The following is a 66,004-nucleotide window of genomic DNA, read 5'->3' on the forward strand; positions in this document are numbered from 1 at the left end:
CAGGGTTGAACTGTGTTGAACTCCCGCTGCACTAATGTATTTTAATGCCCCGTACACACGGTCGGATTTTCCGACGGAAAATGTGTGATAGGACCTTGTTGTCGGAAATTCTGACCGTGTGTAGGCTTCATCACACATTTTCCATCGGATTTTCCGACACACAAAGTTTGAGAGCAGGCTATAAAATTTTCCGACAACAAAATCCGTTGTCGGAAATTCCGATCATGTGTACACAAATCCGACGGACAAAGTGCCACGCATGCTCAGAATAAATAAAGAGATGAAAGCTATTGGCTACTGCCCCGTTTATAGTCCTGACGTACGTGTTTTACGTCACCGCGTTTAGAACGATCGTGTGACCGTGTGTATGCAAGACAAGTTTGAGCCAACATCCGTCGGAAAAAATCCTAGGAATTTGTTGTCGGAATGTCCGATCAATGTCCGACCGTGTGTACAGGGCATAACAGTAGGAGATTTCCCCGCCATCTGAATACAATGATCACTGCTGCCGGCTGTAGCCAGTGGCAGTGATCGCATGGAAAAAAAAAAAAAAAACCCTGACAGGCTGGTTGTACTGATGTTGATCAATAGATCGACTTCAGTACAATCAGCCTGCCCGTAGATGGAGCGAAATGTGTCCGGTTCAGCAGGAATATGGATCTGTCTATGGCTGGCTTTAGGTTAGTAAATCAGCATACGTAATGAGATACATACCAAATTGAATGAGCACAGAATTTATTATACAGTAAAACCTTGGATTGCGAGCATAATTCATTCCAGAGACATGCTTGTAATACAAAGCACTTGTATATCAAAGCAAATTTCCCCATAAGAAATCATGGAAACTCAGATGATTTGTTCCACACCCATTTATTCATAAGTCCTTCAGTTTATAGTCCATATAAAAAGATTCTAGCAATGTGATTGGTTGTGTAACCATAAAAATGTTCATCCACAAATGGAAGCCTCCACAAGGGGGTTAGAAGCAAAATCCAGCAGGAGCTCCAGAGTATAAAAGAGAAGAGAGGCGCCTCTAAGTGTAGCTATATGGTTACATGTAATGAAGGTACAACATTTAGCAACTCACATGGTTGATGATTAATCACTTGCTTACAGGCCAATTTTCAGCTTTCAGCGCTGTCACTCATTGAATGACAATTGCGCGGTCATGCAACACTGTGCCCAAATTACATTTTTATCATTTTTTTTCTCACCAAATAAACTTTCTTTTGGTGGTATTTAATCACTGCTGGGTTTTTTATTTGTTGCTAAAAAACTAAAGTTTTGAAAAAAAAATAGTTTGTTATAATATTTTGAAAACAGGTAATTTTTCTCCTTCAGTGATGTGCGCTGATGAGGCAGTACTGATGGGCACTGATGGGCACTGGTAGATGATACTGGTGGGCACTGAGAGGTGGCCCTGTAGGGCACTGATAGGTGGAAGTGATGGGTGATACCGGTGGGCACTGATAGGTAGCACTGATAGGTGGTACTGATGATGAGGCACTGATGGGCACTGGTTGGCAGCACTGGTGGGCAGTGGTAGGTGGCACTGGAGGACACTGCATAGCAGCAGTGCCTCTCCCTGTGTTCAGGACCGATGTCCCTCTGTCAGAAGCCGGTGATCGGCTTTTTTTCCCCAGCTGATCATGTGGTAAGGGGCCTGGGATCTCATTCGGCTGATCACAGAGCGCACAGGCAGCTCATGCGCGGGAGGACGTCTATTGACGCCCTCCCGGCAATTAAGGCCCACACTGTAGCCATCATTCGCGTATAGCACAGGCGGGAGGAGGTTAAAAGAGGCACAGTATGCAGGCACCTGGGGTAAAACTGTCCACATAGACCGTCCTCCACACTGCTGTCAGTCTGCAATTGTGACCGGGAAGACTACCCTGCAGTAGAGCGATCTGAAAGTGAGGCTTGAAGCGAAGCGCTCGTGGAGCGCAGCGTGGAAGGGATGACATCGATGGAGGTGCGGAGGACGGTCTATGTGGACAGCTTTACCCCGGATGTCTGCATACTTAGATGTGCCTGTTTTAATCATCAACCATGTGAGTTGCTAAATGTTGTACCTTCATTAAATGTAACTATATTGCTACACTTAGCCCCGGTTCACACAGGGGCGGCACGACTTGCAGGTCGCGAGGCGACCTGCAAACGACTTCCGAGGCACTTATAGAAGTCTATGCAAGTCGCCCCAAGTCGCCCCCGAAGTAGTACAGGAACCTTTGTCTAAGTCGGAGCGACTTGCGTCGCTCCTATTAGAACGGTTCCATTGTACAGAACGGGAGGCGACTTGTCAGGCGGCTAGGTCGCCTGACAAGTCGCCCCTGTGTGAACCAGCTCTTAGAGGCACCTCTCTTCTCTTTTATACTCAGTTGTGATGTGACACTACTCGTATATCAAGACATCACTTTTTTAAGTCAAAATTTATAAAAACAAAAAATGTTGCTCGTCTTGCAAAACTCTCTCAGACCAAGTTACTCTCAATCCAAGGTTTTACTGTATACGGAAGACATATAAACAGTTAACCATCTTTTTTCAAAAGTGTTTACATAAGTTTTCATATCTTTTGGTTTTTACCACAGAAAAAAGAAAAAAAAAGTTTCATAAGAAACTGGCAGATCTTATGCTTTTACACAAGTTTAACATTGAACATAAAATATTTATAGTGCATCAAATATAAAGATGTGCCTAACAGGCAAGCTTTTTATTGCAGAACAGACATACAGTACAATGTATCTTCTGCTTTTAAAGTAAAACTATAGGCTAAGCTTTTCATTTTGGATAGCGTAAGGGAGGGTTATAACCCATCATATTTTTTTTTTTTCACCATCTGTGTCCCATTGGGGAGATTTCCCTTCACTTCCTGTCTCATAGCCAAACAGGAAGTGAGAGGAAATCCCTCATTTCTTTGGGGACCCCCAGGTTACCAGAACTAGTGTCCCCATTGGAACATTTCCCATTACTTATCTGGGGATAACCCAAAATGTGGGATTTTCTTTACTTTCACTTTCAATAATAATGGTAAACAGGAAAAATAGAGAGAGGATGAATCTCCCTAACGGGGGCACAGACAGCAAAAACAACTGAAAAATGTGTTTTAATCTCTCTCCACTCTATCCAAAACCAAAACAAAGTTTTGCCTTGAGGCCAGGTTCACACTTATGCAATTGGATGTGGATTTTTCCGCGCATCCAATTCGCATGAAAGGAGACTGTGACCGGCACTCAATGGAGCCGGTTCACACAGCTTCTGGGCGGCCACGGTCCGCACTGGAAAAGGGTTCTGTGCGTCTTTGGATCCGTTTCAGGTTCGAATTCAGGCAAAAATTCAGACCTGATTCGCACTTGAAATGGAGAATAGAGACACACTTGACCCCCTGCTGTGAGCCATGGCTGCAGCTAGTGTGAACCCGGCCTTAGTTATACTTTAGAGTTCTAAGCTGTCTCTTTACAATTTTCCTGACAATGTACACTGTGCTGCACATGTGCGTGAGTTAGGTCACTCTGGCAAGGCCAATCAAGATGGCCAAATATTCAGAATCTGAAAGAGGTTTGGTTGATGATGTTGATGTTGGCAGGGGAGCTTGGGGACTATAAGTAAGTATCAATATGTGCTGGGGAGAAGGTTAATGTGATTTTAAACCTTTATTTATTCATTTATAACAAACATGTTATACTTCTTACCTGCTTTGGGCAAAGGTTTTGCCCAGAGCAGTCCCGATCTTCCTCTTCTGGGGTCCCCTGCTGGCACTCCTGCCTTCCGTATTCTTCCCTAGCAAGCCGCTTGCTAGAAGGGTACTAGTGCAGGCTCACTCCCGAGCACCCTGCCCTCCCCACTGCCTGCAACCATAGACACAGACAGCAGAGCTTTGCCTCCCCCCCATCATAGGATTTGATTGAGAACAGCAGGAACCAATGGCTCCCACTGCTATCAGTCTGCCCTGTGAGGAGGGAGAGAGTGGCGAGAAGCACTGTTTTCGTACACTTCGCTGGATCAAGATCAGGCTCCGTTAAATATAAGGTAGGTGTGTGCGTGTGCGTGTGCGTGTGTGTGTGTGTGGGGGGGGGGGGGGGGGAATCGGGCTGCACACAAAAGTTTTTTTTTACCTAATGCATTAAAAGGTAAATTTGAAAAATTGCTCCCAAAGGCTTATAGGCAGCTAGAAAAAAATCTGGACTGAATAGAATATATCAAAAAAAGTTCTTTATTGCATACAGATATATGAAAAAACACAACTATATTATAAATATATTTTATATATATATATATAATAACCAAGTTTAAAGAGTCATGGATTCATGCGAAGAATACTGGGAATTCCTCACAAATCCAGGTAGGTGCAAGTATTATTGTCTAGCAGCCATTCCCATCCTGCAACTGATCACTCGCTGCAAGGAATAAGGTGTGCCAGTGTAGCTGTCCAAGGAACCAGCATCTCAGGTGGCACAGTGAGAAGAGCTACAGCCAGACACTGCAGAGGTCCTGTAAAAGAAGCTCACTTGCAGCATAACTATGAGCAAAGGCTCAATACAGAACGAGCATTGGCGCGAATGCACCAACGTATTAGCGTGTGAACAAGAAGTGTGCATATGCACACGTACATGCACTAACGCCAAGTGGCCTATTTAGGCTGAACTATGGCATGAAGAGATCGCTAAGTGGTCTTCAGCAAGTTCCTGTTTACCTGTGCCTTGATCCGCTATATCTGCATACCCCTGATTGCCCTTGACCCATCTCTGGATTCTCGCCTGCCTATTGTGACCTCGGCTTGTACTCTGACTCTGCTCCTGTCTTGTTCCTCTGTGCCCTGCTTCCCGACTGTGTACCAACTTTGGCCTATATCCTGACTATGCTTCTGTCTTATGTTCCTGTACCTTCGTTGTCCGCCTGTTGATGACCTTTTTCCTTTTGCCCCGGTTACACTCCTGCCTGCTGTTCAAGCTTCACCATGTTCCAGTTCCTGCCTGTTGATCCACAGTCATCCGTTTCCTTCAAACCTCAGCTGGCGCTGCCTGCTATACCGGCCCTCGTGCCATCCTGTGTCCTTACACCTCCTGTCATCACTACCAGAGGTGTTGGACAACAGGTGCAAGAGAAGCCCCCTCTACAGCTCCATCTCCACCAGGTACGTGACAGGTCCCAGGTTCAGATCTGGACCCTGACAGCAGCTTATGCAATTTGCTCTTCGCTCCCGGCAGTTTAATGGAGCAGCGCTATTGATTGCAACATGGGGAAGAGGATGTGCCAGGCCTCTTCACCGAGTGCAGACCACTGTGCTCGGTGTTGAGAAGAGGTCCTTAGGGTGCTGCTAGCACAGGGCACTTTAACCCTTGCTGCAGTAAACAGTAGTGTTAAAAAAGTCAAAAGCCCAAATGCATTATTAATTTACAGTAATAATATAGGAAGGTTCAATGGGGCTGTATGTGAACCTGTTCTAAACAGGACAGTCTGTACCTTTTAGAGGACAGGGAAGAAGGGTGAAGCCATGTGCAGAAACTCAATGTATTGACGCAATTGGATGAACATGACAAGCAAGTAACTAATATTTTCACAAGGGGGAACAGCCCTCTCCGTATCTCATTCAGTACATAATGCATCGTGTGAACATTCCCAGGTGAAAGTGAAGCTCTATATACCCATTTTGTATTTTTTTCCAACAACTGCATAAGGTCTATTAGATCTTGCAGTGTGGACCCTTATCTGCTATTGTCCCCGTGTCCCAGACGTCACGTAGCTCAGGAAATATTATATTTGACCTGTTTGATCAATATTAGCTGCTGTTTGTCTTATCTCCTGTTTCTCTGCTCGCCATTGTTTTTTATCTGTGCAATCTTCTGACTTCCTCTATATAATTTTCATGTGTCTATATACACAAGCATTAAGGAAAGAGTTCATTCTGAGCTTTAACTGCAAAAGAAAATATATAGATGTCAATGAGATCAGTTTAATATCAATAATCTTATCAATGGGCAATAATATTTAACTGTTAAAAACCATATTGTTTCCACATATACAGTATGTACACTGTACAAGAAAATAGAATTTAAAAAAAAAAAGCAAAAAATTACAGATGGAGTTTGTGCTGTCTGTCTATGGGTATATTAGGTAGGGCATTTCTTACAGGGAGTCAATTCTCCTGTCATTGTTTACCATGTTGTTTACACTTCGACTCTTTCATAAAATGTATGCATTTTACACGTCACAACTCATTTTTTTTTTTTTTCATTTTTTATTTATTTATTTTTTTTTTTTTACTTGCAATGTGCCTTTTTTTAATTTGCAAGAAAATTTGACTTCTCCAGGACACTGTGCCAGCGGCCAAACTTCTAGTCTTGACTGGGGTGTATTTGGTAGCTACCATGCTGTCTTCAGATCACTCATCCTGGGCCTTGTATTGCCAATAGGCAGCAAAGTACTGCCAAACAAAATATTGCAAAAAAAAAAAAGAAGAAATTGAACACATACAATAATCATCAATTAAAAATATATTTTATTTGTTAACAATTGTTCATTTTCTATACATATTATCCCTCTCCCTCACACTAAAATGCAGAGTGTCAGCAGCAGAAAGTTAAAAAAATGTTTTCCCTCTATTACATAAAAAAAAAAGTTACAAAGAAGAGAGCACATGCAGCAGTTCACAAATATGATCAGATGTCTAAATGCACAACCTTTCCTATTTAGAACAGCATAAGAGGGCACAGGCGTTCTCAGGGCTGGCATATCTTGCGAAAAAAGAGCAATGGGACAAGGCTGGCTACATGTTTGACTGCTCTGTAATGTAGGAAAACCTGCCCAAGACTGTTTAAGGCTCGATTCACACCTATGCATGTTGCTTTCGAGCATTTCTGCAGTGTTTTTTGCGGTGCTTGCCGCGTTTTTGAACAAACGTTTTTTAAAAATTTTTTTACAGTTTTTTTTTTTTTATACTGTATACAGTGTTTAAAAAAATAAAAGGAAAAAAACGCAAAACGCGGCACTTGCGTTTTTGGATGCGGGTCCACTGAATTCTATTACATGCAAAACACTGAATTTTGCATGAAAAAAAGTCTCCGACCCTTTCTAAAAACGCAGAGGCACAAAAATGCATTGATGTGAACATGTTCCATAGGAACCCATGTTAAAAAATTCCCATGCATTTCTGCAAAATGCATAAAAAAATGCATTAGTGTGAATGGAGCCTTATACTGCCCCAAATACCATACAACACCAGTCCATTGAGATACATTGCCCATCTACTTGAACAAGCTGCCTAATGCACCACAAGGGACCAAAAATTGAATCTGCTCCTCATTGGGGGAGAGCACTGCAATGCACGGTAGTGTATTACAGTGCTTTTTGCTATACTGCAATATAGAGAGGTGCACTGGGGTGCCATTAACAATAACTGGTGCTGCCGTGCACAAACAAAATAATTTCTTGGACAGATCAAAAGACGGTCATCTAATTTTTTTTAGAAGCCTTTAATGCCCAACTGTACCTATTTAATGATGTAAATCAATTCATGTTGCATAAAAAAAGAAGGCTGGAGTCAAAATTTTGGGATACTTGATGTTTATGCAGTGTGTGCAGTATTCCATGGTTTTTTTTTTTCCTAATTCTGTCTTATGCTAGGCATAGCGGCCAATAAGAAATCTCCCCCTCTCTGCTCTAAACTGCTTCATCACTACTTGTTCGTCATCATTGATCTTTGCCCTGCCCTACTGAATTTGAATCATCCATGAAAACTGTGGTTTAGGAACATAATGGTGTTATCATCAGTGAGACTGCAGCTCTGGTTATATAGATGTCAAGATGCGGGTAGCACACAATTCTCCCCAGGAGGTGGCAAATGAAAGACACTGCCATTGTTTACTCTAAGTTTTTTTCCCCAATCATATTTGTCTTAATATAACTATGCAATACATGGCCTGCATGTTCCCCAATTAAAACCACTCTGCATTAGCTGAGGAATTGAGCAGGAATGCGTCAAACAAGGAAATTAGTGTTGATCAGGAGCCAACTGTCCGATTCCTGCAGCAGCTTCATTTACTAGTCTTTGTCTGAGAGGTCCACACATCTGTGAAAGAGAAGAACAACGATATATCAGGAAGAGAATAGAAGCCATTGAAAGTATCCCACCAACTGAAAACAAGCATGCAAGGTGGTCCAAACATTTCTAGAGTTTACTGGCTGTATGACTGTTGCAGGTCAGTGACTCACTAGATAGTAGAGTTAGAATCAGCATGAGAGCCATGGAGGCGCATCTTTAAAAACAAAGATAAAAACAATGTGTCTGCGCTAGAAAAAATCGCTACACTCAAAGTGCAGTATTAATATAAACAACATAGATGTTGATATAAATGTGCATGCGTGAAAATACCCCTAAGTGCTGAAGTATAAAGTGCACAATGCTATGTAAAACACAAAATGTGAGTGATCAAACAAAACAACATATCAATTAAAATATCAAAATAAAATACAAGAGAATATAACAAATAGTGAATAAATGAAATCCAAAACCGTGTATATCCAATGATATAAAAGTGCCCAAATAAATTAGTCCAAAGATTTGGTGAATTTCACATATCCTATCTTCCAAAATGTGCCACCAAGAAACATGCTGTGGTGTCTTCCAGCCGCCCCCACAGGTGTATATGCTCACCTTCCTATGTGTGACACAGCGATTAAACTATGTCAAACAAAGCCTTGGAGCCACTCCTGTGCTCATTAGGAACCAGCTGTGCAAACTTCCAATGTTCTCAAATGGAGATGGTTTATGCAAGAGAAAAAAACTCCATAGCGCAATATGTAGGTATAAAGGATTTTAATCAAATAATTAACTCCCCTAGCTGGGGTACTCACATATTGTGGGTGCGTGAGTGCACCATCCTTAACAAGCATAAAACGGTCAATCTCTCGGTGTGGCGTGAGGTGTGGCGTATGTAACGAAAAAACTCCTTCTCTCTCTCTGCTGACAGCTCCGTCCAGGCCCCTCCCCTACGCGTGTTCGGCACCGGGACCACGTGCCTTCTTCAGGGGGTCCCGGTGCCGAACACGCGTAGGGGAGGGGCCTGGACGGAGCTGTCAGCAGAGAGAGAGAAGGAGTTTTTTCGTTACATACGCCACACCGCACGCCACACCGAGAGATTGACCGTTTTATGCTTGTTAAGGATGGTGCACTCACGCACCCACAATATGTGAGTACCCCAGCTAGGGGAGTTAATTATTTGATTAAAATCCTTTATACCTACATATTGCGCTATGGAGTTTTTTTCTCTTGCATAAACCATCTCCATTTGAGAACATTGGAAGTTTGCACAGCTGGTTCCTAATGAGCACAGGAGTGGCTCCAAGGCTTTGTTTGACATAGTTTAATCGCTGTGTCACACATAGGAAGGTGAGCATATACACCTGTGGGGGCGGCTGGAAGACACCACAGCATGTTTCTTGGTGGCACATTTTGGAAGATAGGATATGTGAAATTCACCAAATCTTTGGACTAATTTATTTGGGCACTTTTATATCATTGGATATACACGGTTTTGGATTTCATTTATTCACTATTTGTTATATTCTCTTGTATTTTATTTTGATATTTTAATTGATATGTTGTTTTGTTTGATCACTCACATTTTGTGTTTTACATAGCATTGTGCACTTTATACTTCAGCACTTAGGGGTATTTTCACGCATGCACATTTATATCAACATCTATGTTGTTTATATTAATACTGCACTTTGAGTGTAGCGATTTTTTCTAGCGCAGACACATTGTTTTTATCTTTAATACTTTGCACGAATATGGAACGTGACTGAGTGTTTGCAGCTGGTCTCCACTGTTCACTTATCATTCTGTAGGCATTTATCCGTAAGTGGCTCGCAGGGTTTTGCATATAATTTTGTATCTTTAAAAACAAGTCAGCAATGTCAGCTCCTAAAATTCTATCTTAAGGGCTTAAAGAGTATCTCCAGGTATGGATATTTTATACATAGTTACATTGGTCCAGCTTGTACATACTGTACTATATCTGACCAATGCACCTGGAAATCACTGAAGTAGACACCACTATGATCTTCATTTGCTTCCGGGTCCAACACTGAGCATCTGGGCCTACTGCATTCGAATCACAGGAGGTCTGCATGAAAGCAAAGCATTCTCTGATTGAATAGAGTGGAAAGTCAGTGTGGTGACATCATGCTCTACACCTTGTCCAATCAGAGTGCGCTTTGTTTTCATTCAGAAAATGCAAAGCATTCTCTGAATGTCATTCAAGCTGAGCGGCCAACCTGTGCACAAGGACACAGTCACGTTGGATCAGAAAAGGGCCTTCTCCAATGTGTGGCAACATGGTTGGGAGTGTACAACTGGCTCTTTTTGCAGCCCCCCGCCCAGTGTTGGACACTTTGTAGGGCTGCAGCAGGATGCTAGAATGCAATCTGAATCCCCACACCCAGCACTAAAATTGAGCCAGTGCTGTCAGCAAAAGTGATCTCCAGCAATATCACTAACCATCAATGAAAGGGGTTGGAAAAGGCACCACCAATGTGAAAGTCTTTATCGCGGTCAGAGACACGCGAACGTTGGGGGTTGTTATCGCGGTCACTGACATCAATGCTGGGGGTTATTATTGTGGTAACTGGGATCAATGCTGGGGGTTATTATTGTGGTAACTGGAATCATTGCTGGGGGTTATTATTGTGGTAACTGGAATCAATGCTGGGGGTTATTATTGTGGTAACTGGAATCAATGCTGGGGGTTATTATTGTGGTAACTGGAATCAATGCTGGGGGTTATTATTGTGGTAACTGGAATCAATGCTGGGGGTTATTATTGTGGTAACTGGAATCAATGCTGGGGGTTATTATTGTGGTAACTGGAATCAATGCTGGGGGTTATTATTGCAGTCACTGGCACCAATGCTAGAGGTTATTACTGTGGTTGTCGAACCAATACGGGGGCTTACCATTGTGATCACTGGCACCAATGAGGGGGCTTATTATAGTGGTTGCTTGCATCAATGCGTGGGGGTTATTTCTACAGTCACTGTCAACATTGCTGGGGGTTGTGATCACTGGCACCAAACCTGGGAGTTATTATTGCAGTCACTGGCACCAATACTGGCAGTTATTGCAGTCACTGGAACCAAAGTTGGGAGTTATTATTGCAGTCACTGGCACCAGTGCTGGTAGTTTTTGCAGTCACTGGCACCAATGCTGGGAGTTATTATTGCAGCAACTGACACGAATGCTGGGGGATTTTATTGTGGCGACTCACATCATTGCTGTAGTTAAAATTTTGGTCACTGGCACCAATGCTGGGGGTTATTGCGGCCACTGACACCAATGTTGCGGGATATTATTGTGGTGACTGAAACCAATACTGGGGGATAATATTGCAACCACTGACACCAATGCTGGAAGATATAATTGGAGACACGCATACCAATGATGGGGCTTATTTTCCTCTCACTTTCTCCTCAATTTTCAGATAAATAGGCTGCCTAACTCAAAGCAATGTACTTTAACACTCAAAAATGAGCAAAATGAGCTGCTGCTGTGCAGCCCGCTGGAAGTGTTGGAGGCTGCACTTGATGCCTTCTATAATAAAGTTGACCCCTGCTGGTCTAAAATGTCTTTCCATGCTGTAGCTTTAACAGTATTCTCACTGGAAAAAAAGGAAACTTTGTGTGTAATTGGACAGTGCTCATTTTTTAAACTTAAAATAAAGGATTTTTTAAATTTAAAATAAACACTGAGCTATAAATCACACACAAACTTGGAGCAGTGGGGAGATAAAAAGAATAACACAAATTGTGTGATTATTACTAATTAATCATCATTATGCGTATATCCCCAATTAGGAATTAAACACAACATTATAAAAAACAAATAAAAGAGGGATTTGCATGGCTGGAATTGTGCAGTAAAACTGTAAATGGCTCTCTGCTACTAAGAATGAAAAATGATCATGGAAATATTGTGTTTGTCTCCTCGCAGCGCTTTTGGCTCCATTGGCTTTGGGTAGTGAAATGTCTGCGGGACGCAGTGGATCGGTTATGTACAAAGACCGATCAAATCTGCTCCCCCCGTGTAGAAGAATACATCGCAGGATGCTGTGGGGATAAACACTACTTCTCCCCTTTAATAAATAGGGTTGACTGAATCTCTGGTCTTAATATATTTAAAACCAATCATTTATTTTATTATTAATATATTGCCATTTTGCCAGTCCTTAGATGTAGTGGCTGCATTAGCTTTCTTTTCTCAGGCTAAAGTACATTCTGCAAGTTGATCCTGCCAAAATTCAGTGTCCTTATAACTTCCTGTGCCCTGAACTGAAATCTCAATCAGCCTTCCCAATTATCATCTGTGAAAACACCCTCCCTCTATGTCAGGGGTCTCAAACTGGGGGCCCTCCAGCTGTTGTGAAACTACAAGTCCCATGAGGCATTGCAAGGCTGACAGTTACAAGCATGACTCCCACAGGCAGAGGCATGATGGGACTGGTAGCTTTGCAACAGCTGGAGGGCCACCAGTTTGAGACCCCTGCTCTATGTAGTGGAGGTGAGAAGGTGGGGGGAGTTTGTAGTCCAAATCAGGAAAACAGCCTAAAAGGTGACAATGCTGCTCCTCTGTGGATACAGTGCAGTGAGTGAGCGTTGTCATCCACCCTAGGAAGTGTCTTACTGGCAAGCTAACCAGGCGGGAAAAAAATGCTGCATGTTGCAGAGAAAATCCCTTCCCCTCTGTGTAGATTTAAAGTGGTGGTAAAGGATTGTTACATTAATGCATTAAGATAAAAAAAACCTTCAATGTGCAGCAGCCCCTTCAGCCCCCCTAATACTTACCTGAGCCCCATCTCGATCCAGCGATGTGCAGGAGAAACTTGGCTGCCAGGGACTCTCCCTCCTGATTGGCTGAGACACAGCAGTGGGCACCATTGGCTCCCACTGCTGTCAATCAAAATCAGCCAAGGAGAGGAAAGAGAGGGGGCAGGGCCGAGCCACGGCTCCATGTCTGAATGGACACACAGAGCAGCGGCTCGGCTCGGGTGCCCCCATAGTCAGCTGCTTGCTGTGGGGGAAGGAGGGAGGGGCCAAAAGCCCTAAAGAGGGACCCGAGAAGAGGAGGATCTGGGCTGCTCTGTGCAAAACCATCTGCATAGAGCAGGTAAGTATAACATGTTTGTTATTCTTAAACAAAAAGAAAACAAAACTTTAATTATCTCTTTGCAGAGGTCCAACACACTCTCTGCTGAGTCAAAGCTCTCTAATCAGCAGGGAGCAAAAGCTTTGCTGATTGACTCAGCAGAGCAGGATGTCAGACCTCTGCAGAGAGACCACTGCTTTCACACAGAGTGCAAGGGTCCTTTTCTGCAGCATGCTGGCAGGGAACAGACTTTTCTACTCTAGGCTGTGGCTGCTTTCTAAAGAAAACAAAGTGTAAGGTTTTGCACACTTTTTGTTTAGATGAAATGTATTTAATTGACATAAACTGAAAGTTAAAGTGGTTGTATACCCCTGTAGGGGATTTTTACCTACAGATATGTCTATAATGATGCTTACCTGTAGGTAAAATGAATACCGTATTTATCGGCATATAACACGCGCCGGCGTATAACACACACCCCAAGTTTAGGAGGGAATTAAGGAAAAAAACTTTTAGGAGGAAAGTTTAAGGAAAAAAACTTTTAGGAGGAAAGTTTAAGGAAAAAAACTTACATTTAAATGCCCATCAATGCAGGCTCATCAGTGTCCATCTGCAGCCTTATCAGTGTCCATCTGTAGTGTTGTTCCTGATTGCAGCCTTGTCCCCCATTGCAGCCTTGTTAGTGTCCATCTGTAGTCTGTGCATCTTTGAAAATGGCGCCGCCGTTCTCGGCCGCTTTCGGCCATTCTCGGCGGCTCTCGGCCGGTTTCGGCGGCTCCCGCGAGACTGCGAGAGGTGCCGAGAATGGCCGAAAGCCGTCGAGAATTGCCGAAAGCGGCCGAGAACGGCGGCGCCATTTTCAAAGCCGCCGAGAAAAGCTAAAAGCCGCTGAGAGCGGCCGAAAAGCTTACAATCGGTGGGGGATCGGCGTATAACACGCACCCACGATTTTCCCCTGATTTTCAGGGGAAAAAAGTGCGTGTTATACGCCGATAAATACGGTATCTCCTAAACCTCTACGGTTTATTAGATATTCACCTTGCATGCAGCCGCTGACGTCAGCGGTGCATGCGCTCTAAAGGTCCGGCAGATGCTGCCAGAAAATCATAGCTCCTTGCCGGGAAAAAAAACTCCTGCGCGCAAGCGCGGTAGTGAAGTCATTGCAGCTCCGGCTACTCACCGCGCCAGAGCCGCGAACCCGGAAGAATCACAGAGGGAAAATGTCAGCTCCCTCAGCAGTGACCGGGAAGCGATGCTGACGCCTCGATCAAAGGTATTTTATAATGAGCTAGTATGTGGTGCATACTAGCTCATTATGCCTTTGCCTTACAGGGTTTTTTTTTTTTTTGCAGGTATACAACCACTTTCATTTGGGCTTGCAGCAGAGAAATTTGTATACGTTCTGCTTTGTTACAATAAAAAAGTGCTGGTATTATAGAAAAAGAGATAAAGCAGCCCGCAACCCACACAGTTAATTATCAGAACGCACGGTCATTATCAAATACTGCAGCGTCCAGAATCCTCTTCGGAATCTGCTGAAAAGCAGCTGTATAGAGCAGAATAGTGCACAATTAATGTGCAGTCCAATTAACAACTTTATAGAAGGGTAGGCTCAAGTAATAGAAGTAAAGAATCAATTGTGATTTTTTTTGGTATCTAACAGCTGAACTCCTGCCAAATTACTAATAATATACATAACCAAAATACATACAAATCGATCAGCCAACTCCTTATGACCACTCATTATAACCCCTTGAGGCATGGACTCCACTAGATCTCTGAAGGTATGCTATGGTATCTGGCACCAAGCCATCAGTAGCAGATCCTCTAAGTCCTGTAAATTGTGAGGTGTGGCCTCCATGGATCGTCGCTATGTTCCTCAAACCATTCTTAAAATTCATAAGACCAGGCCACCTTCTCCCATTGCTCCATGGTTTAGTTCTTATGCCAAAGTGCACATTGTAGGAGCTTTTGCTGTGGACACGGGTCAGCACAGGCGCCCTGACCTGCGATGCACAGTGTGTTCTGACACCTATCCGAAACTGCATTAACTTTTTCAGCAATTTAAGCTACAGCAGCTGATCTATTGGATCGGACTGCACATGATGGCCTCCCTCTCCCCACGTGCATCAGTGAGTCTTGGTCACCCATGACCCTGTCGCCAATTCCTTAGACCACTTTTGGTAGGTCCTGACCACTGCAAATCGGGAACATCCCACAAGAGCTGCAGCTATGGAGTTGCTCTGATTTAATCGTCTAACCATTACAATTTGGACCTTGTCAACGTCACTTAAATCATTACGCTTGCCCATGTTTTCTGGTTTCAACAAATCAACTTCAGGGACAAGTTTACTTGCTGCCTAATATATCCCACCCACTTTCAGATGCGCACACATATAAATCAATGTTGTTGACTCTACTGGTTAGTGGTTGTAATGGTCTGGCTGATCGGTGTATATGTAAAATACTTTGCCTGCCATAATATCCAAAATTCTGTTCAGGCAGACTTATGTAGTTACAATGCATAGGTGGGGGGGCCCTATTATGAAAGAGCAATATACCCTTGTCACAATTAGAAATTTGTGAACTCTTCATTCCAAAATCTTTATTGGCTACATTCCAGCATATACAGTGTAAAAATGTTAACGCGTTTTGGCCAATGCGGCCTTCCTCATAGCCTAACATCCAAATCTGAAAAGTCATGGCATATATGTAAAACAGTTAAAGAGGACCTCCAGTCTCCCCCCCCCCCCCAAAAAAAAAAAAAAATTAAACGTCAGCAACTACAAATTCTGTAGATGCTTACTTTTAATATAAGGACACTTACCTGTCCAGGGAGCCTGCGATTTCCTCACTAGAGCCGATTCTTTTGGGCTTGGGATTGGTTTTGGGCGCAGACGGCATCCTTGCAGCTTCACAGCTGGTTTCCTTCTGGGTGTGCGCGAGTCATGCCGAAAGGTCTCGTAGTCTTCTGGGACCTGTGTCTGTCCCAGAAGACTGTGGGTTAAGGAGAGGGAACCAAACATCCTCCATCGTAACGCATCTAACTGGAGGTGGGAGTGGGTACCTGTCAAAACCAGGTACTCACTTCCCCCCACAAAGTGACAAATGTGGCAGTGAAGGGGGGGAGGGGGCTGCAACCAAGCAGAACTTCCCTTTTTTGGGTGAAGTTGCGCTTTAATTACATACAGAGGCGGGGCTACATGCTTTCATGCCCTTTGGTAACCTCCATGCCCCTTGACCAACACACATATCCTTCCTTACATTCGGACCTTTACCCTCCGGACCCCACGATTATAGTCAACTCTACACAAACCTGGACAAAGCATTTACAGGAAAATACATACACTGAGGTCACCATGGGTAAAAAAACATGTCCTTCCTTGTTAGAAGATCCAGAAAAAAGGAAGTTGAAATTACATGCAAATCTTTACCTTCCTAAAAAAGTCAAAATGTGCCACGCCTCCATAATGGTCATTGAAGCTACCTATTACATCAAAGGACCAATTAAAAAGCAGGAGGGGGTGATGATAAGACCACCCAATACAGGTAATTGTATATTTTTTTTCAACTATGTATTTGGATTTACTGAACAGATTGAGATGACATCTTTAATGTGGATTGACTTTGCAAATCTTTTTTTTTAAAGATGTACCTTTTCTGATTAAAAAGTAATGCTCTACTTTTTCTCCAGCGTAAATCAACACCGCACCAATGCGAACTGCTCCCATTCACATACCTTCGTTTTCCCAGGTCCTTGTATTGGCATACGTGCCAATTCATCTGGTGTGAATGGACCCTATGTCGTCAGTCTGCTGCAGGCAGGAGGAAGCATTTCCTCAGTCTCCTCTCAATCAGTGATCAGACTGCAACACTGTACCTTCTTGCCCAAACAACTAGACTTGTTCTAAATTACAGCCAATTAGATAACCCCTCGCATTCCCCAATGTCATAAAAAAAAAAACACATTAAATGGAGACTTTGATATGGCGCCAAAAGAAAAACCTCGGCGTTCCAATGTCAGTACTTCCACTGGTTCACCTAAATGGCCTAGTTCTTGCCAAACAGCTGTGTGAACACCATTATTGTTCTATTCAGGGACACACACCTACACACCATAGTGATAATGGATGAGTACTGCAAGCTTTACTCATGCCTCCTTCCCTTCTACACATCCATGGAGCTTCTAATACTGTATGCTAGTGATCCACAGCTCCTATCTGGCTGGCACTGGGACCCCTGTCCTGCCCATTTGCCTCCCTAGCTGCATGATACAAGTAACATCACCTAAAGGTGAGAAGGAGCGGTACCCAGCGATGCTTGAAGGTAATTGGGCGAGGTCATCCAGGATCCACCATCCATTACAAGGGTTGTTCCAGTAACATAAGATGCCAAAGGGCTGGCCAGAAAGAGGGCTCCATGGGCGACCTCCGTTTTATTGCCTGGTCGTTGCAGAGGAATATTATTCCATAAGCCGGCTGCTTCTGCGGCTGCTCCACCTAAAATGCAAGAATTAACTTAAAGTGTCAAATATATCAAAGTGTAAACCAAGAGCACAAACATGGAAAGGGCTTGTTCATGCAACATGGACTAAAATAGGCATAAATCTCCAGGCGCTTTCTGGCAACCGGGGAGCTACATGTGCCATATACAGCCTGTCATACAAGTGAATGGCTGTACACAGCCGTACTCTTGTAAACGCTGATGCCTCTTTGCATTGGTGTTTATCCACAAGTGTGGGTCCAGTGGTTTTCACAAATGTTTTTGGAAAACCTGTTGGATGCACTTGTGCAGGTAAATGTTGATGCAAAAAAGCATTATGCTTACAAGAGTATGGCCGCACACAGCTATTCACTTGTATGGCAGGCTGTGCGTGGCACATAAGGCTCCATGGGCACAGGAAAGGGCTGCTAGATTTACACTAGGCATTAACAAAATAAAAAAAAATTATTAGTGCAAATGAACCCTTGTTATCAAATCCCTGGCACCAAGCTTTTAAGACCTAAAATTGGGTGCTTGAAAGTGGTTCTAAAGGCTTTTTTTTTTTAAAATTAAAAATAAAAATTAACATGTTATACTTAACTGCTTTGTGCATGTGCACTTGATGCAGTGTGCGGCGTATGGCCCGAGCACCCACCCCTTCAACCTCTGCAGCAATGCTGGCAGCACTCATACGTCTATTTCCCAAAGACAACCTCTGGATATGACGCTGAGCACGTGCACTCAACATCTTTGGTCGACCATGGCGAGGCCTATTCTGAGTAGAACTTGTCCTGTTAAACCGCTGTATGGTCTTGGACACCGTGCCGCAGCTCAGTTTTAGGGTCTTGGCGACCTTCTTATAGCCTAGGCCATCTTTATGTAGAGCAACAATTCTTTTTTTTAGATCCTCAGATAGTTCTTTGCCATGAGGTGCCATGTTGAACTTCCAGTGACCAGTATGAGAGAGTGAGAGCGATAACACCAAATTTAACACACCTGCTCCCCATTCACACCTGAGACCTTGTAACACTAATGAGTCACATGACACCAGGGAGGGAAAATGGCTAATTGGGCCCAATTTGGACATTTTTACTTAGGGGTGTACTCACTTTTGTTGCCAGCGGTTTAGACATGAATGGCTGTGTGGTGAGTTATTTTGAGGGGACAGCAAATTTACACTGTTATACAAGCTGTACACTCACTACTTTACATTGTAGCAAAGTGTCATTTCTTCAGTGTTGTCACATGAAAAGATATAATAAAATATTTACAAAAACATGAGGGGTGTACTCACTTTTGTCAGATACTGTATATATATTTATATATTAAAATTTTAGGTAGATTAGAAATTTAGAATTGGAATGGGATGTCCAACAAGTTCATATAGTTGTCATGGTTTGGTGTCTACACATTTTTGTCCACACAATTATGAGTTATATATTAAAGCGGATCAGCTTCAAAAAATATTAAGGGGAAATAAAATATACAAACAAAGATATTGAAATTTGGAACTGTTTAACGTAAAGTGAAAGAGCCCCCTATTGTAAACGTACCCAATCTGCGCATTCCCTCTGTGCCAACAATGGGGCCAGGTGCCAAGCTGTTCACCCGCACTTTACTTGGACCCCACTCCACTGCCAGGTGCTTTGTCATGGCATCTAAAGAAAAAAAAAAAAGTCAGAAAAAAGATGTACCTGCAGAGACATTGTAACAGCTAGGCCAAGTATAACTGCCCTAAGCTTCTTGGTCTTGGTGATCCACTAGAAGGAGGATTTTGATGGCAATGCCACAAGATCAAGAAGATCTCATACCACTGATCGCAGCTCATACATGATCGATTACTATCACAGACATTGCAAACAACTGTAACAGGTTGTTCTCCCGCTCTACAAGACTCTGGTCCGCCCGCACCTGGAGTATGCTGTCCAGTTCTGGGCACCAGTCCTCAGGAAGGACGTACTGGAAATGGAGCGAGTACAAAGAAGGGCAACAAAGCTAATAAAGGGTCTGGAGGATCTTAGTTATGAGGAAAGGTTGCGAGCTCTGAACTTATTCTCTCTGGAGAAGAGACGCTTGAGAGGGGATATGATTTCAATTTACAAATACTGTACTGGTGACCCCACAATAGGGATAAAACTTTTTTGCAGAAGAGAGTTTAATAAGACTCGTGGCCATTCATTACAATTAGAAGAAAAGAGGTTTGACCTTAAACTACGTAGAGGGTTCTTTACTGTAAGAGCGGCAAGGATGTGGAATTCCCTTCCACAGGCGGTGGTCTCAGCGGGGAGCATTGATAGCTTCAAGAAACTATTAGATAATCACCTGAATGACCGCAATATACAGGGATATGTAATGTAATACTGACACATAATCACACACATAGGTTGGACTTGATGGACTTGTGTCTTTTTTCAACCTCACCTACTATGTAACTATGTAACTATAAGGTTCTTGGGTGGTTCAGCTTTACAGTTTCTAGTGCCACCTACCTGCTCATTGGCTGGAAAACTGTCCAATGAACAGCCAGATGGCAGACAGGAGACATGGGAAGGTGCAAAACTAAATAGAGATAGTGCTATGCCCTATCTGAAAAAAAACCCCTACCTACTTTGGAAGATAATGCATTACACATATACTGATTTCAGAGGACTGCACGGAATCCCACAATAAATATGGCTCTGAAATCTGCATTCAAGTGCATGTAAAACTTAAATCTATTTTTCACTATGTTTGGAATCATATCTCACTCTATACAGTTTTCTTAAAGCAGTTGTATACCGCTGGACGTTTTATTTTTTCCCCTGCAAGGTAACATCATAATGTGCACATTATGTGAAACTTACCTGAAAATGAAGCATTCCAGCGATGAGATGTTATCACTGCAGGCCGCTTCCATCCTCACCCGTTTTTGCTTCCGGATTTGCGGACACCGGCTCTGTGACTGCCTGGAGCCGCGATGACGTCACTCTTGTTGCATGTTTAGGAGATATTTAGACTACCTATAGGTAAGCCTTATTATAGGCTTACCTATAAGTGAAAGCAAGAGATGGAAGTTTACTTCCTCTTTAAGCAAATCTGTTGTAAAGTTTCTTACTTGGAGATCCTACCAGTAGCAGCACTTCCTGTTGAAGAGTAACAACACTAAGCAACAGCCTTGTGTGTAGCAGCTGCTGTGCAAGCTCCTTCACTTTGCAGTTGGGCTTCCTATCTGATAGATATGATAGGCTTTGCTTAAGAAAACTGTATTGAGTGAGACAAGATATCAAACACGCTGAATAACAGATTTTGGGTTAGCATATACTTTAAGGTTACTTACATACAACCCTTACCTATGGCGGCCTTAGCACTGCCAGCATGCACCTGCAGGACCTGTCCTTTGTAACTCAATGTTGCTGTGATATTTATAATGACACCACCATTATCCTATAAAAGAAAAAAAAAAAAACAGAAAAATAAACAAACAAAAAAAAGAGTAAATAAAATGGCATAGTATGAACACCAATATGGTGAGAGTATATCATAAGCCAGAGAAGATAATGGCATGACGTTATAGTGACCCCTAGTGGCCATACAACAGATGGACAACTGTAAAGACAGTCACTGCATAGGAAGAAAATATAAGTGATCTTCAATCTTTTAGTTGTGAACATTTATGGCTCTGGGCAACGTTCATGAAATATACAAGGAAAAGAGAGCGCACGGCTGCCCTAGTGTAATTCCATTTTAATGATACAAATGCAAAATTTGGAACTTAGATCGCATGTACAGCAGGATGTATGTCTCCCTTCCTGGCCTGTATAGCTGGGTTGGCTCCCAAGAACGAGTGGTGATGGTATGAGAAGTCACTGCAGACTCTTTTTCCTCGTCTCGTCAGGCTGTGTCTGCTGTAGGGCACGCGCACGGTCCAGCCGGCGCTGCGTGACGTCACTCGCGACCGGAGAGGAAGGACAAGGTGAGTGAGATGTCTCCTCTTTAGCTAACAAAAAAAACGGTTGCCAAGACTACATGTTTCGGAGGCGTGGCCTCCTTCTTCAGATGGCTTTTACACTGTAGGGAATCTTCAGCTGGAAAAAAAAGATATCTGGATGATGCCTGTAGCTTCAAGCATCATCCATATATCTCCACTCAAAGTAAACAACATCATATGACAAATACCCAGGGTGTTTATTTGAAAGATTTTGTCGCATACATATTACCTTTAATTACATTTTACCTGGTGCTACCCTAGATAACTATATCTCAACTGGGCGCTTGCCCCCCTCCAACCATGGGTTGAAGGAAAGAAAATTGCTCAAATTCCCCAATCAACATATTTAGTGTCGATGGGGGAATCCTTCCCGTAGCACTAGTGTTCTGCCGGCAGAGAGCCTTCCCCACCAGCAGAACACTGATCACTGCTGGCAGCTATGATCGCATGAAAAAAAAAAAAAAACCCAACAGACTGATTTTATTGAAGTTGATCAATAGATCGATTTCAGTACAACCAGCCTGCACATAGAAGGATTGAAATTCTGCCGGTCCCTGCTGAACCAGCTGCATTTCAATCCATCTATGGCCAGCTTTTTTCAAAAAGACTTACAGCTGTAACTGCAGCCAAAACTTGGTTCTACCAAGTACTGACTCAGAACAGTGAATACTCATGCAGTCAACATAAACTATTCTTTCATTTCATCCTAAAAAAAATAGTTTGCACCTTTAAGGTGTTAAAGTGAAAAAAACTCTTTAAAATAAAAAAATGCTGACAGGTAGTGTTTTATGATAGAGACCCCAGTGCGCTCATAAATTCTTCTCTCTGCCTGTCAGTGTTTAGGAAAACTGAGCTGTGCATGCGCAGCTCAGAGTATATTTATGGCACTGCTCTGTGCCATGATAAAGTGACTCGCATGCGTGGGTGTGATGTCATCACAGCCCAGCCATTTAAGCGCCCGAACCCGGAAGGAAGACTGGATGGAAGATGGAAGCGCCCTGGAGCACTGACATCGCTGACAGCACTGGAGGGCATTGTTTGACAGGTTTTGTTTACCTTCATTATGCATGAAGGTAAAAAACCTTTAGTGTGCAGCTCCCTCCTCAGCCCTAATACTTACCTGAGCCCCATCTTGATCCAGCAATGTGCACAAGACCCGAAGTTCTCCCGAGTCTCTCCCTCCAAGCAGCCTTCTATGGGGGCACTCGACAAGGGGGAAGGGCCCAGAGTGCCGGTGGGGGACCTGAGAAGAGGAGGATCGGGGCTGCTCTGTGCAAAACCACTGCACAGAGCAGGTGATGCATACTAGCATAGCACAGCATAAACCTCCTGGGGGCCCATTAAAAAAAAAAAAAAAGTAGCAGAGTGTATTTGTATTTATGCATTAAAAAGGAGGTCCGCCCACTGCTGCAAAAAATTACAAGCCAGCAGCTACACATACTGCAGCTGATGACTTTAAATAAAAGGACACTTACCTGTCCTAGAGTCCAGCGAGGTCGGCCCCAAAGCTGAAGTTTCCATCAGCTGTCGGGTGCTGCTGCCGCCATTCTGGGTAAGGGAACCCGGTAGTGTAGCATTACGGCTTCATGCCTGGGAACCCTACTGCGCATGCGCGAGGCTCCGCTCCTCTCTCCTACTGGCCCAGGGGCGGGGGAAGGAGGAGGGAGCCGAGCGGTGACGTCACAGGCTGAGACTCCTGGAAGTGGGAACAGGATACGTGTCAAAGACAAAATGTGGCACCGGAGGGGGGGAAGGAGACAAATGAGCAGAAGTTCCACTTTTGGGTGGATCTCCAGTTCAAAGCAGAGTTCCACCCAAAAATGGAACTTCCGCTTTAAGGGAAGGTGACCCCGACATGCCACATTTGGGACTGTGGCGCCGGAAGGAAGTTCACCTCTCCCCCCTCCTTCTCGGCAACCATCTGGGACACGTCACAGGTCCCAGATGATTGCCCGGCCAGTCACAGCGCGCCGCGCAGCTCACGCATGTGCAGTGCGTGCCCAGCTGACAATGACAATGCCGGCGCCGCAGAGAGGAGGGGGAGACGAGCGGGGCTTCTTCCCCCCGTATCGCTGGACCCAGGGACAGGTAAGTGTCCGATTATTAAAAGTCAGCAGCTGCAGTAATTGTAGCTGCTGACTTTTAATTTTTTTTTTTTTTTTTTTTTTTAAGTGGAGCTTTAAGATAAAGAGCCTTCTGTGTGCAGCAGCCCCCCGCATACTTACCTGACGTCTCTAACCAGCGATGTGCACAAGTGCCTCAGCCGCCTGGGACTCGCCCTCCTGATTGGCTGAGACACAGCAGTGGTGCCACTGGCTCCCGCTATTGTCAAAGTCAGTCAGCCAGCCAATCAGGAGAGAGGGGGTGTAGCCGAACCGCAGCTCTATGTCTGAATGGACACACAGAGCCGTGGCTCGTCTCAGGTGCCCCCATAGCAAGCTGCTAAAATTTATGTAGAGACCAAAAGGTGGTAAATATGTATACAAAGTAATTAAAAGAACACCTCAAATATGTTTTTAGCTTCACTTTACCCGCAGTCCTGTACTGTATGCTGTACTTACTCTGAAGTAGCGCTCAAACACAATCTTGCTGGCGTTGAATGTGCCCATTGTGTCTATATCAAAGACGGTCTTAAAAGCGTTGAATGACAAGTTGCTGGCCGGGCAGAGGAAATTCCCAGCTGCATCTGTGACACAAAAGACAAGAGTGAGCATGAGCACACCAAATATCACAGAAAACAAAGCAACTTCTGTTCAGTTCAGGAACTTAAGATAAAAGCTGAACATAATCACTGTTACTACTAGTGTGTCAAACGAAAACATTTGCTTTTCCATTTAATGGTTTTATGTCCTTGCTTCTGTCTGTAAAACAGGCCATAGATGATTAGATTTTCTGTCCTTCCACCATAGGTGGAAAAACAGAAAATTGTTTGATTCTCCCCAGCAACACAGTCAGCGTTGATGGGGGAATGCCTCCCACAGCGCTATTGCTATAGCCGCTGGCTGTAAATCACGTGTGGAAAAAAATCAGACAGGCTGGTTGTACCAAAGTCGATTGATGGAACTACTTGGGTACAATCAGCCTGTCCATACATGGATCCAATCATTGGAAGATTTCCTCTGTGTTTCTGTTCTAGTGGCAACTCAAGTTTTTTGATTTCCTCTCAACATGTATTCCTGGTCACACTGGTGATTGGAAAAATTAGAGAGAGCAAATCTCCCTAACAGTGACACCAACAGCATTAAAGGTCTGACAGGGGTTCTAACCCCTCACCACTCCTTCCTAAAGACAGTTTTTTAAGGCTTGGATAGTCAGACATTGTTTTGCACTTTGGCACTCCAAGCACATTATTTTGCACAGCACATATGCACTTTAAATTAGTAGGGTGTAGGTCCTAGGACTTGCCCAGAAAGTCTTGGAGGAGGAGGGCACATGCCATATGGTGAGGTTCTCTATCTCTCCTATGGGGTCCCCCATCAGGGAAACCCCACCCAGTACTTGGGTGGACCTTGTCTTGGCAGGTCCCCTGAAAAATGGAGCCCACCTGGTTTCATCTGGGTGGACCACGAGTACCTTAAATGGTTGTAAAGTTAGAGAAGTATTACTGCCAGCCCCTCTGTTCTACCATACTATAGTACACAGTGTACGTTTGTATAAAATGAGGCCACTAAATACCTTATCTCACATCACCTCAGTGCAGTCACGTGACCTCCACCCACTCTCCGCCCCCGATCTAAGGGCTACAGTGGGAGGGGCTGAGATCCATCTCAGATGTCAGGCGGGAGGTCACGTGACTGCTGTGTTGTCTGCTCAGCCCCTCATGCTGTAGCCCTTAGATCGGGGGAGGAAAGCGGCCGGAGGTCACAAACTTTAACACTGTGTACTATAGCTTATAATAAGAGAGGGGCTGGCAGTAATCCTTCTCTGGTTTTACTGCCAGCTACTAATAGTCGCAGGAGGGGAGGGGGAGGATGGGTGGGAAGAAATCGCTCAAACACAGGAGCTGACAGGCAAGGAGGGAGGGGGAGAGAGGAGAGCAGCGGGATGACAGAGGCACATAACCTGACCATGGTATCAAGGATCAGCAGCCATGATTACTGTGGTCAGATTACATAGGGGGACACGGGAACAGCAGGACCAACCAAGTTTTTTACAGTATTGAAAGGGACAGATTAGACAGCACAAGCAATATGCTGTTTAACCTGCTTTAAAGGAACTGGATCTTTTATTTTATTTAAGGTTACAACTTTTTTAGTCCCCATTAAGAGCCATGAACCCCAAGGCATCAGGGCCAGGGTCCTTTCTCGTTGGAGGTGGACCATGTGTACACCCTGTGCACTTTGTTTTGTATGCTTCACTTTAATGTGCTCTCTTTTTAAGTTGCACATGGGATTTAGTTTTCGGTGTGAGCAGAAAAATAAAATAATTTAAATGAGCTAATGAAGGATATCACTTAACCTCTACTATTCTTTTATTCATAAAAAAACTGCAGAATGATTTTTACCAAAGAGGATGGAAAATACCACCCCGAAACACTCACTGTTTACAAGGATATCTATTCTGGAGAAAGTTCTCAAGGCTTCATCCACAGCGTCCACCAGGCTCTGAGGCTGACGGACATCGCCAGCCACAGCAAGACACTTCCGACCTGTTGCCACTTGTAATTTATCAGCTGCCTGAAAAAAAAAAGGGTATGCATTTAAAGGGCAAAATGTAAAACCAATTTGTTCAATTAATTCTGTTACATCACCAACTCCAGTCTTATTCACACAGCTCATCACATGTGCAGTGGGCAGCCATTTCCTGAATGTAATCTGCACTGTGTAAAGGTGAACATTAAATGTACAAATCTGTTTTAGATCTACTATCAACTATGTAGTGCAAGAGCCTTCCTGATTTGCTACAAAGTGAATGGGTTGTTTATGTTTGCCCTTATATTACATAGTGTTGGTAAATCTAAAGGAGATTGCACAATCAGATAGTATAGTGTATGTGAAGCTTTACTTCTCCCAGCTTGACGTAAATGAGATTTGAGGCTCGGTTCACACTAGTGCGATGCGGGAACCAGCGTGTTTCCAGAGCTGGTTCCCGCATCGCATAGTACTCGCAGGCAGTTCATACTGCCCTATGCAAACCGCTGTGGGTGTCAATATTAAGTTAGTGACACCCCCAGATCGGTTCGCATCTCGCAATACGAACTGTCAAATGTTGCAGGAATTGGATCGCATGGGTATGAACACCCATGCAATCCGATTCCAGTGTGGACCAAAAAAAGGGTCCTGCACCATTTTGGTGCGAATGCAATGCAAATTTAGCCATACAATAGGTATGGCTGAATTTGCATCACACAGACATCGCATGTGATCTGTACAGCAGTGGGAATCACATGTGATGTCTAACAATGCACCAGTGTGAACCCAGCCTGAACCTGAATTTTCTTGGGGCAATGAGAACGTTCTCAGTAATAATGCTTTGATGCATGAGGATTCTCTTATAACGCAGCAAGGAGACTGAAGTGGCTGTGTTCAGGAATACCTCTTCTGCATTTTGGAGAGCTAAAGTTCCCGGGTGACTGACACAGGGGAATAGGGTGGATTAGTACAATACAATCATATCTGGATGGAAAAATAGAAAGTCTTTGCAGCTTAGGTCCCATTCACCCTTGTGAATGGAGCCATTCGCAATTATCTTTGACTCAGCGGGGATCACTGTAATTAGCTGGGGGCAGAATCTCTACTGGAAGCAATGGGAGCCTAAATCCTGGTACACAACAATAGTTTTTTTATGTTCAACTCAGCAGGTTGAATGAAAAAAACTAACAGATCCGGTCAGAGCCGCTGTACTAACGATCTGACGTTAGTACAGCGATCTCCCCCACTGACCTGTTATGTTCTGACAGGGGGACGGCCCCCCTACCAGGACACTCCCATCAGCAGTCTCAGCTTTTTGCCGAGAGCGCCAATCGGAAGCCAGACAGCTGTTGATTTTCCAGCATTCTCGTCCGTCAGAAGCTGACTAAACGGCTGGCTTCTGTCGGACCGGCTGCCAATGTCGCCCAACATTCGGCCCATGTGTTCGGCTTTACAGGACCTGCAGGTGTTCACATCATTAAGCACTCATGTAGTGACCACCTGCAGATGATTGGCCCTGGATTGCCGCTGTCTTCCGGGCCCTATGCAGCTACCATGATGCAAAATGATAATATTAGATTGCTTGCTCAGCATGGGCAGCATTCACAGAACACCTTGCCTTGCATTCTCTGACTGGATTAGGGGGAGAGGCGGGGCAGTGACGTTATGATCTCCACCTCGTCCACTCAGAGAACACTCTGCAATCATTGAGAGAAGTGCAATATATTCTGTGAATGGCGCCTATGCCAAGCATATGCCTACTTACATTGATCAGATTCAGATTGGACCAATTGGTTCAAATCTGACATTGGCCCAATCTGAATCAATGTACCTCTGCAAAATAGTCCATATCTGGAGTTCAACTTTAACTTTCTTGTTATCACATGGGGGCTGATAGACTATTGCTGGTGAAAGGACACCAGCAATAGGCTACAAGCCCCCATGTGATAAGATTGTAAAATGATCACCTTGTAAAACAACCCATTCAGTTTAAATTGAAATGAAAAAGGCAAAACATTTTTGTATAGATATTACAAAAAAATAGAAAAATATTGGAAATACCTTTTTCCCCTTTTTTTTATAAGTAATCACATTCCCTCTGTTCTCAGCTGCATAAGAGCTGGGGGAGGAGCAGAAACAGTAAACTGAGCTTCCCAGTGATAGGCTGTGCAGGGGAGGGGGTGTCAGGACAAGTCTGATCATTGGAGGAAAGCAGGCTGAGTTCCCAGCACAGCTAGAGAACTGACCGCGCTGTGCTTCACATGCTTTGCGTAGTCATTTTTTTTTTAGGAAAGCAGAGGGACTGGCAGAATCACCAGGGATTTCACATAAAGGAAGCAATACAAAGAGAACAGGACACTTTCTCATACAAGTACATGGTACAGCAGGCACATATCAGGAATATGGAATGTTGGGGTAACACACACAATAAGGAGACATCAGGGGTCTATTATTCCCCTAATGTCACTTGTGGACCTCACTGAAGCTGGTCAAGTACAAAATATGCTTAAACGACATCTTCCCAGGCCAGTGCTGCCAGAAAATGACAGCTCTGAACCCAGAAGTGAAGAAATGCTTCTCGATCAGAGAATTGATGTTTGCTTATCACCCTCTGCTCCTCCCACCGACACCCACCATGCCCACAGAAGGGACAGTGGAGCCTAAAATACATGTTGGGGGTAGTTATCAGGGGAGGAATGATACTCCTGGAAGGGTGTGGGAGCAATCAGGACGCTTTACAGTCTCCCAAATGACTTCCAACAGAAAGCAGACAGTCGATAAAAAAAACACTGTACCAGTCGGGACTGTGTGTAAAAGCCTGGGCTGCTGTTGATGTAAGCCTCATGCTGGAGGTGGGGAAAGGGTTACTACTATTCACTAACACTTTCAGTGAAATAATGACAACACAGGCTGCCATTCCTTTACGTTAGATGAGTTTATTAAATGTCTTTATATACAACGATCACATTCCAAACACTTTACCAACCCGTATTCTGGTACGCTAAAAGGTCATGGCTATGTTGGAAAAATCCACGTTTAACTTGCATATCAGATGTTTAAAGTCAACTAAAGGCAAAGCTTTTTTTCTTTATTGTGGAAGGAAAGATTTCTTTTCACTTCCTGTCCAATAGCCACAACAAGAAGTGAGAGGAAATCTCCCCAAAGTGAGATAAATCCATGGTTGTCACCAGAACTAGTGTCCCCATTGGATGATTCCGTCTCTATTTCTGTTCTGGTGAAAAACCAAAATGTGGGATTTTCTTTCATTTTCACCCTTGGTGATAACGGTAAACAGGACAAAAGGAAAGGGTGGGGGCACAGACAGCAATAAAATCCTGACTGTTTCTCGAATCCATCTCCACGCTATCCAAAAATAAAATAAAAGTTTTGCCTTCAGTTATACAAACATCTCAATGATAATCCCAATGGAGGTAGGAAACTATTCAGTCTCAGGGAGTGTAAGAAGACACAGGGCCACACAATGAGATTGGTAAAGAAGCAGTTTAACCTTAAGCTGCTCAGGGGGTTTTTCACTGTCAGGGAAGTAAGGATGTGGAACTCTCTACCACAATCAGTGGTGTCAACAGAAGTATTGATAGTTTTAAAAGACTCTTGGACGTGCATCTTAGCGAACACAATATACAGGGATATGGAATAGGATTATCTACACGAATACACACCAACAGAGGTTAATCTGGATGGACTACTGTCTTTATTCAACCTTACCAACTATGCAGCCCCCTTCCCGTCCAGCCCTAGTGTCCTTTTAATAGGTACTGTACACCTTGGGGGATGGGGGAAGGATTCTATGATGATTGGCTGTTACAGTGGTCATATGATCAGGAGCTGATCCCACCAGTTACTGATCATTAGTGGGGGATGAGAGCCATCTTTGACAGCTCGGTCTCTGTGATGGGAGTGTGGTCTCAGCATAGAAACATCAGCCACCCAGTGGTGCACATTCATGGCATGTAAGCATTAAAGCTCACCCTTTTGTCATATATGTGTCATGCAAGCGGCAACAGGTTCTGCAATTCATACCCCTTGTGTTCTGTACTTGTGGTTTTTCACTTTTTTTGTAAGCCAAAATTAGGAAAAAACTGAAAAGCGTAGTTCTTTTCCAAAAAAAAAAAACACTTGTTCAAAAAAAAAAAAATCCCATGCCCTCTTTCTATTCTGCCTTCCAGTCCTACTTGCACTTCTTTCTCCTCCCTTCACATAAATATGAACTCTTGGTTGAGCTAAGTATACATGTTTATGCAAATGTCAGCCAAAAGTCATGCGTCTGCACATCCAATTGTTCTCCTAGGTCAGTGGCTAGATTTAGACGTAAAGGGTTACTAAGCCCTCTTTTTTTTTTTTAAAGAACAAACATATCATACTTACCTCCGCTGTGCAGTTGGTTTTGCACAGAGTGGCCCCGATCCTCCTCTTCTGGGGTCCCTCAGCGGCTCCTCGTCTTCTTGAGTGCCCCGTCAGAGAAGCGCTCTCTTTCGGGACACCGTGCGGGCGCACTGCCGAGTCCTACTGCTGCGTCTGTTGACACAGACAGCAAGGCTCGGCCCCTCCCCCTGTGTCATTGCATTCAATAGACAGCAGCGGGAGCCAGTGGCTGCGCTGCTATTAATCTATCCAGTCAGGACACGAGACACCGGCCGGAGCTGGTGTGCTTGTTCCCAACGCAGGAATTACGGGGCTCAGGTAAGTAAAAGGGGGGCTGCTGCATGACAGGAGGTTTTTCACCTTGATGCATTAAGGTGAAACATCTTGAGGGTTTAATACCCCTTTAAGCATAGATCCAGGTGAAGGTCGCGTTTGCCAGAACGGAGATGCACAGGTGTTCCATGCAGGTAGTCCTATTCATGTCAATTGGGACACAGTGGGCGCAGGGACACTGGCACTGCCATGAATTTGACATCCATGCGGGTGTGGGGTCCCCAGACGCAAACAGCGTGCATTCAGGGACCCGCACAAATGTCAAATTGGAAACGCGGCAGTGTACGAATGGGACTGCATGCATGAAGATGCATGGATCTCCTGTGCATCCCCATGCATTCAAACACAACCCTTGCACAGGCATACTCATAAGTTTTCCTATGTGAAGAAGGCCTAAGAGTGCAAAGAGCATCAGCAACCAATCAGGTTTAAGTATTGCTAGATCATTAAGGAGATAATTTCTGATTGGTTACCTATAGGATTTATTACATGCAATCATACAAAATAAGAGTTCCTGTTACCTCTTTCAGCTTTGGCAGGTTTCTGCTAACAATCACCGTGTCACAGCCATGTCTGGGGAATCAATGAACAGGACAATCAATGTTACAGAGTACAACCAGGATAGAGGAGCAGAGAGGGGGGATGACAGATAAAGAAAGAGTGAGAATTATACCTCATGAATATTTCAGCAATTCGGAATCCAATCCCTGAGCCCCCTCCTGTGATAAAGGCCACCCTGCCCCTAGATGGGAGAGAGGAACCATGTTACTGCTCAGGTGACAATGTTACATTCATCCACAGAAGTATTTCCTGACAGAGATAACAGATTTTCCCACACTTGCCCAATTCTGTGTGACTCAAGCTACTTCCCAGATGGAAATAATTAGAGCTGAGCTCTGGGAATAGCAAAGATTGTTTAAATACAAGAGTCGTGTGTATTCTTACTGGAATCTTGGTGTACTTTGTGCATGGGCCCTAGGTGTCTAGCCAACCCTGCCAGTTGTAGCAACCCAGGCCTTTTTTAAGAGACATCTTGCCTGCCAGCGCAGAAAAAAACTGCAGCTAGCATGTGATCAACAGAGACGTTTAGATCAGGAGTAAAGCATTCTTACTGGAGGAGACCCGGGATGTAGAGATGGGTGTAGGAGGGCAGTCATCACTTTCCACATCTTCTGGAGCTTTATCTAAACCTGGAAGGTCAGTGGCTGCTACAGCTATATGATGATCACTGTCTTCTCCCGGTGGGGATGGCTTCCTCCACCTGAAGAAGACAATTGCTGATTCCCGTTAACACTGCCTGTGTTACTGGGGGAATCGTGCAAATTCCTTTCCTGCAACCCGTGGTTGCAAGAAAGAAAATTTGCTCCATGTATGAACTGCCTTATGCCACGTACACACGAGCGGAATTTCCGACAGAAAGCGTCCGATGGGAGCTTTTCATCGTATATTCCGACCGTGTGTATGCCCCATCTGACTTTTTTCTGTCGAAAATTCAGACGGACTTAAATAGAGAACATGTTCTATATTTTTCCCATGGAACAAATTAAAAAACGCTCGTCTGTATGCTGTTCCAACGCAACAAAAATGACGCATGCTCTGAAGCAAGTACGAAATGGAAGCTATTGGCTACTGGCTATTGAACGTCCGTTTTCTAGTCCGTCGTACGTGTTGTATGTCACCGCGTTCTGGACGGTCGGAATTTGGTGTGACCGTGTGTATGCAAGACAGCTTGAGCGGAATTCCGTCGGAAAAACCTTCAGAGTTTATTCCGACGCCAAAACTGGTCGCGTGTACAGGGCATTAGGTGTTTTGAGTTTGTGCACAACAGCGGATTACTGCACAGATCTGGAAGAAATACACAAAGCACACCAAGATTCAAGGAAGAATACACATGAGCAATGTATTTAGACAATATTTGTTTAGTCCGGAGGACAGCTTTAATATAAGTGTTCTGGTATAAAGGGTGTACTGTAGTTTACACCTGTATGAGTGCCGTGTTTACCTGCACCTGTTCTGTGCATCTCTATGCAGGCAGTCCCATTAATGCCAATTGGGATGCAGTGGTCGCTAGGGCACAGCTGCCTCTCCCCATATGACATCCATGTAGGTGCAGGTGTGTATCCCCCAAACGCAGATAGTGCAAGTTCTAGGATGCATCTGCACCCACAAGGATGTCAAATTGGATGCAGCGGTTGTGTCCATAAGGCTGCAGCTTTCCAATTTACATAAATAGGACTGCCTGCATGGGGATGCAGGAACACCTGTGCATCCCTGTGCTGATAAGACACGCCCTTGCATGGGTGTAAGTTATAGCACAGCTAAAGTAGTAGCCATAGCTGTGTGAACGTGGCCTAAAACATAAGTTGACCCAAAACTAATAATTCAGTTTTTTGTTCATGCTGAAAATGCAGGACTTTTTTCAGCTGCATACCAGAGAGAGTTGTAGTAATCCAGGCCTGTTTTAAGAGACATCTTGCCTGGCAGCGCAGAATAAAACTGCAACTAGCATGTCCTTAACAGAGACATTTAGATCAGGAGTAAAGCATTCTTACTGAAGGAGAACTGGGCTGTAGAGATGGGTGTAGGCGGGCAGGCAGTCATCACTCTCCACATCTTCTGGAGCTTTATCTAAACCTGGAAGGTCAGACATTACACTTCTTCACAGGACTGCTGAAACAGAGCGGGAGAGAAGTGATGTAATTATTTGTTACAAGTGGTGGTTACAAGACTTAGCGGTGCTTTATTGGGTAGGCTATGTATAGTCAACATGCTGATCGCTCAATGCCCAGCCACTTCATGTATGTTCGGCTCCAAATACCCCTATGATTACCAGAGCTGTCACTCATACAGTGCAGGTAAGCACACTCTTTAAAGTGGAATGGAACCGTTGAAAATAATGTTAGCATGTAAAGTCTTTTGGTACCATAGACTTTGTACCTTAGAGGCAGGCGGGGCATCATAGGCCCAGGGATCAGCCACCTTGCCTGCACTACCAGGAGACATGACCAAAGGAAATAAACATGTGAGAGGGCTAAACCCCAACCACCACACCATTGGGGATGGTTGCTTCTTCTCAAACAGAAACAGGATCCTGGGGCAAGCAGTAAAGATGAAGGGAGGGCAAAGGAAGATGGCATCCAAAACATTCCTTCCATGTATGGAACCCTGGCCATGCAATCCACCAAGTCCACTACCAGGATCATGAATGGCCATGCAGTAATTAAAGGAGGAAGATGCCTGGCCCCGAAGAAGTATAAGAAAAAATTGCCGTGGACTGAGCAATGAGAAGGTCTTCCGATCTTTTAGAAGGGGAGAAGGCCAAACTAGTAAGTAAAATTGCCATAATAAGGCAGAGCTAGTGGAGATCACTATAGTAGCAGTAACTACTACAGTGAATTCCAGCTTCCAGGGGGATCAGCCAGGTATGGTATAAGCTAGACGAATGTAACTATGCAAAAACAGCCATACTGAAATGAAAGCTTTAAATACCATCAAAAGAATGCTCTGTCATGCTCATTGCATGGCAATTGTCAGTCAGACTATCACAGCACCGAAACTAAAAAAAAAAAAAATGGCCTGGGATTGATAGGGGAATTACAAGTTAGTACTTTGTATACTTATTAGTATGGTTCTTTTTTTTTTTTTTTTTGAACACCGCCGATAGATCGGTTCTCACTCTTCCCCAAGAGGAAAGATGCTGCCTGTCAGTCAGCGTCTCTCCCCTCTGCTCCTCCACGCACATTGGAGCGCTGAGCTGTAGAGGGGTGTGGAGCGGCACGCTGAGACTTCTATCAATAAAGGCAGCTGGCAGATCCAGACTTGGAAGTTGGGATGATATGCGCTGCCTCGCCTGATTGCAGTGATATCAGCAGAGAGTGGACTTCAGACCGCTCTCTCCACTGAAAATGGGTCACAGGAGAGCAAAATGAATTACACTCCTGTGACCCATAGGAGGAGAAGCCCAACCTAAAAAGCTCAGGCTGAACTTCTCCTTTAAGTGGTTAAGCTGCTCAGCACCTTGTGTGCACATTTCTAGGTAACATGTATGTACAGTATATTATTATTATACAGGATTTATATCATATTATAATAAGACTACATAAAATATGAAAAAAAAACAATTGTATAGAATAAAAAAAAAATCAAAATGCAGATGCATAAGAGGTTTCTAAGTGAGTTCAGCCCTCCTAGTGCATTACTGGTATCAAAAACTGCAAACCATAGACATCTATGCACTATTATCTATGAATTGTTATCCATACTCTGCAGTATCATCTGTGAATTATTACCTATGAATTAAGATCCATATAATATACCATCATTCATGCACTATCATCTATAAACTATTATCCATGTACTATTACCTATGAATTCATTCTTATAGGGCGTACACACGGTCAGACTTTGTTCGGACATTCCAACAACAAAATCCTAGGATTTTTTCCGACGGATGTTGGCTCAAACTTGTCTTGCATACACACAGTCACACAAAGTTGTCGGAAAATCCAATCGTTCTGAACTCGGTGACGTAAAACACGTATGTCGGGACTATAAACGGGGCAGTGGCCAATAGCTTTCATCTCTTTATTTATTCTGAGCATGCGTGGCACTTTGTCTGTCGGATTTGTGTACACACGATCGGAATTTCCGACAACGGATTTTGTTGTCGGAAAATTTTATCTCCTGCTCTCCAACTTTGTGTGTCGGAAAATCCGATGGAAAATGTCCGATGGAGCCCACACATGGTCGGAATTTCCGACAACACCCTCCGAACGGACATTTTCCATCGGAAAATCCGACCGTGTGTACGGGGCATTAGATTGTAAGCTCTAAGGAGCAGGGCCCTCTGATTCCTACTGTATAAAAGTGTATTAGATTTGTACTGTCTACCCTCAAGTTGGAAAGCGCTGCGTAAACTATTGGCACTATATAAATCCCGTATAATAATAATCATAATAAGATCTATATATTATTATCCATGTACTATTATCTAAGCACTATCATCTAAGATCTAATACCTATGCACTATCATCTAAGCCTATATACTAGTGTATATAATCTATTATCCATACACCATTGTATATGAACTATTACCTATGCACTATCGTCTTTGAACTATTAGGCAGGCCACAGATTATGCAACTTTCTTTCCCACAACCATGGGTGCGCAGGGAGAACAAAGTGATTATTGCTAGTGGCTATAGCAGCAGGCAATAATTGCATGTAAAACCCCAACATGCTGGTTGTATCCAAACTGATTAATGGATCTACTTGTGTACAGTCAGCCTGCCCATAAATGTTTCGAATCACGGCCGATTCCTGCTGAACCGACTGAGATTTTACCCATCTATGGCTGGCTTTACCTATGCACTATCATCCATGTACTATTACCTATGCACTATTGTATATGAATTAATATTTGTGCGCTAACACCTCTGTGCCATCATTTGTGCGCAATCACCTACGCGCCATCTCGGGTTGCCACCTCCCCTTTAAACCCGAACACCTTTGAATTACACAGGTTCTGGGGCTCATTAAATGCAGATAAGGCACGAAGAGAGTTTAGTTACCACTTTAATCAGCCACAGAACCTGTGTAATTCATATGTGTTCGGGTTTAAAGGGATAAGGTGGCAATCCTAGTGGCATTTGCGCGCAATCACCTCCGCGCCATCATTCGCCCGCAATCACCTCCGCGCCATCATTCGCCCGCAATCACCTCCGCGCCATCATTCGCGCGCAATCACCTCCGCGCCATCATTCGCCCGCAATCACCTCCGCGCCATCATTCGCCCGCAATCACCTCCGCGCCATCATTCGCCCGCAATCACCTCCGCGCCATCATTCGCCCGCAATCACCTCCGCGCCATCATTCGCCCGCAATCACCTCCGCGCCATCATTCGCCCGCAATCACCTCCGCGCCATCATTCGCGCGCAATCACCTCCGCGCCATCATTCGCCCGCAATCACCTCCGCGCCATCATTCGCCCGCAATCACCTCCGCGCCATCATTCGCCCGCAATCACCTCCGCGCCATCATTCGCCCGCAATCACCTCCGCGCCATCATTCGCCCGCAATCACCACGCGCCATCATTCGCCCGCAATCACCTCCGCCCCATCATTCGCCCGCAATCACCTCCGCCCCATCATTCGCCCGCAATCACCTCCGCCCCATCATTCGCCCGCAATCACCTCCGCCCCATCATTCGCCCGCAATCACCTCCGCGCCATCATTCGCCCGCAATCACCTCCGCGCCATCATTCGCCCGCAATCACCTCCGCGCCATCATTCGCCCGCAATCACCTCCGCGCCATCATTCGCCCGCAATCACCTCCGCGCCATCATTCGCCCGCAATCACCTCCGCGCCATCATTCGCCCGCAATCACCTCCGCGCCATCATTCGCCCGCAATCACCTCCGCGCCATCATTCGCGCGCAATCACCTCCGCGCCATCATTCGCGCGCAATCACCTCCGCGCCATCATTCGCGCGCAATCACCTCCGCGCCATCATTCGCGCGCAATCACCTCCGCGCCATCATTCGCGCGCAATCACCTCCGCGCCATCATTCGCGCGCAATCACCTCCGCGCCATCATTCGCCCGCAATCACCTCCGCGCCATCATTCGCCCGCAATCACCTCCGCGCCATCATTCGCCCGCAATCACCTCCGCGCCATCATTCGCCCGCAATCACCTCCGCCCCATCATTCGCCCGCAATCACCTCCGCCCCATCATTCGCCCGCAATCACCTCCGCCCCATCATTCGCCCGCAATCACCACGCGCCATCATTCGCCCGCAATCACCACGCGCCATCATTCGCCCCGCAATCACCTCCGCCCCATCATTCGCCCGCAATCACCTCCGCCCCATCATTCGCCCGCAATCACCTCCGCGCCATCATTCGCCCGCAATCACCTCCGCGCCATCATTCGCCCGCAATCACCTCCGCGCCATCATTCGCCCGCAATCACCTCCGCGTCATCATTCGCCCGCAATCACCTCCGCGCCATCATTCGCCCGCAATCACATCCGCGCCATCATTCGCCCGCAATCACCTCCGCGCCATCATTCGCCCGCAATCACCTCCGCGCCATCATTCGCCCGCAATCACCTCCGCGCCATCATTCGCCCGCAATCACCTCCGCGCCATCATTCGCGCGCTATTACCTATACATTATTATATACAAACTATTATCCATGCACTGTTAGCTATGCACTAACAATGGGATCTGCAGGCTATGTGCATACAGCAATGATTTGTATATTAGATCTCTTAGATTGTAAGCTCTATGGAGCAGGGCCCTCTGATTCCTCCTGTATTAAAGTGTGTTGTAGTTGTAATGTCTACCCTCAAGTTGTAAAGCGCTGTGTAAACTATTGGCGCTATATAAATCCTGTATAATATTAGTGGTAATGAGTGATGATCAGAGGTGTGTTGATAGAACACTGATCAGCAGACACACAGAGGAAGTGCACAGTCCTGGTGTCCCCTATAGATGTATACAGAGATATATACAATACAAGGAGGCAGCCCCCATTATTGCTCCTCTTCCCCAATACTCACTCCTCCTGCAGACCTGTCCGCACTTTGTACTGAACCTTCACCCCCCTCCTGTGCCTTCTGAGCATGCGCCGACTCCTGAGCAAGCGATCAGGGGAGATAGCTGAGCGCCGAGCTCGAATAGATTGAAAATAGTTAACCCCATAAATCCCGGGCAACGTGCGAGGCACAGGAAGAGCAGAGTGTCATGTGCTGGAGGGAGCCAAACAACTGGGAATCATTACAGAGCGGGGACAAGTCCTGTTTATGTCTACTAACACAGGAAGGAGGAGGGAGGGGACACATGGTTTCACTCATCAGTGTGCTTTTTATATTTGCATAGCTCCCAACTGTCCCTGATTTGGAGCAATGTCCCTCGTTTGTCCCTCATTTTGGTCTGATCTATATAGTTGTATATAAAATGCACAATAAGTGTTTTCCAGCGCTAAACCTTTCATCTGATTTCTAAATTGCTGCATTTGTAAATTCCAAAAATCAATATAAAGGAATAGTAGTGGTAAAAAAAAAGCACTTTGGGTTTAACCAATCTTATTTTTTTGTACAATTCTCCTTTAAGGGGGTGTGGCCAGGGGTGTGTCCTATGCCTGCATACATTTGCTGATAGGTGTCCCTCATTCCCGTCTCAAAATGTTGGGCAGTATGTATTTCAATAAAAGTATTTTATAAACGCAGAGCGGTTAATTTACTAAAACTGGAGAGTGCAAAATCTGGCGCAGCTCTGTATATAGAAACCAATCAGCTTCCAGGTTTTATTGCCAAAGCTTAACTGAACAAGCTGAAGGTAGAAGCTGATTGGCTGCCATGCAGAGCTGCACCAGATTTTGCACTCTCTAGTTTTAGTAAATCAACTCCATTGTGTTATTTGTTTATCTCTGCATTAGTGGTCGTTCCTAGTGATGGGCTTGGGCGTGTCAATAAAAGAGTGTTAACCACACATGCCAGGGTCCTGGGTGTAATCCTTGACTCTGACCTCTCCTTCAGCCCCCATATCCAATCACTGGTTAAATCCTGCCGCCTTAACCTCCGCAACATCTCCAGAATTCGACCCTTCCTGACTAATGACACCACAAAGCAACATATTCACTCCTTGATTATTTCCCACCTCGACTACTGCAACTCTCTCCTTAATGGCCTACCCTTAAACATGCTATCCCCCCTTCAGTCTATTATGAATGCTGCTGCTAGACTAATACACCTCACTAATCGATCCGTGACTGCTGCTCCTCTCTGCCAATCCCTTCACTGGCTTCCCCTACCCCACCGTGTAAAATTCAAAATGCTAACCATAACATACAAGGCCATTCACAACATCGCCCCCATCTACATCACCAACCTCATCTGCAGGTATCGCCCCCTCCGCTCCTCCCAGGACCTCCTGCTCTCTAGCTCCCTTGTTACCTCCTCCCATGCTCGCCTTCAGGACTTCTCCAGAGCCTCTCCCATCCTCTGGAATTCCCTGCCCCAGTATGTCCGATCAGCACCTACCCTGTCCACCCTTAGGAGATCCCTGAAAACTCATTTATTCAGGGAAGCCTATCCCACACCCACATAACTGTCCCTGAGCCACCCCCATCAAATCATTCTTTGCAGCTATTACCTTTTGTACCACCACCCCCTCCCTTTAGAATGTAAGCTCTACGAGCAGGGCCCTCCTGTACCTTTTGTATTGAACTGTACTGTAATTGTGTTGTCCCCCTTATACATTGTAAAGCGCTGCGTAAACTGTTGGCGCTATATAAATCTCGTATTATAATAATAATAATAATAATAACCAGTGGCGTCGGCAGGGGGGGGCTGACAGTGGCTGAAGCCCTGAGTAAGTCCCCAAAAAGCCCCGGGTCTCGGGTGGGCACTGTTCTATTATTAGCCCTGAGCGCTACCAAGCGGGGACCTATCTGATTCCGAGTGCGGCCGAGTCACATAACAGGTCCCACCTTCTGGAGCCTGCAGCCCCTATGATGGACGTCCCATTGGTCCAATGGCGGGACCGCGGGACGTGTGACGTCCATCATAGGGGCTGCAGGCTCCAGAAGGCAGGAATTACAATGCGGCCGCTGCACCCCATCGATCTACGCTCGGACGGGCGGCTCTCCTCCTCTCCCCTGGCTGACTCGCACACCACGGCTGAGCTGCTGCTGCTGCAGGTCACATGAAGTCTGTCTCCTGGTCAAGTAGGTCAGTGTGTGTATGTCAGGTAGGTAGGTCGGTGTATGTCAGGTAGGTCAGTATACTGTATGTCAGGTAGGTCAGTGTGTGTATGTCAGGTAGGTAGGTCAGTGTATGTCAGGTAGGTCAGTGTACTGTATGTCAGATAGGTAGGTCAGTGTGTGTATGTCAGGTAGGCCAGTGTATGTCAGGTTGGTAGGTCAGTGTATGTCAGGTAGGTCAGTGTGTGTCAGGTAGGTCAGTGTGTGTCAGGTAGGTCAGTGTATGTCAGGTAGGTAGGTCAGTGTGTGTCAGGTAGGTAGGTCAGTGTGTGTCAGGTAGGCCAGTGTATGTCAGGTAGGTAGGTCAGTGTGTGTATGTCAGGTAGGCCAGTGTGTGTATGTCAGGTAGGCCAGTGTGTGTATGTCAGGTAGGCCAGTGTATGTATGTCAGGTAGGTGAGTTTAGTGGTCAGCATTGATGGGCACTGGTAAGCCAGGCAGCAACCAGCAAGTGAGCTTACCCCCCGCCACACAACCCCACCGCCCAACCAAAAAACCCCGCACCACTACCGCCCCCCCGCCCCCCTCCCCGTGCCGGCCTTGGACTTCGGGGCTGAAGCCCCTGGTCTTTTTGCCACCTAGCAGCTCCCCTAGTGTTAACGCAGTAACACAGGGAGCACTTAGATTGTGTTTTTTAATGTTTTTATGATTCCGGGATGACAGCTACCTTCTGAGAGATTATAGACCAGCCACCATCTGACCTTATTTCTCCCCCTTTGAGTGGAAAACCGCAAGTTTGACCTTTCTGTGGTGACAGAGGTCAACATATTGAGGTGAGCGAAGCGATATCAGTGTCGGTGGAGGGCTTATTGTCACAAAGAGTTTGGTGTGTTCTGTTATTATGGGATCTCAAGCAAAGGGATTCTCCCAAGAACTTTCTGCTGTGCGTTTCTTTCCTTTGGATATGGACTTTAGGTTTGAACATACAAAGTTATATGCGCTGCACCCATTTGTGTATTAGGCTGGGTTCACACCTAACACCAATGCGGCTCACAGCAGGTGTCCTGTGCGTCCTGGTTCACCGTTTCAGCCCGAATTTTGGGCTGAATTTGGACCTGAAACGGACCAAAAGACGCACAGGGCTCCTGTGCAAATTCGCACCGAAGCCGCATCAGAGATACAGTATGTGAACCGGCTCCATAGAGAGCTGCTCACAATCTCCTGCTATTGCGAATTGGATGCGAGGATTCCGCATCCAATTCGCAATAGTGTGAACCCAGCCTTGGAATGCACTAAAGTGCTTAGTGGAGCGTTGACCAAAAATAATGCATGGGCTTTCTTTAACGCACCACAGTGCATTATTATGCTCCGCTAGAATTCTGCGTTGCAGTGCCAGTATTATTATCATTATACAGGATTTTATAGCGCCAGCAGTTTACACTTTACTATAAAAAGGGAGACAACACAGCAACAATACAATTCAATACAAGAGGGTTAGGAGGGCCCTGTTCCTAAAAAGCTTACAATCTAATAGGGAGGGGCTACTGAAACATAAGGTAATAACTGTGAGGAATGAACTGAACTATCCAGCGAGTGTCATTAGTACAGTGACAGTAAATAGTATTAGCAATGATCACTGTTTAAGTGTCACTATAGTGTCAGTCATTTAGTATAGAGCCCAGCCAGCATCAGTTAGCGTCAGATTGTCCGCCACACTATCACAGTCCCACTATAAGTCGCTGATCACCGCCATTACTAGTATAAAAAATAAAAATAAATTTCAGTGTCTATACCAGACATATAACTTTCACACAAACCAAATAATATACACAGACTTATTTTTTTTTCTCAAAGACATGTAGTAGAATATATTTTCGCCTAAATTCATGAAGAATTTTTTTTTTTTTTTTTAAATGTATGGGATATGCTTTATAGCAAAAAAGTAAAAAATATTATTTTTAAAAATTTCCTGTCTTTTTTCGTTTATATCGCAAAAAATGAAAACCTTGGCGGTGATCACTGGTACTTACCACCAAAATAAAGCTCTATTTGTGTGAAAAAATTTTGTTTAGGTACAGTGTTGGATGACTGCACCATTAGCAGTTAGGGTTCTTTCACACTGGGGCACAGACCGCGTTTGCGGTAAAACGACGCTAGTTATAGCGGCGCTTTACCGCTGTTATAGCAGCGCTTTTCGGCCGCTAGCGGGGCGCTTTTAACCCCCGCTAACGGCCAAGGAAAGGGTTAAAAGCACCCGTGTTGCGGCACTGCCAAAGCGATTTGCAGGTGCTTCGGCAGCGCTGCCCATTCATATCAGTGGGCAGGGCGTTTTGGGAGCGGTTTATACACCGCTCCCGCACCATCCCAAAGATGCTGCCTGCAGGACTTTTTTTCCCTTCCTGCAAGCGCACCGCCCCAGTGTGAAAGCACTCAGGCTTTCACACTGGGGAGGTTTGAGAGGTGCTTTTTAGGCGCTATTTTTAGCGATAAAACGCCTGAAAAGCGCCCCAAGGGGTCTTAAAATACTACAGCGCTTCGTTTGTTAAGAAAAAAAAAAAAAAAGCGCAGCACAGAATAGTAAAAAATGCTCTGGTCATAAAGGGGGTAAAATATTCCAAGTAGTTAAAGAAAGGTTCATATATTTTTACCCAAACACGCTTAAAACTCAGTTCACAAATTAGCCGATTAATGTACAGTGGCCCAGTAAGAAATCTATGGCCACTAGGGATGAGCTTCGAGTTCGAGTCAAACTCATGTTCGACTCGAACATTGGCTGTTCGCAAGTTCGCCGAACAGCGAACAATTTGGGGTGTTCGCGGCAAATTCGAATGCCGCGGAACACCCTTTAAAAGTCTATGGGAGAAATCAAAAGTGCTAATTTTAAAGGCTAATATGCAAGTTATTGTCATAAAAAGTGTTTGGGGACCCAGGTCCAAAAGAACCAGAAGATGAAGGAAGATAGAAGAAAGAAGAAGTATTTAAATAAAGGAATTGTCAAAAACTGTCTCATGTCATTTTTAACATTTTTGACAGTTTTTTAGTGAAATGGTAGGGGTACTTTTGTACCCCCTTACCATTTCACACAGGGGGGGGGCCGGGATCTGGGGGTCCCCTTGTTAAAGGGGGCTTCCAGATTCTGATAAGCCCCCCGCCCGCAGACCCCCACAACCACCGGCCAGGGTTGTGGGGATGAGGCCCTTGTCCTCATCAACATGGGGACAAGGTGTTTTGGGGGGCTACCCCAAAGCACCCTCCCAATGTTGAGGGCATGTGGCCTGGTACGGTTCAGGAGGGGGGGGGGCCGCACTCTCGTCCCCCCCTCTTTTCCTGCGGCCTGCCAGGTTGCGTGCTCGGATAAGGGTCTGGTATGGATTTTTGGGGGGACCCCACGCCGTTTTTTTTTTTTTTTTTTTTTTTTGGCGCGGGGTTCCCCTTAAAATCCATACCAGACCTGAAGGGTCTGGTATGGAATTTAGGGGGAACCCCACGTCATTTTTTTTTTTAAATTTTGGCCGGGGTTCCCCTTAATATCCATACCAGACCTGAAGGGCCTGGTATGGAATTTAGGGGGACTCCCACGTCATTTTTTTTTAAATTTTGGTTCGGGGTTCCCCTGTGGGGAATTCCCATGCTGTTTTTATCAATGAACTTCTATGTGTATTGTCGGCAATGCAATAGCCGCGGGTAGTTTTAAATGAGTTTTTTCCTTCAAAATGTCATTTTGCTGTCAGACTGTTCTAAACACAGGAAACATGCGCCCCTTTACAGGCATACTATAGACACCCCCCAGGTACGAAATTTAAAGGGATATTACACTTTTATTGTTTGACTTTAAGCATTATTAAAATCACTGCTCCTGAAAAAACGGCCGTTTTTAAAACTTTTTTTTGCATTGATCCATGTCCCCTGGGGCAGGACCCGGGTCCCCAAACACTTTTTATGACAATAACTTGCATATTAGCCTTTAAAATTAGCACTTTTGATTATTCATGTTCGTGTCCCATAGACTTTAACGGTGTTCGCGTGTTCGAACGAACTTTTTTCCTGTTCGCATGTTCTGGTGCGAACCGAACAGGGGGGTGTTCGGCTCATCCCTAATGGCCACTAAAGAACATCTAAGCTACTGAGCTGTATCAGGACTACAAGTCCCAGCATCCACATACAATGAGTTTTCTATGCCGGTTAATCTCAGATCTTCCATACAAACACTGTTCTCCCGGAGGAAATACACCCTTTTCCTAGTTGGAGGAAACCAGAACCTATAATTAGGTGATCTTCACACCGCTCTGTAGCCTGCAGACTCAAAGCGCCCTCTGAATGCTCACATCTCTCAAGGCGTTGCATTACTTTCCTATTATACAGTATCTCACAAAAGTGAGTACACCCCTCACATTTTTGTAAATATTTTATTATATCTTTTCATGTGACAACACTGAAGAAATGACACTTTGCTACAATGTAAAGTAGTGAGTGTACAGCTTGTATAACAGTGTATATTTGCTGTCCCCTAAAAATAACTCAACACACAGCCATTAATGTCTAAACTGCTGGCAACAAAAGTGAGTACACCCCTAAGTGAAAATGTCCATATTGGGCCCAAATAGCCATTTTCCCTCCCCGGTGTCATGTGACTAGTTAGTGTTACAAGGTCTCAGGTGTGAATGGGGAGCAGGTATGTTAAATTTGGTGTTATCACTCTCACTCTCGCATATTGGTCACTGGAAGTTCAACATGGAACTCTCTGAGGTTCTGAAAAAAAGAATTGTTGCTCTATATAAAGATGGCCTAGGCCAGGGATATGCAATTAGTGGACCTCCAGCTGTTGCAGAACTACAAGTTCCATGAGGCATAGCAAGACTCTGACAGCCACAAGCATGACACCCAGAGGCAGAGGCATGATGGGACTTGTAGTTTTGCAACAGCTGGAGGTCCACTAATTGCATATCCCTGGCCTAGGCTATAAAAAGATTGCCAAGACCCTGAAACTGAGCTGCAGCACGGTGGCCAAGACCATACAGCGGTTTAACAGGAAAGATTCCACTCAGAACAGGTCTCACCATGGTTGACCAAAGAAGTTGAGTGCACGTGCTCAGCGTCATATCCAGAGGTTGTCTTTGTGAAATAAACGTATGAGTGCTGCCAGCATTACTGCAGAGATTGAATTGGTGAGGGGTCAGCCTGTCAGTGCTCAGACCATTCGCCACACACTGCATCAAATTGGTCTGAATGGCTGTCGTCCCAGAAGAAAGCCTCTTCTAAAGATGATGCACAAGAATCCCGCAAACAGTTTGCTGAAGACAAGCACCCAGACAGTAATGTCAACTGGTAGCTCCAACCTCTATAGGATACCAGTTGACATTAAACAGTTGTTCAGCAGACATGCGACATGCAGCCAATCCTTTGGTCTTTCCATAAACATGAATTGATTTCCTCTATTAAAACAATACAACTCATTAACTACACACGCGCATATTCAATAAGCAAATGTTGACCCTTCTGCTCTGAAGGTTAAGGTCAAGGCTCTGGCCAAACCCCCCCATTTAATGATCCCAGCTTCTAAATTTATTACAGAGGATCAGAGCAACCATTGCATAATAAGCTCCCTAGTTTCAGGGAGTTCCAGGTCTCTGAAAAATAAAGGACTGCACCCACTGACATGGCAAGGGTGGACTCCTGGGTTTGCTCCCCACTAATGACACCACCTGCATAGAGTTTGTAGATCCTCACTGGGTTTTTGCAAGCTTCCGCCATAAGCTCCATTCCTCTTCTGATCCTTAAAGGTTTTACCCAACTGGACCTAAACTTCTGCAGGTTTTCTCAGTGAGCTCCTATCTTTTTATGACCCACAATGGTTTCAGCCAACAAGCTTCTTAATTTATTACAGAGGCTCAGAGCATTCCATTGAGAGATTTGGAGGGAGGACCACACTTTGACCCTAGAAGCAACCATAACAGCCTGTCCTGACAACGTCATTTCTGCTGAAAGGCGTTGGGCGTGGCTGCCACGTGACATCATCACACATGCCTGCAGACCGGGGCCTGATGGCCAACTTGGTTTTGTTTCAGCCTACTACATTGGAATATCTGCTATCAATAAAGCTGAAATTGTTTACTTATATTCTAGGAGTTTTTTTGCTATTCATTTTGGCGCTATCGGTTTTACTTACTTCACGATGGATCTGTACCTGTTTTTATGTTGGTGGTGACATTGCATGGTGGATGAGAGAATCCCAGCGGAGGACGAGTTGGAGATTGGGACACCAGGTGGTGTAATTTACTTCAGCACTGTCTGACCACTTACTGTATAATCTAATGGTCCATTGGATCTGGTAAGCGGCCCTCACTGAGTGTTTACACATGGTGTTGGAAGCATTTTTATTCTTAACAGGAAGTGGAAGTGTGAGGTCAAATACACAGACTTTCACCTAAGAATCACTATTAATCACGAGATTTCCGAATGAATTTATGGACAAGCAGTTTGCACTCAAAATTTGTTGCATTAACTTTATTGCTCTGGTTTATGATTTAACATTTTTTGCATATGCAGCCCTGCCTTTTGATATATTTACATAACATACTAAGCACATTAGTTTCAGGGTTTTCCAGTGGTTTGAAAGACGAGTGACTGTGACTGCACTCACAGACACAGCAATGGACTCCTGGGATTGATCCCCACCAAGGACACTAACTGCATGAAGTGTGTATGTTCTTACTGGATTTTTGCAGGTTTCCTATGACCTTGATGCAACCATTGCATACTAAGCACCCCAGTTTCAGGGCTTTCCAGGGGTCTGCAAGATGAGTGACTGCACTCATGGACACAGTGATGAAGGACTCCAAGGTTTGATCCCCACCAAGGACACTAACTGAATGGAGTGTGTATGTTCTCACTGAGTTTTTGCAGGTTTCCTCTGTGAGCTCCTTCTTTCTTATGATCCACAAGGGTTTTACCCAACAGGCTTCTAAATTTTTTAGAGGCTCACAGCATTCCATTGAGGAATCTGGAGAAAGGGGACCAAACTATGACCTTGAAGCAACCATTGCATATTAAGCACCCCAGTTTCAGGTATTTCCAGGGGTCTGTAAGATGAGTGACTGCACTCACTGACATGGCGACAAAGGGCTCCTGGGTTTGACTCCCAAGGACACTAACAATATGGAATTTGTATATTCTCACTGGATTATTGCAGGATTCCTACATGAGCTCTGATCCCATAAAGGTTTCACCCAACTGGACCTACTTCATCTTTGTGGGTGTATGACCATGGTAAGAAATATTCATCTGCAACAACCTCTGGGAGCAGAAATCAATGTGAATGGTTCCGTGGTTTCCATAACGTGCTGCAGAACATGGCTCTATATAATGGAGTAAAATAACTCAATTGGTGAGTCATCCTTTGTGAAGTGACCAGGGAATTTTAGAACACATTCTTTCTTGAAACACATTTAGCTTTCATTTTGAAGGGTGATCTGCCAAATTGTAGAAAGCAGAAAAATACAGCAGTCCAGAATTCTGCAGGAACTGGCCTACTTTCAATCCATCTATGTGCAAGCTTGGTTTTACACAAGTCAATCCATCCAGTCAGGTTTTTTTTGCTCAATCGCTGTCAGCGCTATAGCTGCCAGCCGTGATCATCATATTCTGCTGGTGGGGAAGGCTCCCCTCCGGTAGAACACAATAGCGCTGTGGGAGCGATTCCCGCATCAACACTGACTGTGTTGATGGGGGAATTGAGCAAATTTTCTTTCCTTCAACCGGTGGCTGAAGAAAATAAAATTGCACAATGTATGGTCTGCCTTAGGCTAGAGTCGCACTACTGTGTGTCAGGAATGTGCACAAAATTGTCACATGCACAGAAACGCATTGCTCACTGCTGTTTCTACGAATTTTTAATGGCGACCCCAGACATTTGCTAATGCATGCACCAAACCGCACTAGTGCCACAGCACCATGTGGTCCACTGCACCATGTTTTTGTATCTCTTGACGCTCCCTCTTAGATTGTAAGTTCTACTGTGCAGGGCTCTCTGATTCCTACTGTACTAAAGTGGTTGTAAACCTCTCTGTGTCACTTGTACCTATAGGTAAGCCTATAATAAGGCTTACCTATAGGTACTGTAAATATCTTCTAAACGTGTGCCATTTAGGAGATATTTGCTGTACACTGCACTGATGATGTCATCGGCGCATGCGCTGTAAAGAAACGGCCCTCCGTGCCATTTCTACACTAGCAAGTGCTGTGACTTACGGCTCCCACGTGCATGCGTGGGAGTGACGTCACAAAACTCCGGCCAGTCACGGAGCCGGAGTCCGCGGCCCCAGAAGAAAGAGGGCCAAAGATCAATGTGGTCTCCAGCGGGGACAGCGCAGGCTTTGTTTGCAGGTAAGTGCCACATAATGGACTAGTATGCATACTAGCCCATTATGATTTTACTTTGCAGGAGAAAAAAGAGGAAGTAAAACCCATTAGGGTTTACCACCTCTTTAAATTGTATTGTAACTACTGTCTGCCCTCATGTTGTAAAGCGCTATATAAATCCCTTATAATAAAGTTTAGGCCCCACGTATGTGACCGTATACTATTTACGCAGGATCTTGCAGGCAGCAAGTGGTCCCTCCTGCATTCCAACTCATACAGGCATACATGCGTTTATGTCCATATGATTCGAGATGCATACCACATTCTGTGCATGCGGTGCTGGCGGCTACACATTGTTGGTGAACTACATGGTAAATTAGTCATTTATGTGATGGTGGCGGTGCAGAATGACCCCGGCCTCTGCATGAACAACTCACACATATTTAAAGCCAAACCTTTTTCTGCAATATTCAGCTTCAATCCAGGAGTTTTCCCCCGCAAATCTTTTTTTCTGCTGCTAGATATTCTTAGTCTGATGCCCAGCATCATTAAACCCATTTCCTCGGAGCCCAGGATGTCCTGGACCCACCCCAGGCTTTGACTGGACAGTGAAAGAAGAAGCAGCACAGTAATGCGCTCATCTCTCTGTCACCTTCCTTTCCCCTCCTATCAGCAGGGTTCACCTCATAAACTAATTGACTCCTTGTGCTGATTATTCATCGTCAGGGCTTTTTTCTGCCGGAAAGCACCAGAACTGCATTCCGGAACCTTTGGCAGCCCTCTCCTCTCCTCTCCAACCTGTCATTTAATACTGAAGCCAGTAGAGGAAGTTTTCTGCACAGCGCACTTCCTCTACTGGCTTCTCTGTGCTAGCGTTGCGTACTCAGGGCTGCTGCCCTCGATCACTGGTCAGGTCCCCACCTTCAGCTGCTGCAGTCATTTGGGGGAAAGCTTCGAGCCCTGCCTGCTTGCCGCCGCTACTCAGCCTTTGTAGCACAGAGCCGAGGAGCCCTGAAACACCCCCTCAGCTCTGGGCCCAATGAGGGGGAGCTCTCTGGTCCACTGTAGTGTGATGGAAAAAAAAGCCCTCTTCATCGTACACTCCAGCCCTGCTGCACAGGGGATGCAGAGAGGCTGATACCAGGTCAAATTTAGGGACTCGCACTGATTGTATTAAAAAAACTAAAGATAATAATCTATTAATGATTACATAGGAGCATTGATTTGTGTCTTTTATATGTGCCTGTAGTTCAGCTTTAAAGTGGTTGTTAATCCACTGTACTAACATAGTCTTATCCCCTCTGTATCATAATAACATTTGTCCCTGTGTCTGTGTAATGTAAAAAAACTGCCGATTTGTACCTGTATAAGCTGCACTCTGAGCGCTCACCTGACATGTCAGCTCCCTTGTTTCTCCAGCTCAGAGCTGAAGTGGGCGGGGCCGAGCCGTCCTGCTGACATCAGCCGGTGGAGGAGGGGGAGAGAGGAGAGAGAGCCGACAATCAGCTGAGCGTCTGGGGCCGTTTATACAGGTACAGATCGGCTGAGTTTTTACATTACACAGGCACAGGGACAGATGTTCTAATGCTACAGAGGGGATAAGAAGATTTATTATCAGATACAAGAGGAACAGGAGAAATAGACCACGGTGTCAGGGCTCAGCAGCCATGATTATCGTGGTTTGCAGGGGGGAGGATATAGCCAGGCAGGATCTGCCAGGTTTTTTAGGGTATACAGAGGGCCAAATGACACAGCACAAGCACTGTGCTGTATACACTGTACTGTGTGTGCTTTAAAGGAACAGGATCTATTTTTTTTTCTGTTAACAAACGCTTTAACTAGCTACAAAAACAGGAAGGGGACTTGCCAGTTATCGCTACTACCAAGCTTGCTGTGGTCGGTCTGCTCTGTTGTAAGAGGCACTTGTTCCACTTGAGGTTACATGAGTGCAGCCATTCTAAAGGCTTTTGAGAATTGAGATATAGTGCCCAATTGATCGATGTGCGGGGGAGCCTGGAAACAGTGGGCTCTCTCACTTCATAGGATGTGGTTTGAAGACACACTTCACATCACAGTTTACTAAATCAGTGCTAGAGAACCTTAAAGTGTTACTTAAACCAGGCCCCTGCATTCACTATATCTGTTCTCCCACAGTACACAGAACATGGAAATGCAATTATTTTAGTAAATATAAACTGCTAAATACTTTTTCTCATCAGCAGTATATAGCAGTCTTGTGACTTCTATCTGTATCCAGCCGAGCACTGGTTAAAGTGTGTAGGAGGCGTGTTCATTCTCCTCTGACTTTCCTAGGAGGCTGCATGACTCCTGACCCTCTGCCTGGACTGTGCTGATTGGCCCTGTGCTGATCACATGCACTCTCCCAAAAAAACAAAAAACAACTCTCTAGCAAAAAACACCAGACTAAGCATGTGCAGAGACAGTGGAAGAAAGAGAGGATCAGAGAAGACAGGATCAAACAGCCTTTTTACACAATGCGGAGGATTAACCCCTTAGGTTCCACAGTGAGTATAACAAGCATGCTTTACTGTATATACAGACTGATTTTACTGTTGTGGGTTTAGTAACACTTTAACATATTGTCTCAATCACTAAAGAACTAATATCAGGCAGGAGATCAGTGTTAAATAATATTACAGTTTAGGCCTACTTTAACCTCTCGGCACCTGGGCCTTAAGGCTGCATATTTGTGTGAATTTCCGGTCAATACCGCTGTGCACCTGGCACAGTTACCGGTGCATAACCGAAAGCTCCCGACCGCAAGCAGCGATCATGTGACTGCCCTGACAGACAGTCACATGACCTTAAACCCTGCCCACCTGCCGGCATCTTAAACCTTAAGGATCAACAGGATCACCTTTCTAGCGCTGCCTACAGTGCCGTCAGGAGACATTAGTCATCATCAAGCTTTAAAGTGATTTATAGCCTTAAGGTTAAACCTTATGGGCTGCAGGATCCCCCAAGCCCCCCCCCCCCCCCCCTTTTTTTCTTACCTGAGCCTAATCTGATCCAACAATGTGCACAAGAGCAGCGGCTCACAGAGCTATCTCCCTCCTCATTGGGCAGACTGATAGCAGCAGGAACCATTGGCTCCAGCTGCTGTAGATCAGATGCTAAGAGGAGGGGGCGGGGGCCAAGCCGCCTGCTATGTGTCAATAGAAGCAGGCAGGGTGGCTCAGGAGCGAGCACACACGGGTGCCCCCATGGAGATGGAAAGTGTTCTCTGATTTGACAAGATGGAAAGGTGGGGTAGTGACATCACCCTCTATATCTTGTCCAATCATAAAATGCTTTGCATTCATTAAGAAAATGTATCTTCTGAATGGCACCCATTCCGAGCAGGTGACCTCCTGTATTCAGAATGCAGGACAGCTGCTCACCATGTCACCCAGAAGCTAGTGGGAATCAATGCATTGCGGTGCCTACAACATTGACTTGAAACTGTGGGATAATACACCCTCCTTGCAGTGATGCCGCTCTCCCACCACTATAAGGCGCTCTCATCTTCTCCTCAGCACTCTGGGCTGTGGGTGGGCACTCGCTATCCAATATATAATGCAGAACTACTGGCCCTGCATTGTACTTGATGACACCAGCGTGCAACTGCTGGCCTGAGCGCCTTACAGAAGAGGCATCTGGGAACCGGCAGGACAAATGGAGGGAGAATGCCAGAGCAAGGAAAAAATTAAAGGAGTTGTAAAGGCAGAAGGTTTTTTTTTTTTATCTTAATGCATTCTATGCAATAGAATAAAAAAACCTTTTGTGTGTAGCAGCCCCCCCAGCACCCCCTAATTACTTACCTGAGCCCCTTCTTTCTTCAGCGATGTCCATCCGGGATACCCCTCCTGATTGGCTGAGACACAGCAGTGGTGGCGCCATTGGCTTCCACGGCTGTCAATCAAAGTCAGTCAGCCAATCAGGGGAGAGAGCGGGCGGGGCTGGGTCAGGGCTTTGAATGGATACACAGAGCTCTGACTCGGCTCGGGTGCCCCCATTGAAAGCTGGCTGAGGGGGCACTCGATAGGAGGGAAGGGCCATGAGCAGCAAAGAGAAGAGGCGGATCCGGTCAGCTTTGTGCAAAACCAACTGCAGAGCAGGTAAGTATTACATGTTTGTTATTTATTTTTATTTTTTTTAAACAAGACTTTACAATCACTTTAAGCAACACAGCTTACTGCCCAACCCCTAGACCTAATAAGCATTTTGTGTGTTTTCTGTGTCATTCCCAGAGTTCAGAATAAATGAGGAATGGAAAACAGACTAAAAAAATTCCAGCGCCAACGATCGTTTGTTCTGGCTACAAATACTTTTATTTTCAGGCAAACAGTCAACGTAAAGGCTTCTGTCTCCTGTCTATGGGTTGCCTAATGTGTGTGGCTAGAAGAGATCCATCCCCAACCCAAACTGGACGGCGGTGAATTTGGATTTGCCAAGCTGTCAGAAATCCTGAGCTTTAGCAAATCTCTCCCAAGTTCCGTATGCTATCTGAAATTATTTACATATTAATCTTCTGCTGAGAAAAGCTGCCCAGATTTCTGCCATCCATTGCAAACTAATTATTATTTGGAAAGCGTTGATAATGGATTACCGTGCCGGATAATGGCTAGTCAGCGGGCACACTAGGCTGTTCTGTGGGCCTGGAGGAGGAAGGCATGCAGCGAGATCGCCGGAATAACTTCCAACTATAAAAAGAGGCAGCAGAGTATGAAAAGATATTTCTTTTGTATCCAAACCGTTTTTATCTACCTGTTAAATATCAATGTACCAGGAGGGATAAGATACGGTGGATATAAAAAGTCTACATACCCCTGGTAAAATGTCAGGTGTCTGTGATGTAAAAAAACCAGACAACAATAAAACCATTCAGAACTTTTTCCGCCTTTAGGCCCCTTTCACACTTATACGACTTGTCCCACGATTTTGTACTGCAAAATCGTATGACAAGTCATTCTCCATGATTTTCAATGACTACCATTCATATTGGCACAACTTTAAGTCGTGCCGACTTGAAAGTAGTCCCTGCACTACTTTGGTCCAACTTCTATGCGAGTTGTACTCCATAGACCTCAATGTTAAACACTGAAGTAGCATGCAAATCATGCCTGAATAATATAGACACGACTTCAGTACGACTTTGTAAGCACAAGCCTGGCTCGCTGATCGGGAAAGGAAAACTTTTTCCTTTCGCGATGAGCGACAGGCAGTGCTGACAGCTGTTTGGTATAAATCCTGAGGGGGAACGCCGCGCCAAGTTTTAAATGAAAAAACCGGCGTGGGTTCCCCCCCAGGGGCATACCAGGCCCTTAGGTCTGGTATGGATCTAAGGGGAACCCCCTACGCTGAAAAATCAGCGTGGGGTCCCCCCCACAAAATCCATACCAGACCCTTATCCGAGCACGCAGCCCGGCCGGTCAGGAATGAGGGTGGGGACGAGCGAGCGCGCCCCCCCCCCGGACCGTACCAGGCCACATGCCCTCAACATGGGGGGGTGGGTGCTTTGGGGCATGGGGGGCACCCTGCGGGGCCCCCCCACCCCAAAGCACCTTGTCCCCATGTTGATGAGGACAAGGGCCTCTTCCCGACAACCCTGGCCGTTGGTTGTCGGGGTCTGCGGGCGGGGGGCTTATCGGAATCCGGAAACCCCCTTTAATAAGGGGGCCTCCAGATCCCTGCCCCCACCCTATATGAATGAGTATGGGGTACATGGTACCCCTACCCATTCACCTAGGCAAAAAAGTGTCAATAAAAAACACAGTACACAGGTTTTTAAAGTAATTTATTAGGCAGCTCTGGGGTCTTCTTCCGACTTCGGGGGTCCTCTTCAAACTTCGGGGTCTCTCCAGCGTCTTCTCCCGGTGTCCGCATTCTCAGCCGGCTCCACCGCTATCTTCTGCCGCTCTTTTGCCAGCGGTGGTCCGGAATTCTGCCTTCTTCTTTTCTTCCAGAGATGTTGACACGACGCTCTCTCCAGCTGCAATGGTCTCTGAACGCTCCGCAATGGACTTATATAGGCGGTGACCCCGCCCCCTTATGAGGTCACTGTCCCGGGCATGCTGGGACTGTGCCGTTATAAGGGGGCGTGGTCATCACCCAGTGACCACACCTCCTAAAACGTCACAGTCCCAGCATGCCCAAGGACTGACAGCATAAGGGGGCGGGGTCACCGCTATATAAGTCCGTTGCGGAGCGTTCAGAGACCATTGCAGCTGGAGAGAGCGTTGTGTCAACATCTCTGGAAGAGAAGAGGGAAGAAGACGATCCAGAAGTCCGGACCACCGCTGGCAAAAGAGCGGCAGAAGATAGCGGTGGAGCCGGCTGAAGATGCGGACACCGGGAGAAGACGCTGGAGAGACCCCCGAAGTTGGAAGAGGACCCCCCCAAAGCAAATCGCGGTAAAATCGCGCGACTTTGAAGTTGTATAAGTGTGAAAGGGGCCTTAGGCTGCATTCACACTACAGCGTTTTGAAACGCGGGGAGATTTGCCGCAAATCTGCCCTTGATTTGACAGCGCCGAGGTGTGAATGACAAAACGCAGGACTTGCATTCGTCATTTGAATGACACCTCAAATCGCGGTGCGGGTCTGCCGTGATTGTCACGTGATAAATCGGGCTGCAATCGTGGCAACCCACATCGCAGGACGCGTGTCGCCCAAAAGTAGCTCCTGAACTATTTTTGGCAGATGCGGGTTGCCGCGATTGCAGTGCGACAAATTAAAATCTTTTTTGGGGGGGGGGGGGGGGGGAGTAAAAATAAAAAAGTAAAATAATAGGATTGCATAAGTGTGCACACCCTTAAACTAATACTTTGTTGAAGCCCCTTTTGATTTTATTACAGCACTCAGTCTTTTTGGGTATGAGTCTATCAGCATGGCACATCTTGGCTTGGCAATATTTGCACAAGCAGCTGGGACACCCCCCAGTCTTCTGGGACCTGTCATATGTCCCAGAAGACTTCGGGAGGAAGGAGGGAAAGGAGAACGTCCGCTTCTGATCCCCTAAGGCGTCCGGAACAGATATGGGAGCGGATACCTGTCAAAATCGTATACTCGCTCCCTCCCTCCTCCCCAAAAGGTCCATTTCACAAACAAGAGCCAGGGGGGGAGGAGCCCTTAACCACTTCAACCCTGGAAGATTTGGCCCCCTAATGACCGGGCCATTTTTTCTGATACGGCACTGCGTCGTTTTAACTGACAATTGCGCGTAGTGGCATTTTTTTTATACATTTTTTTTTTACTAGTAATGGTGGCGATCTGCGTTTTTTATTGGGACGGTGACATTGCGGCGGACAGATCGGACACTTTTTTGGGACCCATTGACATTTATACAGCGATCAGAGCTAAAAATAGTCATTGATTACTGTATAAATGTCATTGGCAGGGAAGGGGTTAACACTAGGGGGCGCTCAAGGGGTTAACTGTGTTCCCTAGATGTGTTCTAACTGTGGAGGGAATGTGGCTGACTAGAGGAGGAGACAGATCGTTGTTCATACTTAGTATGAACACACAATCTGTCTCCTCTCCCCTGACAGAACCGGGATCTCCCCTGATGAAGTCACGTGTGGTGTGACGTCACGCGTAGGGACAGGATAGGCTGAATACACTGAAGGAAAGCTACGAGCTCGCCGCTCGTCGGATACAAACATCTTTTATTCATTGTTAAATGTGAGTACTTGCTGCTTTTTGTCTAAATAAACTTGGTTATCGGTAATACGGAATTATACTATTGGGTTCCTTTATCCTTGTCTTTAAATAACCCCTGGACCATATCTGAGGATATCCCACCCCAGGACGGTGAGAAAAATGTAGGAGCCGCCAGGTGGAAAAGGTTAAAGAACTAGTTACATGCTGTTGCCCCATTCCCATGAGGTAAGGGGCCACTGCTCACTGGAGTGTTTTGCACACGAAGCTGCATGAAACTCAAAGTCACCAGGCACTTTAACAGCTACATGCGCATGCCAGCACTATATGTCACAAGATTTTTTTACTAATAAGGACGTGCTTTTTGGTGTGATTTACTTTGGTTTACTCAATTTGTTGGGACATTCAATTTATATTACTATTTAATTTGGACTTTACACGTTTATTTTTGCTTAATTGCACGTTGCACTCTATGGACAATTTATTGATTCACAGCATCTAGTTACTCTACGATTTAGATATTTAGGCTGCACAGTGTTAGCACTAGGCACTTTGTTGGTTTGTGTTTGCCTATTATTTTAAATATATGTCACTTTAATACACTGAATTTTGCCACAATATCACTATGTTTATATGATATTTTATGATCCAGATATTTAGGTTGCACAGCGTTGGCACTAGGCACTTTGTTGGTTTGAGTTTGCCAACTGATTTATTTTAATTTTATGCCACTTTAATATACTGATTTTTTGCCACAATATCACAATATTTATATCTTTGGTCAGTCAAGATCGATTTATATTTTTCTCAGCTTGTAGACTGCATATTGCTTAGACCCACGTAATTTTTCAATTTTTATTTATTTATTTCAGTCGGCACAGTGGGTTTTATCACTTGGATTTTTAATCTAAATAGTAGGAACATATTTAATTAGGATTAGCGCGGCACCATCCATCTATATAATATCCCTGTTCTCGCTCTGTCACGAGCGATCGCGGGTGCCCGGCAGTCATCGCGCCCGCGGGGCACGCACATCGGCCCCGGGGACATGCTGTGCGCGCACCTGCTAGATCGTCTTAAAGAGCCGATATACAGCTACAATGGCTTGCCCATGGGAGCCATCCTGCCTTAGTATAACCGCGGCGGTTGGTCGGGAAGGGGTTAAAGTGGAATTTCGCCTTTTGGGTGGAGCTCTGCTTTAATGCATTGTATGCATTAGGGTAAAAAACATTCCGTGTCACAGAGTCCCCGCCTCACCCCCCTCTTATACTTACCTGAGCCCATTTTCAATCCAGCGCTGTGCATGAGAGCAGCGGCTCCCTCCTCCACTCACAGGTTTTGCTGAAAGCCGTGGGAGCTATTGTCAATCAAAGCCAGTGACAAGGGATTAGGGGGCGGGCTGAGTCCCCCTGTCTGTGCCAATGGACGCAGACAGTGAGGCTTGGGAGCGAGCCCGCACAAGTGTCCCAATAGAGGGCAGGTTTTCTATGGGAGCACTCGCCAAACTGGAGGAGTCAGGAGCACCAGTAGGGGACCTGAAAAGAGAAGGATGCAAAAGTATGACATGTCTGTTATTTAAAATTTTTTATATATATATATATATAGCCTTACACTCACTTTAAGTCTCCATCATTCCCCGCATACCAGATAAATGTTTAAACAGAACTAAAGGCATTTTTTTTATTTTAGAACGAGTAAGGGAGGGTTATAACCCATCTTTTTTTTTTTTTTTGTATGTCCTCACTAGGGATCACTCCCTGTCCCATAGCCAAAACAGGAGGGGCCAGTTCACACCACAGTGAATTTTTTTCCCTGCATTAAAAACGCATAGAAAGTAGTTATATGGTTTTCATTGGCATAGTTCACACCAGTGCTTGCCGTTCCAGAAAAAAAAAAAAAAAAAGTAGAACAGCATTTTTCCGGCCCTGGAACGCTGTAAAAAAACATAAAAAAGGCACCAAAAATGCACTGGAACACATATGTTTTTATTTAAGGTTAAGAAAAAAAGAGGGGGAAAAATACACTGGACTGCATCAAAAACGCGCCAAAAACGTACATGCAGAAAAGCGTCTGGAACGCATCCGGACTGCATTTCTATAGTGTGAACTGGCCTGAAGTGAGAGGAAATCCCTGGTTGTCACCAGAAGTAGTGTCCCGATTGGAAGTTTTCCCTTCTATTCCTGCTCGAAAATTTGTGATTATCTTACCACTTTAGGTAGTAATGCTAAATTTGAAAAATTGAGAGGGGAGATTTCCTCAGAGGGGGACACAGACAGCAATAAAAACTGACAGGTGTTCTAATCCACTAATCCTCTATCCAAAACAAAAAAAAAAAAAAAGTTTGGCAGGGAAAGGGTTAAACAATGAAAAAGAAAATGGATTGGCAGTGAAAGGGTTAAAAAAAAAGTTTGTGTTTTAACAAGAAAAATTATCTTTTTTTGGCAGTTAAAGGGTTAAATAATAATAGTTAAAAATTTGGTTTGGCAGTGAAAGGGTTAAAAACAAAAATTTAAGGGAGATGACGGTTTGGCAGTGAAAGGGTTTAAAAATGAGGAGAAATGCTTTGGCGGTGAAAGGATTAAAAAAAACCCCACAACAACAGTACCACTGTGATGTCATCACCTGCCCCTACATAAGGCTGCTCAGGAGGCTCTGGCATCAGTAACTGAGTGTTCATTGTACAGTGAAGACCTGTTATTTTCTCTCTCGAGTTTTTTCTTGTGGTATCATTGGATACGATTTTATTCGATGCAGTTTTATTACAATTTCATCCTCGCAGGCTTAAAGTGTGTTTTATTATTCTTCCTAATGAAACAATTTAAATGTAAACAGATTGTTTCTCAAAATAACAACATTGAGAAACCAACCAATGGAAGCCCAGCTATGGAAGGAGGTATCAATCAACAGCTTGCAGATCCCCCAACTAAAAAGCCCACCAAAATGAGGACTTGGGCTTTTTTATTGGGCTTCTTCAGAGCCGTTATTGGATATTTAGTTGCCTTCTGTAAAGCCAATGGACCACGCTGGAACACAAAACATGCGGCTGGTAAGTATTGTGGATATTAATAGATACAAAACACTTTCACTGGATTCTTTTTTCCCCCATTGATGACAGTGACACCCCCCCATATGTACACATGTATAGGGATGGCCATAGACATTGCTGGCTTTTGTCTTGTAAACAAGACAAGTTTTTAAATCAAGAGAATCAAGCAGCTATTTTTAGATCTGTTGACACTGAGCCAAGCCCCCCCCCCCCCCCCTTTTTTCCAACTGTCACCTGCTAACCAACTGTTTTTTTTTTTTCTTACTATCTTATTACTGGCTGGACTGATGACCGCATTGCCAAGCAACAAGATGGGGATGCCAACTAGCTGGCAGAAATGGAAACATGGAAAGAAAAAAAAAAACCCACATACATGTTTTTAACCCCTTGATACCCACATAACACATATGCATAATTGCCAAAATGTAAAAAAAAGATTTCCAGGGAAACAGTTTTTTGCTTTGCATGTAGCAAGCGATTGTAGGCAGAGAATGTATTTTCATTTACAATAGGAGTCGTTCTATAAGACGCATACCATTAAACCTATGCCATATATTACAGTGATGGTAAAACTTGTTTTTTTTTTACCTGCTCTGTGCAATGCTGAGAAAGAAAAAAAACAAGCTTTCCAATAACTTTAACCACTTCTGGACCGAGCCTATTTTTGACACTTGTTTAAAAGTTAAAATCAGTATTTTTTTTGTTAGAAAATTACTCAGAACCCTCAAACACATATATATATATATATATATATATATATATATATATATATATATATATATATATATATATATATATATATATATATATATATATATATATACACATATACATATACACACACACACACACACACATATATATATATACACACACACACATATATATATATACACACACACACACACATATATATATATATATATATATATATATATATATATATATATATATATATATACATACACACACACACACACACACACACACACACATATATATATATATATATATATTAGCAAAGACCCTGGAGAATAAAATGGTGCTCATTGCTATATTTTATGTCACACGGTATCTGTGCAGTGGTCTTACAAACTAAATTTTTGGGGGAAAATTTTTTTTTTTTTGAATTATAAAATTAGAAAACAGTAAAATTCGACAAATTTTTTGCATATTGTGAAAGATGATGTATTGCCGAGTAAATAGATACCTAACATGTCACGCTTTCAAATTTCACACATTCGTGGAATGGCGACAAACTACTGTACTTAAAAATCTCCATACGTTTAAAAAAATGTTAACAGTTACCAGTTTACAGTTACAAAGGAGGACTTTTAATGATATGCCTCTTGTAGAACAACTCCTATTTTAAATAAAAATACACCCCTCTTTCTCGCCGAGTGCCCCCATAACAAGACACTTGACAAAGAGTGGGCCCCCCCACCCCCTTGGCACTGGCTCTGATTGACAGCTGCGGGAGCCATTGTATCTGAGCCAGTGAGGAGCAAGAGAGCCTTGGCTCTTGTGTACATCGCTGGATCGAAATCAGGTTTAGGAATGCATTTAAGGGGGCTGGGGGGAGCTGCATGCAGAAGGGTTTTTTTTAGAAATGCAGCAAGATAAAAAACCTGCCTTTACGGCTGGGTTCACACTAGTGCGCTGTGTGACATTGCATGTGATTCGCACCGCAAATCACAAGCGATGTCTGTGTGTTGAGATTGTATGGCTGAATTTGCATCGCATTGGGACCAAAGTTGTGCAGGACCCTTTATTTGGTCCACATCAGAATCTGATCGCATGCAATCCGATTCATGTCCAAACTGACAGTTTGCACTGCAATATGCGAACTGATCTGGGGGTGTCATTAACTTTGTATTGACGCCTGCAACGGTTCACAGATGGCAGTGTGAAGTGCCTATGAGTCGGGTGCGATGCGGTAACCCGTGCTGGATTCTCGCATCTCACCAGTGTGAACTGAGCCTACAAGCACTTTAAAGAAAAACAAAAACAATAAACACACTGGTGGGAAGCATGTACACTAATCCCAAGGTGCGGACATAAAGCGGAGGCCCGCCCCCCCCCCCCCCGAATAATTAAAAGTCAGCAGCTACAAATACTGCAGCTGCTGACTTTTAATACATGGACACTTACCTGTCCAGGGAACCTGCGATGTCGGCACCGCAGCCGACCTTTCGGCTTCACAGCCGGTTCTCTACTGCGCATATGCGAAGCGTGCTGTGCTAATTGGCCCGGCGGCGGAGAAAAGGGGGGGGGGGGGGGGCGAACTTCTGAGAGACGGCATTGTCTCCGAAAGTGGGGAAGGGGACCTGTCAAAAAAACAGCTCCAGTCTCCCCCCTATAAAGACACTTGCCTGTCCAAACATCCAGAGCTGTCCTCATCTGAGCCAATTCTTCAATCCCAGCCTCTTCTATATAAATCCACCAGAACAATCCGGTAGATTGATATAAAAGAAGAAGCTGGGATTTTAGTTAAATTACAAGAAACAGCAGAGCTGCAAAGTACTCAGCCGCACCCAAAAGTTAAGAAATTGTCCCCTTTCTGCAGTGACACTACCACCCCCACGCCCTGCTGAACTAATGGGGCCAGGGAAAGTATTTTTTTTAATTGCTTCAGATTCTTTGAGAAGTACAGAGACCCATTTGCTGCTGTGATGTTCTGATCTCAGGGCTGATAAATAACACACTTTCTTGGCAAAACTGCCAGTTAACAAAGCCTCTGCTTAGCTGGTCTGATAAGTGACAAACCCCTGCCACAATGTACAGCCAGGCAGGTGACACCACTACTTCCTGTCGCAACTTCCTTTGTGACCCGCCCACTCACTTAACTATGCATCCTCATACCTAACTATGCATCATCATACTGCTGAAAATACTTGTTGCTGGCTTCCAGTCATGGAATTTTAGTGGGTCGGCATAACTGCTAGGCAACCAGCATTTCTATACGAAGGCCAACAACAGTTGTTCCTGTGTCACCGTCATGTCCAGTTTATTTATTGTCCCTGGCACTTTATACAACATCAAATTAGAAAGGAAAAAGTTCAAAGAAAAATATATGAAATGTAGGTAAAGATGCTAAATCTGATTCCTCCTTTATTAGGCCCCTTTCACACTGGGGCGGTTTGCAGGCGTTATTGCGCTAAAAATAGCGCCTGCAAACCGACCCAAAACAGCCGCCGCTGTTTGTTCAGTGTGAAAACCCGAGGGCTTTCACACTGAAGCGGTGCGCTGGCAGGAGAAGAAAAAAATCTCCTGCAAGCCGTATCTTTGGAGCGGTGTATTCACCGCTCCTGCCCATTGAAATCAATGGGACAGCGCGACTATACCGCAGCAATACCCGTGCTATACGAGTGGTTTTAACCCTTTTTCAGCTGCCAGCGGGGGGTTAAAACCACACTGCTAGCGGCCGAATAGCGCTGTTTTACCACCAACGCCCCTTACTGCCCTAGTGTGAAAGGGGCCTTACAGATGAAGGGCCTTACTGCAGGCAGCTCACACAGCCGTTCAATGTAATATCAATGTGATATAAATTTCCAAAAAAAAAAAAAGCTCTATTTGTGTGAAAAAAAGTGATAAAAATTTTGTTTGGGTACAGTGTTACATGACTGAGTAATTGCCATTCAAAGTGTGTGAGCACTGAACGCTGAAAATTGGTCTGGGCAGGAAGGGGGTGTAAGTGCCCAGCACTTTCACCCTCTTCCTGCCCAGGCCAATTTTCAGAATTCAGCATTGTTGCACTTTAAAATGACACTGTCATGCAACACTATTTTAAAAAAAAATTTCTTAGACAGATAGGAGATTTCTTTTGGTGGTGGTATTTAATAAGCACTGGGTTTCTTTTATTTTTTGCTAAACAAACTTTATTATTTTTTTCAAAGTTTTTGAAAAAAAAAAAAAGTTTTAGTTTGTTATAAAATTTAGCAAATAAGGAATTTTTCCTAAAGGTGTTGTTGTAAAGGTTCCCTTTTAAAAAACAAAACAAACATGTCATAGTTACCTCTGCTGTGCAGTTGGTTATGCAGAGTGGCCCGTCAGCAGCGCTGGTGGCTCCTCCTTTTCTCAAGTGCCCTGTCGCAGAAGTGCCCTCCTTCGGGACACCCGTGCGGGCACGCTCCCGTGTCCATCTGTTGACATAGACAGCAGGACTTGACTCCCATGTTATTGAATTTGATTGACAGCAGCGGGAGCCAATGGCTGTGTTGCTATCAATTTATGCAATCAGGACACAAGACACCGGCCGGAGCTGGTGTGCTCGTTCCCGTCGCAGGAATTACGTGGCTCAGGTAAGTATAAGGGGGGCCTGGGGGGCACTGCTGCACTAAAGAAGAAGGTTTTTCACCTTAATGCATTAAAAGGTGAAAATGCTGAGGTTTACAACCCCATCAAGAAAAGGTTATGTCCCATATCTCCCCAAGGAATTTTTCTTCTACACTGATGTGTGCTGATGAGGGGCCACTGATGGGCAGTTAACCTGCACAGCTCAGCACTGATGGTGCTGCACTGATAATCAGGGCAGTGGTGATCAGTGCCCCCGATTCTCAGTGTAAACAATGTACTCACTGTGCCCTGTTGGTTATTGCCTCTCCTTTCCTCACAGACACAGCGTGTGAGGAAAGGAATGCCAATAACTGGCAAGTCTGTTTACATGTGATCAGCCTTAATTGGACACAGCTGATCACATAGTAAAGGGGTGCTGCGATTGGCCCTTTACCATGATCAGCTTTGCCCAAAAGGACAAAGTGGTCACAGAGCGCATCCCGTAGGAGCCACGGTTTTGGGAGGATGTCCATGGAAGCGGAAGCTGGAGAGTCGCACTGTAGCTATCTCTGGGCTATAGCGCAGGCAGAAAGGAGTTCATTGTAATGTAAAATCCCTAACAGATTCCTCTATGCACAGAAACAAGGTGCTTGAAAGAATCCCTCCCCCTTAACATTGTATTCAGACAGCAGCATCTGCCACTGTCAGAATACACCAATCAGCGGCTACAAGAAAATTTTCTAGCATGTCCCTTCTATCAAGCTGGAATGGTGATCACACACACTGATAAAACCAGCTGAACTGTCTGAATATTGATCAGTGTATGGCTAGCTTAACGCTGACACCAACTCCCTATGGCAGGGATATGCAGTTAGCAGACCTCCAGCTGTTGCAAAACTACAAGTCCCATCATGCCTCTGAGTGTCATGCTTGTGGCTGTCAGAGTCTTGCTATGCCTCATGGGACTTGTAGTTCTGCAACAGCTGGAGGTCCGCTAATTGCATATCCCTGCCCTATGGGATGAACATCGACTGGGATGTTAATTGTTTTATCAACTGATAAAAATGATAAATAAGAATTCCTGTTTATATTCCTCTTTTATACATTTATAGTTATATGTGGATATATTGTTCCTAAACATTTTTTTTTTTTTTTTAACCAAAAGAAGTTTTATTGGAGGAAAGACAGCAAATAGACGCAACTTACACATTTATATATTTTTATTGTAGTTTGAGGGCTTTGTTAACTATTATGCAATTTCATTGTCCTGCAATGCCATTCTGTTGAAAGCCACAAGATGGCGCAGAGTACTATTGGGCATTAACAGCCTTTAGTTCCCGTTCACAGCGGACAGATTTGAAACGTCAAATCGCATGCCAAATCAGAGCTTATTTCCAGCAACGGCACCGTCCGAACTACTTTTGGTGACTTCAGGGGTGATTTCAATAGACACCTGTGCATGAACCTGCACAGATGTCTCTCAAATCGCACCCCCAAAAGTCAGACTGAAATGCCGGTTCAAAATCGCGCGAGTTCAGCTGAACGCACACAATTTCAAACCCACATTCAGTGTGAACCTAGGCTGTATCTTTAAGCCATTTCATCAATGAAAGAGATTTCTATTACTTAAAGCGGAGCTCTGCTTTAAGTCCTCCTCCCCAGCTTCTGTTTGTGAAATGGAGCTTTTGGGGAGGAGGGAGTACCCAATTTTCACTGGTACCCGCTCCGACTGCCTTAGGCAATTGGAAGCGGAAGTTCTGAAACATATGGACTTTCTTATTCTCTAGCACTGCCTATTTAGAATTTTACATTGTTATTCTGGTTCCTGGACTTTGTTTGCTGGCTGCTACTACTAATTATGTAATATATTAGCATCTTACTAACCTTGTCCAAGCGTGGATACGTTTCCTATATTTTTTTTTTTTTTGAATGACCCCATCTCTGTAGCCTTCTAATTGCAACAATCTACCGCTAAGTTTTAAGGGGGCATAAGACTTCTGCTTTCACAGCAAGCAAAGGTC

At 44.8% G+C, this 66,004-nt stretch overlaps 1 protein-coding gene across 3 annotated transcripts; it reads right to left on the bottom strand.

Moving 5' to 3' along the window:
• Positions 1-6,478: 6,478 nt before the first annotated feature.
• DECR2 (2,4-dienoyl-CoA reductase 2) lies at positions 6,479-38,633 on the bottom strand. Of its 3 annotated transcripts, none has more exons than XM_073636556.1 (10): positions 38,504-38,633; positions 33,487-33,601; positions 31,608-31,676; positions 31,456-31,507; positions 26,128-26,263; positions 24,149-24,273; positions 20,950-21,043; positions 19,174-19,278; positions 17,449-17,637; positions 6,479-8,065 (listed from the first exon to the last, which is right to left on the bottom strand). In XM_073636556.1, the coding sequence occupies exons 2-10, from the start codon at positions 33,582-33,584 to the stop codon at positions 8,031-8,033; spliced, it is 903 nt and encodes a 300-aa protein (XP_073492657.1). In that variant the 5' UTR covers positions 33,585-33,601; positions 38,504-38,633; the 3' UTR covers positions 6,479-8,030. The 3 variants fall into 3 exon arrangements, with proteins under 3 accessions (XP_073492657.1, XP_073492656.1, XP_073492658.1); XM_073636555.1 differs by having other exon boundaries at positions 33,487-33,604; XM_073636557.1 differs by having other exon boundaries at positions 17,426-17,637; positions 33,487-33,604; positions 38,504-38,632.
• Between the last annotated feature and the right edge of the window lie 27,371 nt (positions 38,634-66,004).

The sequence above is a fragment of the Aquarana catesbeiana genome, linkage group LG06 (genome assembly GCF_042186555.1).
Source record: "Aquarana catesbeiana isolate 2022-GZ linkage group LG06, ASM4218655v1, whole genome shotgun sequence".
In the NCBI taxonomy this organism is placed as follows: domain Eukaryota; kingdom Metazoa; phylum Chordata; class Amphibia; order Anura; family Ranidae; genus Aquarana; species Aquarana catesbeiana.

Bases quoted from the DNA above. Each gene is read 5' to 3' on its own strand.
- DECR2 (XM_073636556.1), bottom strand. From the start codon at position 33,584: ATGTCTGACCTTCCAGGTTTAGATAAAGCTCCAGAAGATGTGGAGAGT. The intron at 31,677-33,486 runs GTAAGAATGCTT...TCTCCCATCTAG, and splicing joins TACAGCCCAGTTCTCCTTCA to GGGCAGGGTGGCCTTTATCA. The intron at 26,264-31,455 runs GTAACAGGAACT...TTTTTTTTTCAG, and splicing joins ACCTGCCAAAGCTGAAAGAG to GCAGCTGATAAATTACAAGT.